The sequence below is a fragment of the Artibeus jamaicensis genome, unplaced genomic scaffold, assembly GCF_021234435.1.
Source record: "Artibeus jamaicensis isolate MK-2021 breed Jamaican fruit bat unplaced genomic scaffold, CSHL_Jam_final contig_466, whole genome shotgun sequence".
Lineage (NCBI taxonomy): Eukaryota > Metazoa > Chordata > Mammalia > Chiroptera > Phyllostomidae > Artibeus > Artibeus jamaicensis.
Genome location: NW_026521844.1, coordinates 9,872,397 through 9,934,129, shown reverse-complemented (window position 1 = coordinate 9,934,129; position 61,733 = coordinate 9,872,397). Strand labels below are relative to the sequence as shown.

Below are 61,733 nucleotides of genomic sequence, written 5' to 3'. Positions count from 1 at the left end.
TCATTGTAAGAGTATGATCTATAGCAAACATTACCCCAAATATAGCTATTTGAAAGCTCATGACTGTTCAAGATCCACAAACATTTCTTGATATAAAATGTTAATTAAATGATGTCATATGTATGATATGTATGTTATTTATGGGTATTTCCTTTTATCCTCACCAAAACCCTCACATGTAATAAATGCATTAACATTCCCGTATTATTGATTGTTCACTCACATTTGGATTAAATTGTTACCCACAGAGAAAGAAATGAGGACACAGAGAGTACAGATATTTCAGTCAACAAATATATTTCTTCATGAGTTTCAATTTCTGAAGATGAAATAAAACATATACTTATGACACTGATTTAGCTTCAACCCAAACAGAAAGTTTGAAAGAAAGCATACTTCTAGGTAATTACCCAACCTCAAAGTCCTGTGAGTTTTCGGTGTTAACCTTTGTGTCATTACTTGGTGAATACCAGCCTTAGAATTCTTGAAAATATAATTCTGCTCTTGATCTCTCCTAGAAGCATATTAACCATAATCTTGACACATGTATTTCTTCAGTTCTATTATATAACAAAAATAATATTTTAGCTAGTCAAGAGGCCCAATGTACTGTAAGACAGCACACGATAGACAGTTCAATATTTTTTACACAAATTAGTGAAATTTGAACACTGGAACTGGGCGTGGGGGGTACTGGGTGATAGAGGCGGTTGATTTGGTATATAGAGAAGCTGCTCTTTGAGAACGTGGCCCCACTGCTCTTCAGCCCAGGGCTTTTAGAAACCAAAATCTAGGTTGATTTCCATAGCAGGCCTGTTTTAATAGAACTGGAGTCTCAGACATTAAAGACCGGTCTCCCTTTTGTGAAACCCTAATTACCAAGAAAGCTTGAACTTCTTGCTTTTAATTCCTGGATATCTTTGTTTCGACATAATAAAAAAGCTAAAACCTTTAGTTTGATGCGGAAAGTCTTTCCAAGCCATGCTAGCTCTATTCCAGACCTATTAAATAGGTACTCTGGATGCTTCATCTGAAGGTACCGTTGATCCACTGGGTCATCCCTGGAGTAGTAATAATCAGGGTATGGTACTGCTGTTTGTGGCAGAAGGACATCCGGTTAATTGAGGGCTATGCTTGATTGATTTCCATGTTAATCAGGACTTTACAACATAGTAATATAAGTAACACTATTTATAACTATTTACTTCTGGAGTCGAATTCTCATTTTATATAAATTTTGTTTATACCCTATTTTTAAAAACATGATACATGCATTAACTAGGACTACTATTTTATTTACTTATTTGTTTGTTTTTAAATGTTTAATTTATTTATTTTTAGAGAGAGAAGAAGGGAAGGAGAAAGAGAGGGAGAGAAACATCAATGTCTGGTTGCTTCTCACATGCCCCCCATTGGGGACCTGGCTAGCAACCCAGGCATGTGCTCTGACTGGGAATTGAACCAGTGACCCTTTGGTTCACAGCCTGTGCTCAATCCATTAAGCTACACCAGCCAAGGCAGCACTACCACTTTATAAAGTCTAGTTTATTTAATCTTCTAACAAAATTTACTTAGAAATGTCAAATTGCCTACTCTGAGTATTCTCTTAATTTTGTTTTAAACTGAAAAGCCCACACCTTAAATTTTATTATTGGTTCAGATGTTTTCCTCCCTCTACCCATAGAAACTGTTATAATTTTTTATTTTTATATAAACTAAAAAATGAATTTTACTTTGGACTACTTATAGTTCTTAGGATAACTGCAGGCATGTCAAAGTGTAAAATTTAGAAATTTACCTCACAGAATATAGAAGAAACCGAACATTAAAGAGTTACCAAAGAATGACTATAAAAAAAGGCAACAACTTTACCCATGTAAATGTGAAGTCATATCCTGACCAAATGAGGAAGTGGCAGGTCCCAGGCCTCAGGCTCACTTACCGAAGACTCACATAGACAGCACACTGCCGACTGCCTTCAGTTGCTTCTGTAAGGACAGAGAGTGCACTCAGAGTCTGAATTCAAAATGCTGAAGAGAAAACCATCCAATGTTTCAGAGAAGGAGAAGCATCAAAAGCCAAAGGTAAGGCAACTTTATACATAGTCAAACAAAACTAAACCATGTAATAGAATACACACATGCACAGTTCTTTTCTGTCAATCATAAATAAATTCAATCACAGGGCTGAATGCCTCATGGCAAATATGGAAAAAAATAATTGCAAAGTTTGACATTAAATATTACCTGACAATTATTGTCTTTGTAATGTTATCTTATAGTTCATATTTGATCATTTACATCTTTAAGTAAACTTGGAGCTCAGATTACCAACTTCATGGAAGTCAACTTGGTGGCTTTTCTGTAAAAGACAGATCATAAAATATTCTTGCACATTTTAATGCCACTAAAGTTGTCAATGTCTACTTAACAATATACTGAATGCATTTCATTGCTTAAGTGCTCAGTTTCTCACAACATGTTTAATTATGAGAAGGTTTTAAAATAGATATTTTGGTTAAATATTTGATTGTTTTTATTTTTAACATTAACATATGAAAGCTTGTTGTAGATATTATTTTTTATATTTTCTTTTCAACTGAAGAGGGAGTTGTGTTGTGTTTTGGGATACATCAAAACCCCATACATTAGTAAATTTGTCAAATCGGTTCTGTTTGGCATGTTGTTTTATTCTTTGTCTTGACCATAATTGACACTTAAAAAAATAAGGCATGAGATACCAAAGTTTAAATTCTATTGTAGATATCTAAATTAGTTATTAATTTATGAAGTACTGGTGGAGAAACTTTTTCTAATACTTGTACATGTTTTGAGTTTCTATGTAATTAACATTTTAAATCTGTTTGTGAATAAATAATAGCTGAGTTAAAATGTCTTTTGAAAGGACTGATATATTACCATAATGGCTTTTATATGCGTGGCACCCATTCTGAGAGAAAGGAGTTGGGAACTGATTGTGAACTTTCCTACTGATGTGGCAGCAAACAATAGTCAGTATTTTAACACTTCTTGCAAGTTACACACAGCATCTCTGAAAGAGACAAAATAAATGATTTCCAATCTTTGGAAACTAAGAATAAATTATTTCTATATTAATTCTTTCTGACACAAAGACCTGATAGAGGACAGACAAGCAAGTACCTTTACTGAAAAATACAGCTGGAAAACACATCATGGCTTCTGTCTTTTCCCCCTAAGTAATAAAAATTCAAGGTAACATTTTTTCAAAGAGTACAAAGCAGTTTCTAAAAGCTTCACTTACTTTTCTATTCAATATTAATTTTATATGAAATTTACTTGATTAAATGCAATAATATTGAGTTTATAATAGTAAATTTAGGAAGATCATAAAGTTAATATGAAGTGGTGGTTTTCCTCCAAGTATTTAAAATCTAAGGTTAGAATATCTCATAAAAACTATATTATGCAGTGAATTACTATGTCATTAAACTGTTTTCAAAAAGATATTTCAGTCTATTATCACCTGCCTTAATTCCAGGAACTATTGTAATACATGTGGAGTATTGTTCATCTTATTGACTTCCTTATTCAGAAAAACAAAAAAAATTGATAAAATACACAACTGAGAACACAATATATCACAGAATATAGTTGCTTTGGAAACATTAACTTTTGTTGTAAATGAACTCCCATTTTCTGGAGAGATGGCTTTATTCTATATACATTTTTTAATTTTATTTATTTTACAATTACAGTTAATGTACAATATTCTATTAGTTGTAGATGTGCAACATTGTTACACATTTATATATCTTATAAAATGATCACCCCAGTAAGCTTGGTACCATCTGACACCACAGAGAGTTATTACAATCTTATTTACCATATTCCCATGCTGTGTTTACATCAGTGCGACCATTTTCATTACTGCAACTTGTACTTTTAGTCCCTTTCACCTTTTTCACGCATATTTCCCTGTCCATTCCTTCTAGTGACTGTCTATTCGTTCTCTGTATCTATGAGTCTATTTCTGTTTTGTTTGTTCATTTATTTTGTTTTTTAGATTTCACATATAAGTGAAATCATATGGTATTTTCTGACTTATTTCATTTAGAAAAATACCCTTTAAGTCTGCTCATGTTGTCAAAAATGATAACATTTCATTCTTTCTATGGTTGAGTAATACTCTATTGTATGTACGTACCACATATTCTTTCTCCATTCTGTGTCAATTTAAAGAGTTTTGTTATTGTATATAAACAAGTACTTTTTTCATATATTCCAGATCAGCTAAATCCTTTCCTTTTAATATGGAGGTAATAAGTTTCACAATTATTATACTGTAATTCTGCCCTAGAAACATTTAGTTTACCAGGTAATTTTCTTAATGCATTTTATGGAAAAAGACGAGAATCCATAAGAGATGTCACAGATGGATGTCATGATAATCCTACAAATACGTGGGTAGTAAAATGAAGAGTGCAAATTCCTTCATCTACCAGAAGGGAGCATAAGGCCTGTGTCTAGAAAGACAAAACAGAACCATCAAGAAAACAGTCTTCAATATAGAGAATCACTGTTACTACACTGATTAACCACACACCAGATCAGTGATCGCACCTTTTAACTCAGACATACACTCCCTGTGCTAAACTAATTCAGAATTTTTGAGAGAGATTTTCTTGTGCTTTATTGAAAATACTAAGGTAGGCAATGAGCAACATTAAAAATGAGGAAACTATTATTTAACCACCTAGTTCATGTTAATTACTGTGGGTTTTATTTCAGGTGACCTAGCATCCAATTCAAATGGTGAAATACATATAATACCTAATGTAATATCCCAAATAAAAATTATGAAAGACTTTGTTATTAGTATTTTAAAATAATTCTTTTAAGATTATTTATTTATTTTTAGAGAGAGGAGAAGGGAGGGAGAAAGAGAAGAAGAGAAACATCAATGTGTGATTGCCTCACACACACCCCCTACAGGAGACCTGGCCTGCACTCCAGGCAGGTGCCCTGACTGGGGATTGAACTCTTTGGTTCATGAGCCAGCACTCAATTCACTGAGCAACACCAGCCAGGGCAGTATTTAAAAATAATTCTTACAGCTGTGAGAAGAATTAAAAACAATTATGAATATAAAATGTAGCAGTAGACTGTACATGTCCTGTATTTCAAACAATTCATTACTTTCTTATGTTCATAAGATTTATTGATAAACATGTCCATGAATCAAAATAAGAATTCAAAATGCATGTTAAAATACAGCTTTATCATGTACAATTTTATCACCAATGTGTTCTCTTTTCTACTCTTTATTCTTGTTTCTCTATTTTTGGTTTGGGCTCTTTCTTCCAAATAGCTCATAAATAAGGCCAACAGTATTCATATTTATTATAAGATATTCACAGTGTAGGTTCTGAAGGAAAGACCAGAAATATTTTGTAAGGGAAACTGGAAAAGCCTTGGGACATTATGACAAGAGAAACCACTAGGAATGCTGGAATGTTAATAAATTCCAACAAGTTCAGTTTGTGTCTCAGAAGTCTCTATAGTGTGTAGATACATTCCAAATTAAGAAAGAAATTTGATAAATAGGTTGTTAACTATTCTATATTTAGTTGATCAAAAATAGCCTTGGTTAATATACAGGCAAGGTACTATACCCTACATTCCTTCTTCAGTTTTGTTTTTACCTTCTTATCATGAGTGCCCACTACTGATTATGACTTTTTAAAAATTTAACCATATCCAGGATCCATATTTGATAAGATATATCACTATGCTTTATAAATGCTTACATTACAGAACATAATTTTCTTAACTGCTTTTCCAACTAAAAGGTTTTATTTTTTGTTTTCCATATTTATTATGTTTATTACATACCAGTACTGTGTTCAGATTTTTTTGTACACTAATCAATTTAATATTTGTAACAACTCTATAAGGGAGTCATTCTTATTTACCCTGAGAGATGAGAAGTCATGGGGGAGGTGAATTAATTTGAACAAAAACACATAGGTAAATGATAAAACTATATGATATAAATACATATGTCAATTTCCAATACTCCTGTCCTTAAATATTACACTACCATTACAAGCATAGGTACTATAGAAATCATTTCTATTTGTCTTAATTACCAGCTAAACTTTAAGGAAACTAGACAGAACATATTTTTAAGAGCCTTTGTATAAGTTGGAGAAGAATTTAGAGATCCTCCACTCTTGTCTCTGATTAAATGCCAGAATTTCACCTGCAAAATCCCTTCAGGTGTTCACACAAGATTCAATACTTATCGTAAAAAAATAATAAGAATTTCCTTAATATTCAAATAGTTAAAGAAAAATTATGACCTAATAGTGAGGTAAGAGTAACCATGTATCTCCTTCCCACACCTGGAGTAATACTTTCAATGTAATAGGTTCTTAATATATATCTGTAAACCGAATCAAACTTCTTGAGTCTACTGTATGTAGCCTAGTTCAAGTACGAATGCTCACTATGTTATGCCCTCTTATTATTCTTGGTAGCAAGTCTATTAGTATGTACCTAAGAAAGTTTGTATGTGTATGTATAAATATAAATTTCATTTTTAAGTTTCATTTTAAAAAGAACACCTATACCTCAAACGTTGTGCAAAATCCCCTGGAGAGGCCTCTTGTTACATAATCGTAGACCTTTGTTGCAGTTCAGGGAGTATGTTAGAAACTTCAAAAATAGAAAAGGAGTAGATCGCACAAATAAAAATTCTGCAGCTGAATCAACTGGCCTTTTTTGGCTGGGTTAATGATATGTATTGATAATTTTAACTGAGGTTTTTCTTTAAGTAAAAGAGATTCAAATACTGCTGTTATTTAAAGGAGAACATGAAGTGATGGCAGTTCTGGAAATAAAAACCTTTTTTTTACCATTTTAAAAAATCTACAGTGCATAGTAAATGAGACACCATTAGTGTCACAGATGCTAATTTTCACGAGCAATGACTGAAGTGGCATTCCTTCCTGCTTGCATTTGATCCTAGCAATGGTAAGAGGTGACGAGTTGATTATGAGCTGTTTTCACTGCACTGCCCGCTGTGCAAATTTATGCTTTAGACAAGGGTGACACATAGTTTTGGCATTAAAGAGTTTTTTTCATTGCTTTTCCTATCAAGACTGTGAAGATATATTTTAACTCTTATCTAACCTAGTATAAGAGAAGAGCATATGCACTGATGCTTACTGTCTGCAAGGCGTTTGCTCAAGGGGGTTACGGCATTATCTTTTTCCTGTAATTTACAGGAAAGAGAACAGTACCCTAGGTGTAAAATATTGGGCAAATATTTTGCCCAAGTTATCATAGCTAGTAAAAAAGAAAATGATTTGGGATCAAATGGGAAAGTTTTTCTTCTTCTAAACCTCTGAAATTCTTCTCTACTATTTCTTTTGGCTTCTTCATCTGGGGTATCATTTTCAGATTTCAATTTATATTAATTAGGTTGAATATTTTGGTTTTCCAAAGTGATCTCAAATATGGCATGTGACATACAATGTAGTCAGTATTTTAAGTTCACTTTTCTCATTTAAAAAATGATGTATGTAAATAAATGTTTATTTTTACTTATATTAATTAACCCCGTCTGTAGCCACAAGATCTCTCCAGAGGTTCTCTTCATTTATGTATTTAGTTAGTATTTATGTCTATTTGTTTTCTGAGAAATATTTAAGATTAATTATAATGCAAACCTAAAACTAAGTAAGACAAGTTAGGAGAAAACCAGTTATAGACCACAGTGAAAGGTGTCACAGGGCCATCGAGGTGGAGTTAAGCATGGGTAAGTGTACTTGCTCCTCCGTGTGGTCCCAAAGAGAGGCAGCATCGCCATCCCGAGACCTTGTTAGAATGCAGATTCTCTGGTCTCTCCCAGGCCTATTAAATCAGAGTATACATTGCAACAAGATGCCCAGGACTTCTGTGAATATTTTAAAGCTTGGGAATGATGTTCACATTGATGGTTCTCAACCTCGGTTACGCGTGTGAATCACCGAAGGGCTGTAAGAATCAATGATGATTGAGTTCCATTTCCAAGTATTCTGATTGACCTCATACAAAATGTGTCTGAGCATCAACAACTTTCAGAGTTTACCAATCCGAAGCCATTTTCTGTCCTACTAATGTGGTCAAAAGACTTGGAAGTTAATTCATTACTGCGTTTATCCACCCGTTCATTCATTCTTCAAAGTAACAAATATCTATTGAGTGCTTAGTATGAATGGTATCCAGGGGTGTCCAACCTTTTGGTGTCTCTGAGCCAAGCTGAAAGAAAAAGAGTTGTCTTGGGCCACACATTAAATACACTGCGACATGTAATCACACTAAAAAAATCTCATAATGTTTTAAGTAAATTTACGATTTTGTGTCGTGCCGCATTCACAGCCATCCTGGGCTGCATGCAACCCATGGGCCGCAGGTTGGACACACCTGGCAGACCATAGGCTGGGAATACAGTGGTGAATAAAAGCGAGATCCCTGTCCCGAAAGGATTTACATTTACTAGGGATCACAGGTAATAAACAAGATAAATAGGTTAAATATATAGCACCCTAGGTAATGATAAATGCTAAGAAAGAAAGGAGGACTATGAAATACAAAGGACTAGGGAAGACTTGCTGAAAATGGGACATTTGAAAAAAGACCTGGAGAAAAACGGAAGAGTTGTTGCTAAGACTGGCTGAGGAAGTATGCAGAGGGACAAGTTTGAGGTTGGAGCCTCCCGGGTGTGTTTGTGTAACAATGAAGCAGATACACACATGGGGAAGAGTAGTCAGTCACAAAGAGCCAGAACACAGAGCGCCATCTAGGTGATTTTTAGATTTTTGGCTAGCATTGAAAGGCTTTGAGAAGAGAAGGATCTGGCTTACATTTTAATGGGTTTGTTGTCTTTTGTGTTTTGAATACGCGGAGGAAGCAGGAAGATGAGACCCATTAGGAGGCAATTCCAGAAACTAAGAGATGATGGTGGCTCAGATTAGGGAAGTGGCAAAGGTGGATGTTAAGAGATGTTGAATTTGGGTGAATTGGTGTGTATTGTACACTTTGCTTGTATACAAGCATTGTACACATATGCTTGAAAGGTGGCAAACAGAAAGGTTACCGCCATGCTGTGCTGTTCTTGCTTCCAGCTCATGCCCACATTCCAAGGAGAAACAACCCCATTCCTCTGCTCACAGCCAGCAGAAATTCAGAATGATGTGCCGCTTCCTAAAGGTTTCTGCTTGTTCCTTCAAAATAGTATTTTATTGGATTTAATTTTTATTTCTAGGGCACCTCGAGGCAGAAGAGATGAACTAATAATTTCCCCATTTCATTGTGTTTAATAATTTGAAAGTTAAATCATTTTAGCCTCAAAAACTTCTCTCCAAAAAAAGGAGAAATTTATTTTAGCCCTCCCATTGTACAGAATATGAATCTATAATCAAGTTTTGTTTTGGTTTTGTTTTTTGCAAGCAAGCAGCAAAAGAAAGGTTTGGAGCCAAATAGATTGGTTAGATTGGTTATACTGGAATTAAAAACAAAACAAAATAAGTAACAACAACAACAAAAGAAAAATAGTGCCCAGACAATATCTAGAAAGTTCAGGAGACAAATGGTGGAGAGAGGCAATGGCACTGTAGACTGTCATTTGGAAATTTGGCTATTATATCCTGTAGAAGAGTATAAAGTCACTACTTTGACTACAAATACACTGGATTTGTTAAAAATTAATGTAATGAGACACTTATCTCTTTGATATTTCTTACCTTGCTTAGGAGATAAATGGCTTCATTATCCCTGCACTTTGTTGTTTTTTTTTTATTTGTCTGGGTTTTTTTTTGTATATATAATGCAGTACATGCTGAACATATTTAAATTTCCAAATTTAGCATTACCAAACTGATCCACTTCTTTTCCTTTCTAGTGTTAAGGATTTAGGTGAACTTCTAGGAACAAGACATTTCATAATTAGCCTCTTAGCAGAGAACCAAAATGTCTTCCATTAAGAATTGATTAATAAGAATAGAAGAGGGTTTTAAGTTGCCACGAGTCAGTGGTAAATGAAGTGATTCTCCCACAGATACAGCCATTTGTCAGCAGAGACAGCTTGGCCCCTTCCTTCCCTCATATGAAGAGCTTCGGAATTTTTCACCTCAGCTGTATTAGTTTTCTAGGGCTTCCATAACAAAACAACAAACTGTGTGGCTTAAACAGCAGAACTTTATTTTCTCTCAGGCCTGGAAGTTCAAAGTCCAGGGTCAAGGGGTTGGCAGAGTGGGCTTCCTCTAAGGGCCATAATGGACAGACCTGTTCCAGGCTTCTCTCGTGGGCTTGCTCACCACTTGCTGCCTTTCCCTTGGTTGGCCCTGTGTGGATGGCCACTCCTGGTGCCCCCTTTGTGTACCCAAACCTCATCTGTGAGCGGCTCTGACCACCCTCATGCTTCCCTCTCTGTTTTCCATAGCCTAGAATGCTTTTTCTTACTTTTTCCAACTCATGAATTCATATGTATCTTTTAATACCTCATGGGATTCTTGCTCCCTCAAGAAAATCTGCACTAGTTAGCCAAGGCAGTGCATTGGAGAGCAAAGCAGTAGGGGACACGAAATAACATCTTCTAGGCATGGACTAAGATTCTACTTTGATATGTTCTAATAAGGGGATGCTAAACATTTTATTAAACTGCCTTTGAGTTTCTTGTGCTTCTCTGAAGACGAGAATGTGTTAGAACATGTCACATAGCATTGCTGTGAGCATTTAGTTAATTACCACATGTAAATTTCCTAGCACATAATACACGTTTGAATAATAATCTCACCCTCCTTTCTATTTTCAATGGCATTTGTCCCGTACCTGTATTGTTTCTCTTACCATAGCTTATTTCTCTATGTCCTTACAACTGGAGTAACCAACAAAAACGAGTCTTTGTATCCTTGCAGTTTTTGTTGGGAAGCAGGGGGAATTGAACTCTATGGGACTTTCACACTCCATGTACCTTCTGTTATGCTATGGTTACCATCAAAAGCATTCATACTGTGGAACATAGTCGTGACTTCTCAATAGAAGTACCGTAATTGTAGAATGACTAATGGATAATATTAGTCATCTAAAGAAGTCGTCTACTTCAAGAAACCGGTTTTAAATGGGTCACTGATAAAAATCTGGGCAACACCTACATAAACTAAAGTAATCATTCTTAGAATCAGAATGAAATTAAGCAAAATAATAAAAAATTGTGATGTAACCTGTCTGAAGAGGAAAAGAAAACATTCGCAAAAGATGTTACTTTTTAGAAAGCCTAGAAATAAGTGGGAATATGTAAATTTCCCACTGTGTCTGAAAAACAACCCAGATCAGCTGAAATAAATATTCTATTTGGTTCAGCAGACTTGTTCACTTAGGTGAGATAGGTTCTTTTGGATTATTGTAACTGTCTCTGTAGTCCTTAATGTCATCTAATTCCCTATACTGTGACTGAAATTCCCTCTACTAAGCACAAAACTCCCAACAATGATTTTGTATCCCATGTAATGTTTCTCCCAGGGGAGACAATTTGTTGATCAGTCAACAAGAGTATGCGTTTTTCTTGGCAGTCAAATTTCTCATAACTAATCAATACGTGATATTGCCATTTTTGGTATCTTATCAGTTTAGTGTATGAGTCAGTCCCCCTCTAAGGATCTTTATTTCTAAAAGCTTGGAGAAGAAGTGTCTACCCTTGTTAAAATGAAAGCCTGATGTTGGGCATGGAGACCTGGCCCAGGAACTGGCTCCCTGGAACGACCGGCCTGAGCTGCCCATTGGCTCTACCTTTCCTCTGTATACATAAAATGAGGACCAAAAATGAACTTTCTTTTCTACATTTTTTCATAATTTTAATAACTTAAATTCCTGGAATAAGTTTCAAAACAGATTTACTTTGTATCAAATTCTATTTTATAATTCATAGTGATAGGACAACCTGGTGTTTGGCTCAATACTTTCTCAACTATTTCACATGATAATAGCTATGCAACTGATTTTTTTAAGTTAAGTAAACAATGAAATATATTAATTTTTTAATTCTTATGAACATATATTCTTTATTTTGTTAGTTCTTATACAACCATCACCATCTTTTTAAAATCAGACCATCTACAAATTTCAAATTACTTTAAGATAATAAATAGCTCATTATAATTATTTATCATTTGTAAAGCAGCCATTATCAATGAAACAAATGTTTGTACTTTTAAAAATAAAATTTCTCAAAGATAAGTGTTCCACAGTTACTGAACATTGTATTGTTGGTTTAGGAATTATCATAAACTCAGTTCATTTCCACCACTACTATTACATTTTGATACCACTATTAACCACTCAATAAATTGAAATATTTATATAGCCAAATCCAAACTTATGGAAAGAAAATTAGATATATTAGACAATGAGGAACTTAGAGAACCCAAAAGTCTCTTCCAAATATCCTGGCATGAAATTCCTAGAATTTTTTTCCACCTATTCTTTCCCTGTTTGGGATTACATATCATATATTTGCTCCACATAAACATGTCTGTTCTCCACTAAGAAAAAAAGTTTAAATTCCTAAGCATAGTAGCAGCGGGTACTGCCTGAGATGGGAATGTTTATAAGCTTTATGATATTAACTGCAGCACTCAACCTCAGGTGGCATAAAGCATGCAAAAAAGAACTTTCTGTCAGTTTTATTATTTCTAAAAAGGTTCCCCTTGAAGCAGAAGAGTGACCTTGCTCTGCCGAGCTGACATATGCCACTGGATTAATGGTCGAGCTCTGCTGGAGGGAGGCTCCTGGAAACATTACAGCTCCAGGCTCTGGGCGGCCGCTGGCCATTAATCAGGGGACCAGAATCATGCATCAAGCGCACTCATTGAAAAGTAGTAAAAATGACTTAAAAAAACCTTTTTGAGAATTAGCTTATTGTTGTCATTACTTGCGTTCAAGGAGATTACTGCATGACTAAAATATCCCTTGGGGGGATATTTAGAAGCCTTATTATATACCCAGAGGCCAAGGGAATGGAGAGGACATTTAAAACTAATGGAAGTAAGTAAGGTAGAGTTCTTGTCCCAGAGAATTTGATGGAAAATTTTGTTTAATGAGTTCGAGTTTTCACACTTAATTTTTACTCCTTTATTTAACCATGATTTCAAAGCAGTGAATACTATGAATGCCGCTTTGTGATATTTTTATTTTTTATTTTAAAACCAGAACAATTGGGTTTAGTGGTATACACATTTGACTGGTAAACTTGTTAGGAAACTTTTCAGGAACATGAGTCTAAGTCAACACATTCACCCGTTAAATATATTTTAAAATATGTTAAGATCTTAAAAGTACTGTATATTCTTCCTCCATGTGTTAGCTAATGAAAAATCTTTTTCCTCTCTGATTACTGAGAAGGAAAGAAGGCCTAAGCCTAATCTTGAAAGAGAATGTTCCATTCAATTTATCTAATAATATGTTCCACCTGCTTTTTAAAAATCCCTTTTGCAATATGGAATAGTGGGAGGGAGTAATGTTGTTTTTTTAATTCCTTTAATAAAATTGAACAGACATAATTTCTTCTTATATTTTTAATAGTTTTTCCTTTAGATTAATGATATTATACTTAGTACATATGACATGTTTTCATTATTAGGTAGAACAAATAGTAGAATAGGTCTTTATTAAGAAAACCATAGTATTTGATGCTTAAGATTATGGTCAGTGTAGTAAGGCCTGTTGTGATTAGTAGTTCAAAATTATTCTTCTAAATAACTATTGCTTTCTTCTAGTATAATATTCCATATGATTTTCTTTTGTTAATTTATGCAGAATTATTTATTGTTTTAAAAGCTTAATTTTAGGAATAAAATAGTTCATAATAATGTGACCATAGTTAAAATTCATAACCAAAGTTAAACCAAATTAATATTTGGTTATAAATGGAAACAATTCAATGTGCATATAATAAAAGTTAATTTCTGAATTTATAGGAAGATCATTAATATTTTTATAACTGAAAATTTCAGTTATTCATCTTTGGTGTTACATTCTTTCTGTCAAGCTGCCTAGAAAACAAATTACTAATGGATATTTGCTCAGGGAAACAACTTAGGGTAGGGGTGGTAAATGCTTGAAATGTATAATTTCTAATTCCTCTCCCCACTACCTTCTCCAAAACACATACTATCTCTTTATGACCTCTTTAGCTCTCAGCCTGAAAGTAGCTTCAGAATGCTTTTTAACACAGTTTTTGGTTAAAGTCTTTTCAAATTATCCACATGATGTAAGAACTGAAAACTTTTTGCCAACTTTGGTTTTGAGAGATAGACCATCCAGACAATGGATAATCTTCATGAGATATTCTCACACCAAGTATACGACATAGAATGATCATGTTCACTATGCTCACTAGAGATAATTTTCCCATCTCTTCTTTTAATAGTTTAGGAGATAATTATATTAGACACATTTCTTGTAACGAAGGACTCCTTTTAATAAATTGTGTGTGCTTCATCGCATGCATTTTTGTTACTTTACCATCATTTTAGCAATCACCATATTTGGATTTGGTGACTTCTAAAGAATTCCTCAGTCAATAACTTTACAACCTCTTAGAATAAATAATTTTTGAAGATGGTTAAGCAAATTCAAATTGTATTGATTTCAACTAATTGTACCCCCATAATCTGTGATCATTTTAACGGACATCTCTTTTAGATGGACTATACATCACGTAGGTATAGCAGGTACATAAACACAAAATGCCTTTCATGTACTAAGTAGTCAGTACAAATTAGTATGTAAATGGGAGAATGTAAATTTCCAAGTTGACATCTATTATACATAACTGACTTTATTTTTTCTGTATAAATATTATCTGCTTTTATCCATTGCTTCTATATTTATTTACCATCCATATGATCGTGGCTCTCTTTAGCTCTTTTTCTTTTTTTGCTGGAAGTTTGTACCTCTGGAACCTCCGTAAGTCTACCCATCTGTAATTACTTTTTTAAAAAAATTATTTTATTGTTGTTTAGCTCTTATCTACTGAAGTAATTTGGTAGATGCCACTGATAAAGTGTAAATTCCTCCAGGATAGATTCTTGCCTGATCATAGTCATATTTTTAAAAAGCTTATCATTTTCTTTAAAATAAATAGAATTTTGTAAGAATCAGTGATATCAAGTGACTAAACTTTTGCCACATTATGCTTTTTACCTGAAAACAAGATATTTAAGACATATCTATATTACTTTAAAAACTCCCTTCAACTAAATAAGAACATCTTAGTTTCTATTCAGTTGCTAAAAGTGCAGCGTGACTTACTGTCTTTGGATGCAAATGTAAGTCTTGAGATACAGTAATAAATCATGGGGCAGTACAATTGAGAGTTTTAAATATGTGAGTCTGTTTTACTCATAAAACTTGTTTTTGTTACATTAATAGGCTGATATAAATAACCATGTTTCATTCTGCATTGATTTTTAGTTCTAGTTTCTCTCCTTTGGGTAATTTTTCTTCAGGCCGTTTGAATTTGCCAAAAACATCTCGTGACACATCAACTTCTGAAAGTAAAGCTTTAGCGTGGAAATTTTGACACAATTTAAAAATGTGATGGTGGAGTCAGAATCTGGACTTCCTTTAGATATTTTGCAGCTGATAGAAAAGATGCTGAACCAGACAGATCAAGGAAACTAACTTGTTCTAAGAGCCCAGAGGTACATTAAGAATATTTAGAGCACTGATATGTATTTGAGCATTGATTACTCAAGTTTAAGTTGAAGGCTATGTTTCACAGCTCTGGTTGTTTTTTGCCCTTAGCTCCCCTGTTGTGCCACACAACCATCTGTAATTGGCACCCCAGGATAGTGTAATTATTTAACACTGAGGCAATCCTAACTGATTATTTTAAGTGAATTAAATTTGTTTCACACTATTGAAAACATTTTAGCAGCTGAGTTTGTTAGAACAATTAAATCCTCAAATATCTTTGAATAAAGGCTGACGAGCTTATGAGAAATAACATACTATTATTATAGAATATTCATATAAGCAGGATTTTCTATCTTGTAGAGCATATACTAACCAATGCTTTAAGTGCAACACTGAGATGATGTGTGAGAATTCACTGACAACGTGTATGTAGTTTTTAATTTGCCAGTATTTTCAAAATACGGGGCATGTTTGACTTACATATGCAAATTTTTTCCTTGAATAGACTCTGAAACTTTTCCATCAGTGCCTTACCCAAACAAATAGTAAGTCATGCTGGAGGTAAGAATTTACTTGAAGACCCCAAAGATGGTAGATGGCTAAGAAATAAAAATAAAGATCAACTTCTTTTTTGTTTTTGTAAAAGGATGATTTACACATCTGAAAAAAGACTTCTTAATTCTCCTTCATGCTGATGAATTTAGGCTGGTCATTGTTTTAAGAAGTCTATGCAGTACCACTATTTCTATCAAGCAATTTTCCATACTTTCCATCCTGCTCAGCTAGCAAGTTTCTTTGAAAATAAAGGATCAAAACCTTGTAATGAATGGCACAGTGAGGGGTGCATCAGGGTGGAGAACTAAAAAAGAAGCATTTACTTTTTTTTTTTGCAAGTTCTGGTTCTTGTAACAGTTTTCTCATGGAGAAGGACTAGATGATTTCCAAGAACACTGCCAGCTTTATATGACCTGTCCTAATTAGAATGGTTGAAACCAGAGAAGAAATGTGACTAACAAAAATTAATCATATGAATTATTTTAATCATATGGTGCATCGTGTAGGGACACACACACACACTTTCAAATACCATAAATGACATTTTCAGCCCTGTTTCTGTGGAAACCAAGAAGACCGTATGGAAGAAGGTCATCTTCACCATGTAGTCTCAGATAGTCTTCAAAAGGCAATCCAATAGCATACATTTATATCAGAAAATTAGTTGTACTAAAACAATTTTAGAAAGCAACACTTCATTTTCTCCTTAAATATGCCTGTACTTCTAAACAACTATGACTGAAGCAATACTAATGATATTTTTACAAATGTATTCTTTTGAAACTTGCTACCATTGACTCTCTCTCTCTCTTTTGTTTTGTTTTTAGCAAGAGACACCTGGATTAACTCTTTTAAGACTATTTTTTTTTAAACAACAGCTTTAGATTCACAGTAAACTTGAGATGAAAGTACAGTTTTCCCACATATTAACACATCCTATAATCACGCATTAACATTTTGTAAACTATTTTCAACTCTCATGTAGGTACATTTCTTTTTTTTCTGATCCATCATTTTATTATGGAGAATTTCAAGCAAATGTAAACGTAGAGAGTGGTACACTTCCCATATATCCATGACCCAGTCAATCGTTAAATAATGGCCAGGCAGGTGTCTTCTTTATGTCCACACACTTCACACACTTGCTGGCCCTCCCTAGATTAGGTTGAATTACAAATAAAAATTTGTAACATCATCAAAGAGCTATTTACTTAAAAATTGTTCTCAGTTGTTTTTTGAATGCTTTAATTATAGGAGTTTATTTGATCTATATTTAAACATAATCCATAGATTGTATTTGGTTGATACCACCCTTAAAGTTTCTTAATCTATACTTTCTTTTTTCTTTTATTTCTTTCTATCGATCAGTTTAAAATCAGTTTATTTGTCCTGTAGATTTTCTCATTGTTTAAATTTTTATGATAGACTGCATTCTCTTGGTATCATTTTACATGCTACTCTGTCTCTGTGTTAAATCTGGAGGTGAAATACAGAGAGCTTGGTGTGATTGATTTTTTTTAAAGAATATTTCATCATTGCTATTAGGTGCTTCTATTATGAAGTAGATATTCTCTCTTTTTGTAATCTGAGTAGCCATTGATAGTCACTTTCTGGATTCATTATGTGGGATTTAGAAAGTAGTAATTTTGTAATTTCATCATTCTTAATTTATTAGAATATGCATATATATTTTTCCTCATTATGTATGTAGTTACTCAGAAATATATTTTATACAAGGAAAACAGATCAAACGCCTTTCCCTTTACATGTCAGTTTTAATAATATAAGTATATATAACATTTCCAAAGGTAATTACTAGATTTTCTCTTTTTAGTACAATTAGGAACTCATGATTTTTGAAATATTAGATATATTTTAATATAGCTCAGGCATATTTATTGATGTTAAAAATTATCCCATCTTTGGATACAGTCTGCTCCAGTGAGAGTATTTTTAATGCGGTCACTGTGTTGTTCTGGCAGCAGTAGTCTTTGGAAGTTTACCTTCTTTATGGTGTGATGAGATGAGAACTGTGAGAGTTCTGACAGAGAATTGCAATGCCAAGTATCATTGACATCTTTACTTGTTTTCATTGTCTCTCAACATTTTAAAATACATAGCAATATGATTACTAAAAACAGGTTAAAATTTAGTTTGTCATTTTTTTTGTCTTTTGGACAGTCAACCTACTTTTTTAAAAATCACTTAAAATAATTCCTCAGTGTAAGCCACCACTTAAATATGGAATTAAGTTCATTTGTTTTATTTTTATCTGAAATTTTTAAGAATGATTTTAATTTTGTTCATAAATATGTAAAATATAATATGTGAAACAGTTACATGGTTTTAAAGTCAAATTTATAAACATGATATATTCAGAAAAGTCTATGTTTTCCTATCTTTTTTATTTCATTTATTATGCCCCATTTCTCTAAGAAACATCTAAGATATTTTCCTATATTAAAATACTTATGTTTTGTTGTTTAGCTCATGAGGTGGGGGGGCTGGGATGGGAGAAATAGACAAAAAACTGTACTTGAAAAATAACTAAATAAAATTTTTAAAAAATGCAAAAAAAACCCACTTATGTATTTCCTCCCCTTAGAACAATTGCAGTCTCCTATGTACGTTTTTCTTCACTGGGCCATTGTTTACTTACGCTGTGTCCTGGAGGTCATTCCACAACAGCATACAAAGATGTATTTCAATTACTTACAGGTGTACACAAGTCCTCTGTTTTACCATATGTCATTCAATCAGTCCCTTTCGATCATGAACATTGAGCTTTACAGCTTTTTGATAACGTAAAAGTTTTACAATGAATGGTGATGTGTAAGTCAACTTATATCCAAGTATATCTCTAGTATAGCTGTCTAGAACTGGAATTGCTGGGTCAAAGGGCAAATACAAAGGTAATTTTGCTAGTTTTGCTCCTCTACAGGAGTTGTGCCATTTTACAAATGCATTTAATTGTACAGCAAGAGACTATAAATTTATATAGAGTCTACTTAAAGACTAAATATGATATGTCAACACAAAAAAATTATCTAAAATCTGAATTGTATTTTATTAAGGTTATTCTTTATATACATACATATATGTACAGAACTAATATATATATATATGTACACAGTATATATATAACTTCTGTCATGATGGAAGCTTCTGGAACAGATAATATATGCTAAATCTAACCCATTATAACTATGCCATACAAAATTGTCAATATTCCCATAATACATTAGCATTTATAAGATACTATTGTCTATGAAACCAATTTGCTACCACATGATTCACCTTTTTGTTAGAAACTTAACTGGAAGAGAAATGATAAATTTGCCCATTGTCTATACCTCAAAGTAGATATTAATAACCCCTTTTCATCATCAGCCATAACCTGTACACTAGAAAGCCATCTCAGAAAGTCACTTACGTTTAGACTTAGAGAATGATGAAAATTTGTAAATGTCATTTTAAGTACATAGATTTGCTTCTTAAGGGTGTCTTGGCATGGGTTGCTATTATGCTCCTCTGGCTTAAAACTGTTGAGTAATGAGATGACTGACAAATCCAAAGTAATAGGCCTGAAGCCTTCTTAAACTACTGCTCCTAAACCTGCTTCTCTTTATTGATATAACGAGAGGGAATTAATTTTAAAAGGTGGTGATTATTGATTACTTAATGGCAGAAGATAGTGCAGAGAAATGCTGAAGCGAGCCCCTTCTGTACCCTCCTGGGCAACATGACCCCATTATCCCATGGTGGAAATCATGCTGTAACCCTCATTAATATTTAATAGGCAGGAGGCAGGCTGGACGTAGGCTACAAATTTGCTCTAAGCATAGGTTCCAATAGCCCATATGACTGTTTCAAATATATAAAAGAATAACACATGTCTCTGTGTTCAGATAGTTCCTAAGCAGTACAACCCTGCATTCAATTCCCTTGTGTGATTGATCTCTGGGCAATGATGACTTGATGGAAATACCTATTGGGCAAGTTGGAGCGATTAATGCTTTGGGAAGTCACTCCAGATTAGTAAACTGTGCATGAAAAGGCTTTGTATTTTCCAGTGTAGTTCTCAGTTTCAGCCGCCTTCTTTTTCTCCTCTTGCCACAAGCTGAAGGGCTTGTTCAGCAGGAGTGGCAAGTCAGCAAAAGGCATTAATTGTGTCTAACATAGCCATCATCCTTAGGGTATATATTCTGTATCACACTGCCTATCAAGCTAACCCATTGTCACATGTCATGACCTTTTTTATTTCAGCTCATTTAAAAGGAAAACAAAGAGTTTTCAAGGTAGCTGTTAGGGAGAGATGAGTATAGGAGTGCTTGAAAGGACTAAGAGTCACTGATGCTAATTTGAACTAAAGTGGGTTGTGACATCTGAAAGGACAATGCAGTTTTATAGATTACCTGCTCTCATCATCAGAGTTTATAATCACCAGGTTGTTTTTCAGTACCACCAGCTTATTTTGAAGATATAAGCTTGAAATGAGAGTAAGTTCTTAAAATAGAACATATTCTTGGATTGTGGTTACCAAAAGAATGTAATATCAAATATCTACCTTTTCTAAACAATAATATAAAATTAAATAGACTGAAGAAATATTAATTTTTGACTCAATGACTAAAGATTTTTGCAAATGTGTTTAGAAGAATCATTTACTTTATAGCATATCAGAAATTGTTTATAATTGCCTGCATAGAATAAATTGCATGAGAATAAATATTTAGCTTTGCAAGACATAAAGTAACCAAGGGAGCAAATCTTCTATTAACATAATTGAGTTTTTTCCTCAAAACCAGTGAATGAAATTGATCTGAGGGTTCACTGTAATTTCATGTTAAATGTGGAAAACTTCATTTTTACTTGAAAACTTAATGGTGTGTGCCTAAATGTTGTCTTTATTTTATTAATAAGTATATGTGCATATCTTCTCTTTCTAACATCAAGTAGAGAATTTCACAAATTAGCAGGAGTTAGCAGCAGAAATGTACTTGTATTCATTTTTTGAGAGATATGATCTTTATGAGGCATAGTGTTCTAGGTACTCAGGTGCTTTTTTGTTTGTTTTCTTGTTTGTTTACTAGTTGGTTGGTGGGTTAGTAACATGTGTCATTCACATGAGCAAAATTAGTACTGTAAAATAAAAAATAGTTTTCCTCCAAAGTTTTTAACACTATAGCATAAAACATATGAAGGCACTTTATCAACTGTAAAATTACAATGTTAATAATAGTTATAACTTCAGTGCCTTTAGTTATTCTATCGAGAACTTTTTTTAATAATGTGTTTGCATAACTAATGCTTATTGAACCATAATCTATTTTGTGCTTTTATCTGTAAAAGGCACAAATCCTAAACTTTATCTTCTTTTCCTTTCATTCCTATTTTATAGCGCAGCAGCAGCTTTGGAAATTTTGACCGTTTTCGGAATAATTCTGTATCAAAACCAGATGATTCAACAGAGGTTAGTGTTTATTATGTTTTTATGAATAATGCAAACATATGAAAAATTATAAAGCCACTATCACTTTTGTAGAGTATAGTAAAAAGCAAATGTTTAAAATCATAGCCTTGCATATATTTTCATGATAATGAACAAACAATTCTTTAGTCCCTAGGAAGTACCATGTGGGAGTAGAGAGCTCTCTAAAAAGCCTAACTGATGTTTGGGAAGGCAGAACATGAACTTAAGAGGAGACTTATACATAATGCAGACAATTCCAAATTTCCTGCGCATTTCTACCATAAAACAATATATATGTTAAATTTCATTTAAGTTGTGCCTTCTTCCATTTAGGAGATGGTTAAATAGCTTAATAGTAAATTTCCTAAGGAAAGAAGACGGCTTCTCAATTGCATTTACACTTCTACCACCTGCATTGAAATGTCTCAGTGGTGCCTGTTCCACACACATTTGCAAACCATCAACGCTTTAAATGCAGCTTAAGGAAACCTTCTGCATTTTGTATGGGTACCACATATGATGTATGTGGTTTAGAGCAATAGGTTTTAGATTTTACTCACTTTTAATTATTCATTCTAATTACTGTATCTTTATTTTTATTTTTCATAAAACTTTTTTCTTTCTTGGATCTAATTTCTCAAAATACTTTTCAGATTTCTACATGCATATATCTATAACTTTTTACTTTTTAAAAAAATTATGTAATTATTGTTCAAATACAGTTTTCTATCTATAATATTTTAAAATATGTTTAAATAATTATTCTAGACAAAAATGTGAAAATAAAATGACATCTATTATTACTTTATAAATATCTTTATTTGTACTACATACGCACGTGTATATAACATACCCCCTTTTATAGACATGTTATATGCACTCCCTTTTATCCATGTATAAGTTTGTGTACACATGCTTATGGAGAAACATATATGTATATATATGTATAAACACCCTGCGTAATTTTATTTTCAGCTAACATATTGTATAAACCTTTAGCTTTCCATGATCCTAGATAGCTATACCCCATTGTTATTAAGTTTATAATTATAGAGTTAACCTAGAAAGTTTCTCAGGCTCATTCGACCTCACCAACTAGTAACAGTGACCTGGTATTTGTGAAAGTTTGGTGAACCTGGTCATGTAGATTGCACATTTTTCAGTAATCTAGCATTCACTCATTTAACAAATATTTATTTATTCACTTAACAAATATTTATTCTATGACAGAATTTCTGTTAGGCACTCAGAAAATACTGTTACAATAACAGACAAAAATCCTTACTTAATGAAGCCCAGAGTCTAAGGAGAGACAATTAAAACAACAGCAAAATAAATAAATAAATTTTTAAATAAAATTGTGATTCAGACTATGAAAGAAAGCAGCATAGATAAATGTTAAAATCAAAAACATGTGCAGGTAGTTTCTTTAAAGCTTCTGAAAAGAATGATAGAAAAATCTTAATCTCCAAAATATACAAAGAACTTACACGACTCCACTCTAGGAAGACATCGAACCCAATTAAAAAATGGGAAAAGGACTTGAACAGACACTTCTCTAAAGAGGACATACAGAATATCCAGAGACACATGAAGAGATGCTCAATATCATTAGCTATCAGAGAGATGCAAATTAAAACCACAATGAGATACCACTTTACACCAGTCAGGATGGCTATAATAGACAAAGCAACAAACAACAAATGTTGGAGAGGGTGTGGGGAAAAGGGGACCTTAGTTCACTGTTGGTGGGATTGTAGACTGGTACAACCATTATGGAAAACAGTATGGAATTTTCTCAGAAAAATAAAAATTGACCTGCCTTTTGACCCAGCAATTCCACTGCTAGGATTATACCCCAAGAATCCTAAAACATCAATTTCAAAGAACCTATGCACCACAATGTTCATAGCAGCACAATTTACAATAGCCAAGAGTTGGAAGCAACCTAGGTGCCCATCAGTAAATGAATGGATCCAAAAATTGTGGTACATATACACCATGGAATTTTATGCAGCAGAGAGAAAGAAGGAGCTACTACCTTTTGCAACAACATGGATGGAACTGGAAAGCATTATGCTGAGTGAAATAGGCCAGGCATTGAAGGACAAATACCATATGATCTCACCTTTGACAGGAAGCTAAAGAATAAAACAAACAAGCAAACAGAATAAAAACAAAGAAGCTGAAATAGAGAACAAGTGGGCAGCGACCAGAGGGGAGAGGGAAGGGAACTTAAGGGGAAAAAGGGGGAGGGATGTTGAGGAACAAGTATGAATGACACAGAGATGAGGACTGGGGGGGGGGGGAATGGGAGGGAGGGGGGAGACCGGGCGGGGGGGGGGGGGGGAAGAGAAAAAAAAATGTACTTGAAAAGTAACCAAATAAAATTAAAAAAATAAATAAGTAAATAAAATAAAAATAAATTAAAAAATCTAAAATAAAAAATATTTGTGGTAATTTTTAAAGTTCAGGCGATGGTAAATAAATATAGGTGGTAATAAAATAATATACTTTCTTCTGTATTTTAATTTGTAATTTTATTTCAATTTTAAAGATTTTATTTATTTATCTTTAGAGGGGAAGGGAAGGAGAGAGGGAGAGAAATATCAATGTATGGTTGCCTCTTGTGAGTCTCCTGATGGGAACTGGCCTGCAACCCAGGCGTGTGCCCTGACTGGGAATCGAACCATGGTTGCTTGGTTCCCAGGCCCACGCTCAATCCACTGAGCTACACCAGCCAGGGCTAATTTATAATTTTAAATGAAGATAAAGTTTAAATAGAGAACAGAGAGAAGAAAAAATCTAACTAAAATTTCAAACCATTTTCAAGTTATATTTCATTGAGGGTTTTTTGAACTAAGCAAAGAATCTTTGTCTTTATAACCTTGAATTGTAGAAATTAATAAAGTGCAATGAGGGCTTAAATTGGCTGTCCATTCATATTTATCACAGGTACTTTGGGGTAAGACATGAAGCAAAATGTAGTATTGATTAATAATGGTGTTAACTATATGGTTAAACCTTCATATTAAAATTTTCAAGTTCACTAAGTAGACGTTTCCATGATATTTATATTCAGGGAATGACTAGCTGCCCACTTATTTGGAATGGTGAGCAACACTAGACTAGATCACCTTCAAGAGTCCTTTATTACAACCCTGAGATATTAAGGCTATGTCACCCAAATCTGTCCTCCAAGGAAAAAAAATCACTCCAAAGTTCTACATGAGAAGTTTTGCTTATTAAAAATATATTGTGTGTTAGTTATACTCTTAGAGGTATTCTAAATACCCAGAATACATAAAACAGGTAAAGTCTCTAGTCTCATAGAACATACAGCATAGTGGGATATTCGGGCAATAATCACATGAACAAATACATTATCGAGTACCATTAAATGTTTAGAAGAATAAATCAGAGTATACATGCAGGGAGTATGGACAAGTGAGAGCTACATTAAATAGTGTTATCAATCAGAAAACTGCTATCTTGCTACTTGGCATTTGATTATAAACCTGGATGAAAGAAGGAATACGTTTGTGGACTCCAGGGAGGTCAACAGCAAAGGCAAGTGCAAACATTGATGGGAACATGAAGAGAGGCAGCAACAGGACGAACATGGCAATGCTGGATTACACTCGTTTCTAAGCTTTAGCATGTTTCAAATCACTTGAAGCATTCGTTAAAACATAGGTCACTCCAAGTGATGCTGATGTTGCTGGTCTTGGGGCCACATTTTGAAAAACACTGCTATAGTGAACAAGGGAAATATGAGAAGTAGTTAAAGGTGATGTGATGAATATATTCTATTTCACGTATTCTTTGTATACTGTAATATTTATTACATTATAAAATATGTTAATTATATTGTTACATTATTTTATCTTATAGAGAAATATTAGGATTAATGCTTCTTAATGTTCTATTATCCTGTCTTTTATAAACAATTCTAACTAGGTGAATGAGGAAGAACTCATGAATGAAAGTGGAGAACAAAATAAAAATTCAAATAATGGAAAAGGTTTAGGTAAAAAGATGAGAGCCATTTCTTGGACAATGAAGAGAAAAGCAGCTAAAAAGTACGTCAAAGCCCTTTCTGAAGAAAAGGTAAGTGTACTCTGTTAATCACTTCTATATTTCATTAAATTTTTCTTAAAATGTTTAACATGTTCTTCTAGATGGAGAAATGCTTATTCTTTATGGAGGAGTTCAACATCTATTTTTCCCTCAATAATTGTGCCCAGAAGTTGGGTGGAAGAAAGTGCTGTTACTCATGTTCAATAGAAGAAACTGAAGTTCAAAAATATCACACACATGTAGTACCTGAAGAATATATATCATTTATGTTGTAGAAAATATCAGTATTCATTTCTTTTTATTGCCAAATAATATTTCATTTTATAGATTAGCTACATTTTATTTATCTTTTCATCAGTTGATGGACATTTGTATTACTTCTACTTTTTTGGCTGTTATAAACAGTGGTGATATAAACATTTGTGTGCAAAGTTTTGCATGGAAATTTTTTTTAACTTTTTTTATTGATTATGCCATTACATTTGCTCTATTCCCCCCCTCCATTCCCCTCCACCCTGCATACCCCTCCCCCACCATTTCCCCCTTTAGTTCATGAACACGTGTCTCAAATTCTTTAGATTCTGTATTTCCCCTGCTATTCTTACCCTCCCCCTATCTATTTTCTATCTACTGTCTATGCTACTTATTTTCTGTACCTTCTCCCCCCTTCCCCTCCTCCCACTCCCCTGTTGCTAACCCTCCATGAGATCTTCATTTCTATGGTTCTGCTCCTGATCTAGCTGTCCTCTTAGTTTGCTTTTGTTTTAGGTGTGGTTCTTTTTTTTTTTTTTTTTTTTTTTAAATTTTATTTAGTTATTTTTCAAGTACAGTTTTTTGTCTATTTTTCCCATCCCAGCCTCCCCTGCCCCTTGCTCCCCACCCCCCTCCCATTTCCTCCCCCCCCCTTAGTTCTCGCCCCTGTGTCCTTCCTATTTGTTCCTCCAAATCCCTCCCCCTTTTTCCCCTTAACTTCCCTTCCTTGTCCCCTCTGGTCACTATCCCCTTGTTCTCTATTTCAGTGTCTTTGTTTTTTTTGGGGTTTTTTTTTTCTGCTTACTTGTTTGTTTTGTTGTTTAGCTTCCTGTTAAAGGTGAGATCATATGGTATTTGTCTTAATAACTGTGAGTTTGCTGTCCTTTCACTGTTCATCTTTTTTATCTTCTTTTTCTTAGGTAAGTCCCTTTAACATTTCATATAATAAGGGCTTGGTGATGATGAACTCCTTGAATTTGGTCTTATCTGAGAAGCACTTTATCTGTCCTTCCATTCTAAATGAAAACTTTGCTGGGTAGAGCAATCTTGGTTGTAGATCTTTGGTTTTCATGACTTGGAATACCTCTTTCCTGCCCCTTCTTGCCTGTAAGGTCTCTTTTGAGAAATCAGCTGACAGTCTGATGGGAACTCCTTTGTAGGTGACTGTCCCCTTATCTCTTGCTGCTTCTAGGATTCTCTCCTTCATTTTAATCTTGGCTAATATAATTATGATGTGCCTTGGTGTGTCCCTTCTTGGGTCCAACTTTTTTGGGACTCTCTGAGCTTCCTGGATTTCCTGGAAGTCTATTTCCTTTGCCAGATTGGGGAAATTCTCCTTTATTATTTGTTCAAATAAGTTTTCCACTGGTGGTTGTGCCTTTCCCCCTTCTGGTACCCCTATAATTAGGATGTTGGAACGTTTAAAGATGTCCTGGAGGTTCCTAAGCTTCTCTTCATTTTTCTGAATTCTTATTTCTTCATTCTTTTCTGTTTGATCATTTTTTTCTTCCTTCTGGTCCACTCCCTTGGTTTGAGTCCCAATTTTCTTTCCATTACTATTGGTTTCCTGTGTATTTCCCTTCATTTCAATTAGTTTAGCTTCCATATGTTTCTCTAATTTGTGACTAAAATCAACCAGTTCTGTAAGGATCCTGATAACCAGTGTTTTGAACTGTGCATCTGAGAGACTGGCTATTTCTTCATCACTTAGGTCTATCGGTTCTGGGGCTCTGAGTTGTCCTAGAGCCATTTTTGGTCTATTCGTGCTGTTAAGTAAGCGGAGCGAAGTCTTAGTTGTTTACCAGGACGGGGAGACCCAGGTCGCTGGTTTGTGACGCTGTGTGTGGGGGCGGGGTCAGAGAGGGAGCAATGGCAGTCCTCTCCGCTAGCCCAGCCCGCCTCAGTCACACCACACGCCTCAGGCTTGTTTATCCGATTGGAATTGTGCAAGGCTGCTGCCCCGCGCAGGCTTCCCTCCTCACTGGTTTCTCCGCATGCAGGTGCGTGACCGACCTGCAGGTGCGCGACCTACCGCAGACAGCCCGCCGCGCCTCTTCCCTGTGCGCTCCCGTAGCTAGCTCGCTCACGATCAGCGCTTTTGGCTGCTCGCTCGCTCACTGTGCACCGCCCGGGAATTTTTTCTTGCTAACCTGCTCCGCTGCTGGCTTCGCTCCTCATACCGGTCCAGCTGAGTATCTAGTTGTCCTTTGGACTCCGTATTGTCGATTTTCCGTGTGGCTTGGTTGTGACTGCTGTTAAAAATAGTTGTTCTTAGATTTGGTTGTGCACAGAGGCAAGGTGGTTCCTCCACCTACGTCTCCATCTTGGCGGCGGAAATTTTTTTTATTCTCTTAGGTATATGGTGACTCTAGTATTTTGAGAAACTAAAAAACTGTTTCCTAAAGCACTTGCATCATTTTACATTCATGCTAGCAATGTATAAGGTTTCCAATTACTTCACATGCTTGTCAGCACTTGATATTGTCTATCTTTTTGATGCTAGCCATCCTACTGGGTGTAAAGTGGAATCACAACGAGGTTTTGATTTGCACTTCTCAGAAGACTAATGTTAAGATTCTTTTTATGTGTTTACTAGCCACTTGTATATCTTCTTTGAAAAAAGGTTTATTGAAATCTTTTGCCCGTTTTTTAATAGGCTCATATTTTTATTATTTATCTTTAAGTATTTTAAAAATATGTTCTGGATACAGGTCCTTTATCAGATGTATGATTTGCAATACATTAAATTTTTTCCCATTCTGTGGATTTTATTTTCACTTTCTTGATGGTGTCATTTACAGCACAAATATATTTATAATTTTGATGTGGTGCATATTTTATCTCAGAAATCATTTGTTTAAGTTTTAAAAGATTTACTCCTATCTTTTCTTTTAGAGGTTTTATAGTTGTAATTCTAAAATTTTAGTGTAAAATTCATTAATTTTTCTACATGGTATGTTGTGGGAATCCAACATCATTCTTTTTTTCCATTCTTTTTTATTTTTTTATTTAATTATTTTCAAGTACAGTTTCTGTCTTTTACTCCCATCCCGGCCTACCCCTGCATGCTCCCCACCTCCCTCCCATTTCCACCCCCCTTAGCTGTTGTCCATGTGTCCTTTATACTAGTTCCTCTAAATCCCTCCCCTTTTTCCCCTGAAATTTCCTCTCCTCTCCCCTCTGGAGACCAACTTCATTCTTTTGAATGTGGATATCCAGTTGCCTTAACACTTTGTGAAAAAGAAGTCTTTCCCCATCGTATTTATTGTCTTGGCACTCTTTTTTTATAATGGTTTTCTTTTTTAAATTTTATTTATTTATTTTTCAAGTATAATTTTCTGTCTATTTCTCCCATCCCAGCCCACCCCTCCCAGTGCCCCCCACCTCCCTCCCATTTCCACCCCCCTTATCATCCCTGTGTCCTTCATACTTATTCCTCTAAATCCCTCCCCTTTTTTCCCCTTAAATTCCCTCCCCTCTCCCCTCTGGTGACTGTCCCCTTGTTTTCTATTTCAGTGTCTTTATTTTTATTTTGCTTGCTTGTTTGTTTTGTTTTTTAGCTTCCTATTAAAGGTGAGATTATATGGTATTTGTCTTTCAACACCTGGCTTATTTCACTTGGCATAATGCTTTCCAGTTCCATCCATGCTGTTGCAAAGGGTGGTAGCTCCTTCTTTCTCTCTGCTGCATAGAATTCCACTGTGTATATGTACCACAATTTTTGATCCATTCATTTACTGACAGGCACCTAGGTTGCTTCCAACTCTTGGCTATTGTAAATTGTGCTGCTATGAACATTGTGGTGCATAGGTTCTTTTTTTTTAACTTTTTAAAAATATACACTCTCCTTGTTGTTTTTCTCCGTGCATAGCCCATATTAATTCTTTTTAAATATATTTTATTGATTATGCCATTACAGTTGTCCCATTCCCCCCATTCATTCCCCTCCACCCTGCACACTCCCTCCTCCAGCATTCCCCCCCTTTCCTTTATGTCCATGTGTCACAAGTTCTTTAGATTCTATATTCCCCTACTATTCTTGCCCTCCCCCTATCTATTTTCTGCCTACCATCTATACTACTTATTTTCTGTACCTTCTCCCCCCTTCTCCTCCTCCCACTCCCCTGTTACTAACCCTCCATGTGATCTCCATTTCTATGGTTCCACTCCTGATCTAGCTGTCCTCTTAGTTTGCTTTTGTTTTAGGTGTGATTGTTAGAGTTTGCTGTCCTTTCACTGTTCATATTTTTCATCTCCTTTTTTCTTAGGTAAGTCCCTTTAACATTTCATATAATAAGGGCTTGGTGATGATGAACTCCTTGAATTCTTAGTTTAGTTGTTTTGATCTTACTGTTCCTTTTGCTTGGAAAACTATCTCTAAATATTCATATAGGTTATATCTTCTCATCATTCAGGTCAAAAATTTAGAGCATATATTAAATTATGGAGGAGGTCTCTTCAGCCTACTCCATCTAAATTTAGCCAAATTTCGCCCAATCCTAATCCTAGTAGCTAATTCCCTCTCATCACCCAATTTTATTTTCTTCATAGCACTTTTTATTCTCTAATATTGTCTTGTTCATTTTGTTTACATACACCTACTCAAATGCTATACATGTGCACATACAGGTACAGCCTAACACACTAAAATGTACCTCATTGGAGCAAGGGCCCTGTTATCTTGTTCCCATGGTATCCTTGATTCCCAAAACAGTGTCAGGTACTTAGAAAATATTATTCTATAAACTTATGGTGAACGATTGAGGAATGGGTAAATATAGAGAATCAAAAAATAAACAAAGGAATGGGTAAACACAGAGAATCAAATTGAGTATAAATCAAATGTATATTCTGAAGTTTTATTAATGTTTAGAAATGCTCAAAAAATGAGAATATTAAATTACATTTTGATGAATATTAAGAAATTCATAGATATTTGTTCAAACTACCTAAATATGGAAAACATTTAAGATGTTTTCTAGCAGATGTAATTTGTTTTGAAATTGTCTGTCTTTCTAATTTTATGCAAGATTTGCTTTTCACTTGACTAGGTAGAAAGCATGGTATGAGATTTGTGAAGCTTCTTAGATAAGCTTTGCTTTAGAATTGCAAAGTGTGCATGTTTTATTCATATCTACTGATCTGGTGGGGTGCAAATAACTGACATGAAACAACTGTGCAGAGTTTAAACTTCTAATATCGGCTCTCAAAAGGTTAGGAATGGTGGTAAATAGATGATAAAGAGAATGTGAAGAAATAAAAGTTCTTTAACAGAAAGAGCATATATGTCAATAAATCTAACTTTTTTGGTTAAATAGTCTTGATATAATATTCACCCTAATTTAAAAAATGAACCATTATAATTTTGGTTGAATTACATAATGTGGAATGTTCTTTCTAAATAATTTTTCCAAATATACTATAAAATGTTTTGCTAGAAATTGAACTTAACATTAATGATTCCTAAGTATTTTATTGCTAAATTATAACTTGTTTGTTAAATCAATGCACACAGTGAACTACTCCGTGGAAATCAGTCATCCGATTGTTTGGATTGACACTTAACCTCTGATATGTTTTTCTGAAGGACGTCGAAGATGGAGAGGATGACCTCCCATGTCGGAACAGCGACCCCATAATTGGGGCACACACAGAAAAGCTCTCCCTCAAAGCCAGTGATTCCATGGATAGTCTCTACAGCAGGCGGAGCTCGTCAAGTAAGGTTATAAAATAAGAAAAAAGATCCTGGGCAGGGGATCTAAGTTAACTAGAAACAACAGCTTTGCTTTTTGGGGACTGGTTTGTCAAATTAGCAACAAGTTTCCACCTACCTGGTAAAACAAATAGTGAAAATGTATGATGTGTTGAATATAAAGAGTTGCTATTGTTTAAACTGGACTAAATATATTAGGTAGAATTATAAATTATTTTGAAATTTTTAACACTGTGATCAGCAGGGCTCTTGGGGATTTGCCTCAAAAGGTCATGTTAGATGATTAAAAATGTATCCCTAAAATAAAAATGTATGCTGGGTTGAACTAGCATTATCTTGGATCAAAATTTTTAAAATGGCTTCCAGCATTTAGAATAACAATATTCTGTTCTTTCTTCCCTTCCTCACTTCTTTCCTTTTCCTTTTCCCTTCCTTTCACTTCCCTTCCCTTCCTTCTTTTCTTCCCTCTCCTTTCCTTTCCTTCTTTCTTTCTTTCTTTCTTTCTTTCTTTCTTTCTTTCTTTCTTTCTTTCTTTCTTTCTTTCTTTCTTTCTTTCTTTCTTTCTTTCTTTCTTTCCTTCTCTCTCTCTCCCTTCCTTCCTTCCTTCCTTCCTTCCTTCCTTGTCCCTCTTCCCTTCCCCTTCTTCTTTTCTCCTGCCCTCTCTCACATTTTCCTTCTTTTCTTTTCCTCAAAAAATAAATCTAAAAAACATTTGTCATTTACATAAATTCTGACATTCACTTTTTAGGTTTCCACCCAGCATTAGTGAGAGTAAAAAATATGTAAATATTTTATTTATTTTTAAATATATTTTATTGATTATGTCATTACAGTTGTTTGATCTCCCTCAGTAGGAATATCACCAACTAGGTTACAAAAAGGAATCAACACATATTCAATAAGAATTTTCTTAAAACATTGACATTTTTTAAGAAGAATATCACTCAGGATTCAGTCACATATTCAGCTACAATATTTGGTTGAAACTACTGCTATTGTAGGGTGCTTATCACTTTTTATATGCATACTGTTACACATCCTTCTAATCTTTTAAAGGCTTTAAAATTTTTTTGCAAAGGTGATTTTTCATTTTCTTTTAAATCAACTGCTTCTGTTATTTGAAGTTGTATAGCAAAGACCAGATGTTTGAAATATCTTGAATTTTATTTCTATTTTTGATTGGCTGTAGAACAGTTACTTTGTAAAAATAAAAAGCTACTGCAAAACATTTGAAGGAGAAGATTTTGCATGTGTGAAATTCAGATATCATTAGTATTCATTTCCACTAGAAGTTTTAAAATTCTAAATTGTGATGCTGAATGTGGGAAGAATTGTTTTAATAAAAAAATGTGCCATAAAAAGCCAGGGCCTGGCATGGTCATGAAAGAGAAGGTATAAGTACATGGTGCCCCACTTAGCTGTTACATACAACTTACTTTCTGTAATTGGAACTCACCTTTCATTTACACCAATTCACATACAATCTGGAGCATCCCTAAGGATCTTTACCTAATTTCTACAGTTACTGTAATATGTGGTAGAGAAACCGAGGTTATTCCATCATCAAACTGAGCACCAAAAGGCCACACTGAAGGGGAAATGAGAAGACAATTGAGTGTGATGAGGAAACTGAGAGTTTCTCTCACTGAGAACCATTCTTGTTCCCAGACAAGTAGCAAAATGGAATGACTTTTCTTTTTTTCCTCTGTGGTTCAAAACCAAAAATGAAGGGGACCAAATAACAAGAATTGGAAGAAGCTTAAAAAGTCCAGTTTAGAACAGTTTTGAAAACCACCTGTACAAAATTATCTGGCTTGTATAGGGAATTAATCTAACCTGTCTGCTCCTTTAACAAGTATCCAATGCCCAGAACAGTCTTCTACTGGATGAGATCACGAATCACAGAGACCAAAGTCAGAAGGTACTTGGGTTCCTTGAGGAAAGAAGGTTGAGGAAAGGGTGGTCAAGCTGGATGAATAAAGGTTAAAAGTGGCTTAGAGGACAGAAGTTGCTGATGGAGAGTGACTGGGAGGAAGAAACAAGGTGGAGACTTACAGCCTCCACAGGAGGATGGGTTCCAATGCTTGAGCATTGTCCCTGCTTAGTTGTTTCCAGATGATGGTTCAGAATGTATAAACCTTCAGTGAAAGCTGTTAACCTCTGCTTTGCCTTCTTCAGGTGGCATAACAAGCTGTTCAGATGGTACGAGTAATCGGGACAGCTTTCGACTCGATGATGATTGCCCCTACTCTGGACCATTCTGTGGCCGTGCCAGAGTGCATACTGATTTCACACCAAGCCCTTATGACATTGACTCCCTCAAAATCAAGGTTCGTGTCTATCATATCTACATTCTATGTGGTCTATCTAATGCCGGTTGTGTGATCCATTTCAGAAGCATAAGCACTGAGAACTAGGGGGAGTAGATGTGAGTGTGTTCTTCCCATCAGTAGAACTGGGGACTGGTTTATTGTGGCAGAATTTAAACAAAACATTTTAGGTAGGGTAGGGGGATCATCCTGTGAGGTTATTAGCATGAGTTACTGTTACACAGATAATGCAAAATTATAGTTTATTCAGGAAGATGGAATTATGTATGTTTTTCTAAAAAGCAGATGCCCAGCTCTGCCTAATTCCTGAAGTGAAAATAATAAAGCCAAGGAGAAGAAGAAAAGGTGGAGATACCAGGCAAGAGTGCAGCAGAGCAAAGGCCTTGGGAACCAGACTTGGTCCAGGCAACTTCAGTATTTAAATTGGTTACCTTGAATACCAAACCTCCTTCTACCAATGATATTTCCCCCTGAATTCCCTCTTCTTACTCTTATGCTCTGTATTTATTGTCTATTACTGTATAACAAACTGTACACACTGTGGGGCTTCAAACAACACAACTATCTTATTAGTTAGCTCACAGTTCTGTAGATCATAATTTGGGCATGGCGCATCTGCTTAAAGTCTCACTGGGCTGAAATCAAGGTGTCATCTCACCTAAGGCTCTAGTCATCATCCAAGCTCACTGGGAGCTATAGGAGTAAATCTCAGGCTTTCTTGCTGGGTTTCAGTTGGAGGTCATTCTCAGCCCCTGAAGGCTGCCAGCCATGGCCCTCTCTCTGTAACGGGGCTGTTTGCTTCTTTAAGGCCTGCAGGAGAAGAACTCATTCACACTTCAAATCCCTTTATTTTTAACTGCTTCTATCTGATTACATCAGAAAACACAAAGATAATTACAAAATTAACTAATCTGGGCCATTACTTACATGTGCATAGTCCATTCTGTCATATAACACAATATAATCATGGGTGGGAAATCCTTCATTTTCATTGTCCTACTTACACTCAAGTGGGGGAGCTGGTTACACAGCACAAACAGAAGAAGATTTAGAGTTAAAATACTTTATAGAAGTTAAATTATTCCTTTTAGTAACACAAAGTGCTCTATAACTAAAAGACAGGATTTATGAATTTTTTATACCATCAACACCAAGCCAATGTTAAGCAATAATTTAATAAGTTATGAAGTATTGATATTATTATTTAACATTCAGGGCACTCAGCTCTTCTCTTCATCCATTCTGTGGTATCAGTCAAACTAAGCTTAGCTAGAGATTGAAGAGAACATCATTCTTCAGTATTAGCCCCTTAGTCATTTCCTAGTCCTGTCTTGGGGGAAGGATGCTGGCAGTCGAGTAAAGGACGTGGCAGGAGGGCAGTAGAAGGGAATAAACTGAACGTGTTTTGATTCAGGGCACCTTTCTACCTTCCCTACATATCAGGCCAGTTCACTAACTCTGATGCTGCCTTAAATAATGTTTGTGGAGCTCTTGTAAGACACAATAAGAATCCCCCAGTCACCACTAAAATTTGATTTCTAATGTTTCTATAAATGGCCTTATCCAAAATGAAATTGAGTCTTTGCTCAGTGACCTTTCCTGGAAAATACATTTTTATGAGTGTTAAAGATAATAGGAAGAATGTAGCAGAAGGCTGCCGTGCTTAGAAACTTCCTTTTGAGCTTCTCAGGATTTTCTCGGTCGGCTTGGCTGATCCCATTGAACCTAGGATTTGATACCCTGTAGTTAAAGGAAGTACTAGATGAACAGCTCATATGGTCTGAAAGGCAGGCTATTACAAATAGGAAAGACCAGAATAGCAGGAAAAAATACTTTTAGTAGGCCAACTTAATGCTTTGTTTGTTTGAGAGTAGATTCTTAATATGGCAAAACTATCAGGACGCATAATGTCTTCTCTGGGGTAGAAAGTTATAAGTCTCAATAGAATAACTATGTCTCTAAAATGTAGGTACTATATTTGCATAGATATCAATTTTCTTTACAAATAATTACCACTATTGGGTTTTCTACTTTTGCCTATAATTGGCAGCCTGTAGCCAAGTAGAGTCTCAAATGTGAATAAAGAAAAAGACCAACTAGTGCTTTATTCATACTTCAAACTTTGTGGTGGAGCTCAATCTAAGAATTGTCTTCTCTAGAATAATTAAGAAAATAATTTATTCTTAGTACACACACATATTTTTATTACATATTTGATTTGTACAAAGTTCTGCACAGTCTCATTATATAAGATGAATGCAATGATTCAGATATGTTTATTTTTGTACTGTAAGTGAATTTTTCAGATGAACTAGAAATACAGAGTCACAGACTTCTTTTTCTCCTTTTTCTCCTGTATGAGAGCCACTTTAGGAAGGATGGCTTGTGTTTTGCTACATATATGTTGCTTTGTCAGGAGGAATCATTTTTTAGTTCCAACCACTTAGGCTTGGATTTTGGTTCTGCCATTAATTTCCAATAAACTTGTGGGAAGCTATTTAATGTTTTTAGGGAGGTTCTGTATTAATCAGAGTAATAATGACACCTCATATAGGTAACTACAAATTGTGTTGTGGGCATAAAATGAATTTATGTAAAATTACACTGTGGTCTACAAATAAAGTTGATAAATTAATATGATACCAAAACCAAAAATATGTCATTAAATGTAGGAGTTTTTCTTCAAGCATGTTGTTTTCTTCATTATCATTAGTAAATAATTTCCTCAAACTTTTAAAAGAAACATCCCCTTAGATTTATCTCTGTTGTCTTGGAATCCCTTAACACAATGCATTCATTATTCTACTTTCTACGATTACATTCTTCCTGACAATTGTCATAGCACCAGAGTTCTCTGAAATCTGATTTGCATATTTCTTTGTCCTTAGAAAGGAGACATCATAGACATTATTTGCAAAACGCCAATGGGGATGTGGACTGGAATGTTAAACAATAAGGTGGGAAACTTCAAATTTATTTATGTGGATGTCATCTCAGAAGAGGAAGCAGCCCCCAAGAAAATAAAGGCCCACCGAAGAAGTGGAACAGAAAAATATAAGACTCTACAGGAATTCTTAGAGAGGATTCACCTTCAGGTTAGCAAACCTGCGGCTTATTTGATTTTCCTGGCATGTAGACAGAATAATTGGAGAGTAGGTCAGTCTTTGTACAGAATTGTTTAAAAAAATACATGACTTACATATAACAAAGGAAAATCTGTTTTCCAAGAACAGTTTTGTTTCTTCTTTATTACTTTTATTAAGTCAAGAATGAGTCTTGATATACCATCCTCTGGACTAAACTCTAATGGTACTAAACAATGACAGTAGAGATTAATGTTGAGAAAATGCAGCAAAAAATAAAAAAATACCTAGGAAAATAAGAGGCCCAGAGAAAACTTGTAAATGAGAATGATAAAGAGAGTGTGAAGACTGAAGATAAAAATCTTAAGAAGTAAAAGAAAAATAATGAAAAGAAAATTGTATTTTCTATAGTGCAGAGATCAAAAGCAAGTGAAAATAACTAAATAATATTGTTTTAAATATAATTTGTTAGGAAACAGAAACCATTAAGCTTGTGTAATAATTGTGTTGAGAAAACTGTGTTGTCTACATTTGTAGTCCAATTATTTTCTCATTATGTTAGTAAAATATCTACCTTGTTAAATGGTGTGTACATCCAATATACCAAAGCTCACTCAACTTACATTTTTGCAACCCATTTTAAAAATTAACACAGTAATGCTTTGATAGTTTTTGAAATTTATTAGGCAATATCCAATTAAACTTTCCTTAACTGTTTGCCCTGAATTATCTATACATAGTATTGTTTATAGACACAGTATCTAGGTCTTTGTATATTACTACTGGTACCTTCAGATTGAGTGGTCCCTGGAAGAAGAAGTACAAGTTTGAATCTTGCCTCCCTTACTTGCTTGTTCCATGATCTATGAGAAAACCAAGGTCTAAAGAAGTGAAATAACTTAGTCAAGAACCTACAGTTAGATGGTTATGTCAGAATGGGAATTTTGGTTTTCTCTGGTCTAATTCGGTGTTCCTTCTTGGATACTTTTTAAAGAATTGCCACCTTTTATTGTACATAAAGAACTAGTAATAGGTTCTTCCTGATTATTAAAACTTTAATATTTTTCTTACTCAATTTTAATAACTAAAATAAGGATATTGAAGTAATGATCAAGTAAAATGGGAGAAATTTTTGAGAAAGTTGAAAAGTATTCCACCTCACTTTGAGTTTTTTTGCTGTTAGAGGGAATAAGGGATACATAAATAATGTGCAGACTTTGAAATCAGAAGTCTCTGAATTTTTTTAGATTTTATTTATTTATTTTTAAAGCGAAGGGGAGAAAGGGAGAAAGAGGGAGAGAAACATGGATCAGTTGTCTTTCATACATGCCCCAACTGGAGACTGAATCTGAAACCCAGGCATGTGCCCTGACTGGAAACTGAACTGGCAACCTTTCTCTTTGTAGGGAAACAGTAAGCCAACTGAGCCACACTGGTCAGGGCAGAAGCTTATGAATTTTGAATTAATATGTCTTGATGCCAATGGTGAACAAGATACACGTGCTGAAAGAAGGAAACCATTCTTTTCCCAAACACAGCCCTTTTGTAAAGTTTAATAAAAAAAAAAATTTAATTAAATAGGAAGTCTTGGATTTCTTTGGTTTATAACCAAAATCCCAAGTTCACTTGTTATATAAATTCTATCTGTTTCAAATTCACTTCTAACCTACCCCAATAAATTAATGAGAATAGCTTTGTTTTGCCATCAAGAAAACAAGACATGTAGATTCAAAAACCTTACAGTAAAATACTCTACTAGAGACATTTTGTTGATAGACTTAAGGAAATGCCAGGTTTGTCAATTTAGCAATTTGAGAATGAAAAAGTGCCAAATAGAGTGAATGGTCTAGCTATTTAATTGATCCATTACTTAGCATTGTAGAGCTTAAGATATTCTTCTTTATATATGTCTTTCCAGAAGGTTAGAATTATACAGTACACACTTTTTAAAGGCCCTAGAGTTCATATGTGGGAAATTAGTACTAGTAAAATAAAGTTAAGCAAAAGTTTTATTGGCATCTTTGGTTTCTATATTTATTTCTACATTTTGTTTAAATATACAGAGAACTATGAATAAGGTATTTGAGTCTGACTAGCTCATATTATAGATATTTTTTCTCCCACACAGGAATACACATCAACACTTTTGCTCAATGGTTATGAGACCCTAGAAGATTTAAAGGATATAAAAGAGAGTCATCTCATTGAATTAAACATTAAAAACCCAGAAGACAGGATGAGGTTACTATCAGCTGCTGAAAATCTCCTTGATGAAGAAAGTAAGTTTGTGCACCTACTCTTCTCTCTAGTGATAATCACATTTTAATATAAAAAGTAAAATCATTAAAAACAAAGTCCCAATTTAATTTACTGAGAATGATATAATGCATTATTTTTCCTAAAATAAGTATTTTATTCTTATATTTAGGAAAATAACTCTGGTCAAATATAAAATCAGGAAGAGGACCCTTTTCTTATTGGACTCAGAAAATGAAAGGACTTTTCTGGGTCTCTTGTTGAGCTTCTGCAGAGCTATTAATTCACACACAAGTGCATGCCTGCATTTCCAAAGGCTGAGGGAGAGAGAGACAGAGAGACAGGGATGGCAAGAGCCATTAGTGAGAAATGTCACATGCAACTTCTGTGGAACAGCGCAGAACCTGGCTTTAAGCTAATGAGTTTTTGTGCCACACCAGAAAATTCATTTCATTACCATATAGTCACATCTCGTATGTGTTTATAATATTCTTTCAGATGTTATAATAATAGCTTGCAAATATATTCAGCATTCAATTTCATTATCTGAGTTGGTTCTGTGATTTGTAAGTATAAACTGAAGATGGAGAAATACATGCGGAATTACTTGTGGCAGAATACTGGCTACACCAACTGGGTTTGTAAAGATAGGATGACTTTTGCTTTTACAATTGCCCAGTCTGAATACTCTTCTTACTAAATCTGGTCAGGCTCCCAGAATCCTAAATTCAGAGCGTGCCAAGCTTTGCAAGGAGTATTTTGCTGGAAAAACAAAGGATGAGTGTCAAATTTTGAAGATGAAAACAAAAAAAACAAAAAACCTTAGATCATCTAATTCAAACTTCTCTTTCAAAATTAATAATGAAAATAGCCCTGACCATTGTGGCTCAGTTGACTGGGCATCATTCCACAAAGCAAGATGTCACTGGTTTGATTTCCAGTCAGGGCAGGTGCCTGAGTTATGAGTTCGATCTCTAGTCAGGGCACATAGGAGGGGCAACTGATGGATGTCTCTCTCTCACGTTGATGTTTCTCTCCCTCTCCATCCCTCTCCCTTCCCCTCTCCCTAAAAATAAATAAGTAAAATCTTTTTTAAAAAATTAAAAATAATCATTACTCTTTTGGAACATGTTCTCTGAGTAAAATTTCATGTGGGATTCTTCACATTCATTACCTTCTTTAACGATCTCTCTAAGTCCTTGAGTTAGGTAGTATTATCCCCATTTTTATAATCAGAAATTGAGAAGCTAAGTAACTTGTCCAAGCTCAGGTACCTAGTAATTGGAGAACTAGGACCAGTGTTTGTGATGCTATGCTATACTTTCTAACACTACACATAACAGCTCAGAGGAAGAGTAAAGAGGAAAGTTGTATTTAGGACACAGGCCTCCTGACTGTCCCTTCGTGGCCTTCCCTAAACCTTCCTGCTTATGTCCCACAAAATGGGCACAGTTGTACAGCATGTGTTTATATACACTCACTTTTTGTCTAGTAGGAATTGTTGTTTCTTTAGAAACTGTACCTAATTTTTTTACTGTACCTTGAAGTTTTGAATTTGCATAGATCTTAATCCTTTTCAAAAAGCTTTCATATGTATGATCAATTTGATATCTGCAGAATTGATTTCATCCTTCGGCCAAGGTGTTTATGTGCATTCTTTGGAGTTGTGGAGACTAGAAGATGCAAAAGAGAAGGGACAGGGTCACAGGCAGACAAAGGTCAAACTTAAGTAGCCAGTGTGCGCAACAGTAAAAACCCAAACAAAACTGATCAGCTTACACTGATGTAGCAATGCCTTTTAAGCAAATGAGGCAGTTTTCTTTTTTCACATCTTGTTATTTCAAAATATGTGTCCTCACTTTAAAGCAAGATTTTTTGTAGTTGATAAGGTTCAGCATTATTGTCAATACTTTCTAAAATAATTTGACATTGAAGTAGAGGGAGGGAGAAGACTGAGCACGTTTTGAGCACTTGTACATAATTGCTTTTATTCTACAATACCACCCATGTAGGTATTTTGCCCGTTTTGAAGATAAGAAAATGTTTCAGAGATGAATTTCAAAGAGGCCAAAGAGCTAGACAAGTAGCAGAGATGGAGTTTTAATCAAAGGCAGTTTGCTATAAAAATGCGACTTCTTTCTTCCACACATGCAAACTAGTACATATGAAAAGAATAATAAATATTTGAACATTTAAAAATTTGACTTTTCCAATCTTCTCAGCAGCTTCAGTTTAGCTTTCCATCACAAAAAGTGGAAGTTAGTATTTCAGTGAGAAGATAAGCCTCAGAGCAGCCTGACTCCCTGCATTAGTGACTGGGAGGGGCCGCGGGGTGGGGCAGGGCTTTCCAGCAGAGGCCCACAGAGGGAAGACCAGCACAGGGCCTTGTGCCCTCTTCATTTTTTCATTCCAACTCCCTCTATACCCATCTACTTTCTAGATTAACAAAAAGAATTATGATTTATACATGATATCATATTAGACATAGGTGTGATTTTTAAAAACCATCTGACCCAATTTTTTCCTTTGCAAGATAGAGAAACTGAAACTTGAGTAGGTGTCTTTCTCAAGGTCACACATTTAGAACCTGGTCTCCTAAATGTAGACAATGGAAGCACGTACTATTATATTTTGCTTTCTGGAAACAAAACAAGATCTTCAAAGCATAATGTGAAATTCAGTGTTTTCTATAAAACATACAAACTTCCCAAATTATTTCCCTTATAAAACTTTAGAGAACAGTGCTTGAAGGTCCCTAAAAGTTGATCATTTAGTAATAGCCAGTCAAGTACAAACATACATTCACTGAGCCAAGTTCTGGGAGATGAAAAATGAAAAAAATGCAGATTCAACTAGTGTTTGTTGTCCACACACAACACAGGGATTTTTCTTATTTTAATCTTAGGGCCTAAAGTACTATTAGAATATACATGTCAAAAAGATGTATATTGCATGTTCGGCTATTCTGACTGAAAGCTATTTATCTTATATGAAACTGCTTTGCTTGAGAAATAAAGAAGAATGACTTCTATTTGTAGATAAGATGTTGTGTTCTGATGATTCGGCACCATGCTGCCATGTGCTTATTTTTATCTATTCTTTACTCCGTGAATCATATCTCCTACAACCATGTTAAAGATTAAATGCGCAACCTTCATGTACCTTGAATGATAAAGACCTTGAATATATGGATGTAAAAAAGGAAGACAAATACATGCCACAGTCATAGCTTAAAAATAGTTAGTGTGTGTAGAAGAATGAGGTATGCAAATTGGCCATAATTTTACATATGCATTTTATTCTGATCATTGAATAGTATCAGCTTGGGAACATCAACAAATTCCTAGTTTAGAGCTTCATTGCTTCTCACGTTGGGAACTGGGATGTTTTGCTTTGCTAATCATTCAGTGTAAAGACTGAGTGACTGTTCTGAGAACAAGGACTAAAATTTTGAGATAATGTAAAAAGACCACAGCCCCACATGAGCTTTTTATACGTCTAGAGGAACGAAGAGGATGGGGGATGGGGCAGGGACAGAAACAGACACCTAAGACCTAGAGCAAGCCATTTTCTTTTTTCTCTTAGGCCAAAGTGGGTAACATAGCACTCACTTGGACATTGAAAAGGTAGACTGAATTAAACTTTTTATAGGTTACTGCTTGACAGGAGGTAAAGATGCTCCTCCCCCAAGCTGACAGAAGGGTTGGCAAGTAGTCCTGAGCTGATCACAGGATTATCTCTAAAGGTGAACACTTTGGGGTTCCACACTCCTGGCGAGACCAATACAGGGATATTCTGAACTTGCTCCCAAGCTGCCCTAGACTGAGCAGAACTAGGTCACTGGTTTTCAGTGGGCGATCCAGATGAAGTTAGAAGAAGAAAAAACATTGGGTGACACTCAGTTCTTGAAGAGGCAAAAGAGCAGAATTTGTTTATCTTGTGCTCTTTAAGGTTTCTCTATCATCTGAATTTTAAAATGGTCTGTTTATTTAAAATAAATATTCCCAGCAAGCAAGAAAAAGAGTAGAGCTTATATGTGTGTGTGTGTGTGTGTGTGTGTGTGTGCATTGCTACATAAACACAGCCTTCAAGACCCCTTTGCCTTGCTGAGAAATGTCTCTTTAGAATAAGTTAACTGCTATTAATAGCAAATATTTTCTCTTTATTCTGAACTTGTCCTTCTTTTCCCACATTTAGAAACACTTTGATGTGTGTTAAGTGTCTATGAGAAAGTGTAATGTTGTCTTTGGGGAAAATGGGTGGTGGAAATATCTTGTTTTCCCTTTAACACAGCAATAGTTAAATTTTAAATTGAAAGGAAAAAAACTTAGTAACTAAGTAAGTAAACTGTACAAGATTCTGTATATATTTAAGGCACCTGCAACCTTTGCTTGCAGTGCTCGATGAGGAGGAAGGGGGGAGGGAGGGCTGTGTGCCAGGCCGTGGGCACCAGCTGTGGTCGCAGCAGCCCCTCATTGCTCAACTATCCCCAGTGGTGCCTTCCTGCCTGCCTCCCTGCCCAAAACGATGCAGGGCAAATGGCAGGGCCCAGCCAGGAACCTGGAACATGAGCCACCAGCAGGGGAGACTTGTAGTTATGCCAAACAACAGTCCAGCAGTTGGCCTGACAGTGTGCCAGGGAGTCTGGTGCCCTAGCCCCTGACATGTGTACCTGGTGTTTCCAACTTGCTTGCCATATGATTTGAATCTAGATTCAAGAAACATTCATACAGCTTTTAAGAAAAAGATAAGCTAACCATCCACATACAAAGAATAGAGAAGGCACATAGGCATTTTACTATTCTGTATTTACAAACATGCATTTAATATTCGTGTCTAGTCATAGCTGTTTGGCCTTATGCAATTTAATTTCTTCAAATTTCTTTTTGGTTTTACTCCTAAGATATAATTTGTGATAGATGTCATATTTTGTGTGATACAAAACCAAGTAAAATAAGATATAAACATTTATACTCTTCTACCAGAGAACGATTCCCAGAGTAAGTTCATAGAATTTTTACCTCAGTCACCCAGGAAACTTGTACTGCCTGTTCGAGCAGGGTGTTCCTGCACTTGTTGTTGTATTGCCCTGTGATTTTGTACTAGGTCTGGCTTTGTGATGATTACCCTGGAAAACAAGACTGAGTCCTCTATTACAATGAGCTTTCCCACAGCCCCTAGTTCTGTGCTTTGCATTAAAAAGATCCTTAACAAGTGTTTGTAGGATTAATAAGTGTCAAGTGAGGGAGCGAAGGGGTTGTCAAACAGTAAGCAAGACTTTTTTGTTGTTATAATACTTAAAGTCCCCTGCAACCCACCTCATGCGTGTGTTTTTTTAGCAAGCAGGTAGGTGTTGGTGCACGTGGTCAAGAGTTGTTTTATGCGTGTGTTCACCCTGTGTGCATGTGTCTGGACTAGCATCTAAATGAGTAATTTCTAGGGGGCAATAGTGTAAAAACAATCAGAGTTTAAAATGTGCAGACAATTTTAAAAGATTTTATTTATTTTTAGAGAGCAGGGCAGGGAGGGAGACAGAGAGGGAGAGAAACTGTGATGTGAGAGAGAAACGTCGATCTGCCAGCTCCTGTAAACACCCTGGTCAGGAAGCAACACACAACCCAGGCATGTGCCCCAACTGAGAATCAAACCTTTTGCTTTGCAGGACAACAGCCAACCTACTGAGCCACACTGGTCAAGGTGAATGTGCATAAAATTTCAGTTTTAAGAATTTGTTTGATTAATCTAACTTCAACATACAAATGTCTAAAAATATTAGCTAAACTACTAGTAGTTGTAGTTAAAAACTAAAACCAGTATGAACTTCCATTATTAATCCATGTAAATAAATATATGTATAAATAATGAAGCTGTATGATGACCTTGGGAGAATAAAATACCTACCTATGTGACATGATGTTCAAAGCATAATTAATGGTAAAAGCAAACTGCAGATCAGTAACATGCAGAATAATTGTGTCTTTGTCAAATAATAATTTATAAAACAACAGGTTAATTTTTACCATATCGAGTAAATAGGATCAATTTAACCTATAAGAATTATGAACTTATTTTCCCAAGGTCTCTAATTAAGTAATATAAAATGATAATTTTTAAATTATTTGGACATTTTCAAAGTAGGCAGTCCAAGAAGGCAACTCAGCTGAAGGTCCATATTTCCTGGGACTGAAGCCTTCCACTGAGGTGCATGGTGGGGCTGAGTGGTAGCCGAATGGTGCCGTCTGTCTGGGTGCTGAGCGCTTGTGCTCTTGAGCGAGTGTGCCTCTGGGTCCTTACTGAAGCAGGAAGCACAGAGGAGTGGAGGTTGCTGTGGGTGTGAGCAAAACAATTTACTCCCCTGCACACATCGCATTAGAGGGTAGGCTATGATTCTGATAAAAAGAGATACATGCAAAGAAAGGCACACAACAGCGACTGGTTTTCCATATTTCCAAAAAGAGATTCCTATTTTTTATTTTTTTGTTGTTTTTTCAAAGGGTGTGTCAGTATTCAAATGAACTTAATACCAACTATTCATTATAATTAGAAAATTACAGTGTTCACATGACTTAAGGATGCACTTAAGATAAGATGGAAATAACTAAGTGTTGGCCCGTATTGTCTACTGAATGCTCCTCCACTGACAGCACTGCCTCTGGGAAAATGAGGTACAGCCGGGGTTAGCAGAGGAATGACAGAGTTTTGGTCTGAGTAACTCAAATGTGGCTGCAACATGAGGCCGAGGTTCTAAACCATCTTAAGATGCTTATGCCTGGTTTTTCCTCTACGGAGGTGGGACCAGGTTAGAGAAAAAGAGAATTCAGAGCTGAGAGGCATCTTCATTCGAGTTCTAACAAAATTCTCTATTTGATTTTCTTTGGTTCCTATTCCTTTTACTTAATCTAAATATTACATTCTTTTAATTAAAAATTGCTTATTGAGCACTTTTGTTGATCAGGCATTTTCTTATGCCTTCTGAATTATATTATTTTATGGTACTGGCCCCAAAGAAATAGAGGCTTCACATCTAAGGCAAACATTAAAGTCAATATTTAGAATATTTGGGTAAGAAACCTGGGGAAGTCAAGCAAAAACTAGTAGTTTACATTTTTAATGGACCCTTAACTTCCTCATATGTGAATATAGGACAGATTTATCTCCTTAAGTTGTGAGGACTTTTTACCAGAATAAGGATCTAGTTAGATTCCCTTTAAGCTTTCTTCACATTTAGTGCAATTGAGATTGCCTATACTTAATTAAGTGTAACAACTCCAATATAATTATTTTATGAATAATTATATCAGCTGTCTTTTATGTTAATCACCATGCTACATTTTATCTCCATTGATGACTCTTGTTGTTCAAGTACAGTCGTTTTCATTTCCTCCCATCTCGCCTGACTTGGCTTTGTCCATGTGTCCCTTATATATGTTCCTCGACGGCCCTTCCCCTGTTTTCCCCCATTATCCCCCTTCCCCTCCCTCTGGTTGCTGTCAGTTTGTTCTTTATTTTCATGTCTCTGGTTATATTTTACTTGTGTTTGTTTTGTTGATTAGGTTCCACTTATAGGTGAGATCATATAGAATACATAAATTAGATACACTAATGTTTAAACTTAACACATCACAAACATTTTGGTATAAAAAAGGTGGCAAGTGTGCAATTTTGGAAGCAGACTGTTTCTTATCCCAAAGTTGCTTGCCTGGCTAGCTCAGATGATTGGACCACGGGACAAAGCTGATAAAGGTTTTCGTTTCCATTTCTAGGTAGGTCGGTTAGCATTACTCTATTTCATGCTCACATGGAATGGATAAATGACTTAGAAAGAAAATGTGGATTCATTACTGTGAATTCACCCCCTTTGCTGGAAAATCCACCCATAACACAAGTTCTAGGTTTATGCCAATCTCTGTCATTGGTGTCAGGATGAAAAAAAGAAAAAAAGAAAGAAAAATCCTGACCCTCAAAATACAAAAATTTAATGCTCTGTAGCTTCTATTTCCATGATGTAACATAAGGACCTGCCTTTTCTTTTGAGAGTTACGTTTGAGAGTCTCCAGCTGATCGCCTGCCTGCAGTCATTGCAAGCCTGGTGGGAGTGTGTGGGGAGGTGTAGTCGTGTTCTCACTTCGCTGGGAAATCATTGAGCAAATTGCTGCTCTTCTGTAAATCACGGTGCTGCATAATGCTCATAGTGAGAAACTATTTCCTTTTTCCATAAAAACTGCAGATAAAGGGTTTCGACAATAAATAACCTGTATTTAAAATAAACCAATTCCTAGAATTTAGAGAACACGACATACTGTTTCTCAGATGGGAATAAAAACAAATGCATTTTTATTACTAATATTAAAAAATGATATGTTCTCTGCTAAAGTCAGGTTTTCACTTATTTTATTTACTTTGTCGTTTTTTGAGATAAATGCATAAAGACTTCTGAGGGTAAAATAACAAGCTAAGTACTTATTTTTAGAAAGGAAAACAGCTAATTTTGGAAATCAGAGCACTTTAAGCCTAAGTTTTGTATCGTGAAGAGAACCCCACAATCAGTAATCAACCTAATTGAACATGGTATTGGGAGCAGTTTTTATTGTGCCAAGTCTCATTTACATGTCAGTCTGAAGGGAAGTACCTCGGCAATGTTAATTTTGTGTTAAAGTGATAGGCTCCAATTATAATCTATGGCCTTATCCCCACAACCTTTCTAAGAGGATCACACTCCAAATATGGTGAGCAATGCTGATGCAGCAGAAAGCATATAAAAGGACAAACGCCTCTGGTCTTTTCCAGGAAAACTTGGATAGTAGAACACAGACCTGGCTCATTTCACTTCAGTGGCAATTAAGATAGACAGGCCGAAGTGGGGAGTCAGCTTTCCCTCAGACAGTGAGGTCCCATTTCAGAGCTGCTTTTCACACACACACACACACACACACACACACACACACACACACACACACACACAAAGGGGGCTTGGAAACAAAAGTAAAACAGGTACTCCTAAATACTAATGAATATTAAGCAGACTTTCCCAAACCTAAAAGTTGTTATGACTAATAAAGAGAAAATGCTTCATGTTAGCTAAAATTTTAAAATAACAAATACAACAGATTCATATTAAAATTAAATTTCCTTATACATAGAACTAGCTATAACTAGATTTAAATACCTGATAACTGAATCCATAGTTAAATAAGATTGTGTCAAATCTGCTGAAGATTCAGAAAATAGCGTAAATGTGGTTTCATTGTTGCAAATGAACACTTTAAGGAAAAGGTTAAAAGAACTGTTATGATTCATTTTGAAGATGAGTAGAGTTAAGAAATGATTTTCGTCATTTTTTTCCAGCCTTTCTCAACTTTTGTTGCTCATCCAAACCACAGAATACAGAACATAATTTCAGTCACTATTTTTCCAGTTCTTCCGTGTGTGGGACGTAACTAGTACCGCTCTAGATACATGGAAGACAAGTCGGTGTAGTACATATAAGAATGCTTTTGGGCAACAGGGCTCCATTCTCTCTTGTAACAAAGGCTGATAACAAGTACATATACCGCAGACCATGAACTAATGTTGGCAAGTTAGCTGGAGTCTAGAAGATGTTTTTAAAAAGCAGATGTGTGGACAAGATAAAGGGTGGATTTCCTAAATACAAGTTATTTCGCATTATAAGAGTCTATTGAGGAAAATTACACAATTTCCTTCTCCCAAAGGTTTTGAAGGCAGGGCCGAGGCTCTTCTGACTAGAACAGGACGAAGGACATAACATCTGGAGCAGAGGTCCTGCTCCACTTGCGAAGAATGTGTTTGGTTCTTCTGGTCTTAGCTATGCAAATGTCCGAGTGGAGGAAGCCCTGGCATTTGAACAAAAACATGCTGATGCACCTAAGTGGTGGGCCAAGATCCACCTCTTCTCCAAGGAACTCATCTAACAACACAGAGAAATACCCATTTACTGGTGTCAGGGAAGGGAAAGAAAGAAACTTCACAGTAACAGACAGAGTGCTGATGCTAAAGAATTTTTGAGAAAAGTGAAACTGTATAGGGTTACTTTAGAAATATCTTTTGTCGTGACTTTAATATTAATATTTTCTTAAAAAATATTCCAGTTGAATCTAGAATACTACTTTGATGGCACAATTACCAATATGAACGTAAATGATTGTTATTCAGAACTACGAAAAGATATAGAAGACAAACTAAATAAGGCAGACTCAGTGGAAATGGTAGTAGTTTACTACCTAAAACTAACCTGATTTCCATGTCTATTTTTTCTGGTGAATGCAAACAGAAAAATTCTGAATATTCCAAGTCCTTTTTTTTACTACTATATTCTTTTAAAAAATTACAATTTACTTTCATTATTATTTTGTACTAGCTTCAGATGCACTGCGTGGTAGTTAGACAAATGTGTATACTTCATAAAGTGTTCTCTAATAGTTCCAGCACCCAAGTGGCACCATACATAGTTATTACAATATTATTGACTATATTTCCTGTGCTGCACTTTACATCCCAATGACTGCTTTTTATGAGTTAAATTCCAACTAATTGAAGTCCCACTATACATTGTTGCCCACAGTTATCTTTTATTCAATAATCCACATAATTATGATTCTATTGTAGAACTATTCATAAAGATCACTATTCATTGATGTGGAATATACATTTTAGGAGGGGGAGAGTTGCTCCCCCCTGGCCCGGGGGATGAGCCGTGTTTTTTTGTGTTTATAAACTACAAATGACTTCTTCTAATGTTACTTTTTATTATTGTTTATTTTTATTTTTTATTGTTTTCTCATTACCATCTGTCCCCCATACTCTCTCTCCTGCAATCACCACGCTGTTGTCCATGTACATGAGTTCTTTTGCATTTTTGTTTAATCCCTCCTCCTCCATATCTGCCGTCCTGCTCTCTATCTATGAATCTGTCTTTACTTTGCTTGTTAGTTGTGTTTGTTCATTAGATTCCACATTTAAGTGAAATCATATGGTGTTTGTCTTTCTCTGACTGGCGTATTTCATTTAGTTTAATGTTTTCTAAGTCCATCCACACTGTAGCACATGGCAAAATTTTCTTCTTTTTCATGGCCAAGTAGAATTCCATTGTGTAAATGTTTCATTGTTGTTTTATCCACTCATCTACTGATGGACACTTGTGCTGCTTCCATATCTTGGTGATTGTAAAAACTGCTTCAATGAACATGGGGTGCTTATGTTATTTCAAATTAGTGTTTTGGATTCCTTCACATATATTTCCAGATGTAGGATCACTGTGTCAAAAAGCAGATCCATTTTTCATTTTTTGAGGAATCTCCATGCTTTCCAGTGGCTGCACCAGTCTGCACTCCCATCAACACTGTGTGAGGGCTCCTTTTTCTCTGCGTCCTCTCTAGCACTTGTTAATTTATTGATGAAGGCCATTCTGACAGGTGTGAGATGATATCTCATTGTGGTCTTAATTTGCATTTCTCTGATGATTAGTGATGTTGAACATCTTTTCATATGTCTATTGGCCATCTGTATGTCCTCTTTGGAGAAGTGTCTCTTCAGGTCCTTCACCCAGTTTTTTTTAGAGAGGCCAGAAATAAACCCACACCTTTATAGTCAATTAATATTCAACAAAAAAGGAAGTACATGCAATGGGCTAAAGGTAGTTTATTCAGTAAGTTGTGCTGGGAGACATGCAGAAAAATGAAACTAGACTACTTTGTTGTGCCACACACAAGAATAAACTCAAAGGAGATTAAAAACTTAAATATTAGACCCCCAAACCATAAAAATCCTAGAAAAAAACCTAGGCGGTAAAATGTCAGACATTGCTTATAGCAATATTTTATCTGATGTATCTCCCCAGGCAAGGGAAACAAAATAAAGAAAATAAGCAAATCGGACTACATCAAACTAAAAATGTTTTGCATAGCCAAGGAGAACATCAACAAATTCAAAAGCCCACAGAATGGGAGAACATATTCACCAATATATCTGATAAGGGGTTAATATCCAAAAATTTATCAAAAAACTAACAAAACTCAACATCTAATGTTTCTTTAAGGAGTATTTGGACAAGGCATCCATCACACTGTGGGTACAATCTGCTTTCTTTGGCAACTTATCATCGATGTAAAATGAGAGTCCATATTGATCTTTGCTTATGCAAGCAGCTCATATGAATTCCATGAAACTGCAAGTGAGCAACAAAGGTCAAACTTTGTCTTCCAATAAAATAGTGGTTTGAATATTTGTAAATACTTCTTTTATAATGAACAAATATGCAAATATATCACTTACTTACATAAGTTTCTATTATAATGAAGTCAAGCTTGAAACCCTTAAAATAGCCCAAAGATGAATGAGTACATGAATAAAACTTTGCTTTGCCTAACTGCTGCCCTCTTTTCCATTTTCAGCTATTCAAGAGCAAGAAAATGAATCTGTGTCCCCGTCCTTAAGCCCAGACATCTCCTTAAATAAGTCACAGCTACATGACTGCCCAAGGGACTCTGGTTGCTATATCTCATCAGAAAATTCAGATAATGGCAAGGAGGATCCAGAGTCTGGAAATCTGACTGCCATGGTGCAGAAGATTGCTATCACAGAAGCCGGTGACTGAGCACACATTCTAAACTCTGCACCTGCAGCTGCCTTCCATGTTAACTCTTCTTGAGCTAAAAGATCAAATAAGAAAGAAAAGTGTTTGAAAATACAACCTAAAGTTAACATGTTTTAACATGAATGATTGTATATAAAAGTTTATATCTCTAAAATTCCCAATTATTGTAAATAATATATATATATTTATTATTTTATATGCTATATGTTAATGGGTTACATACATGTACTAGAAAGGTCTATTATAAATCTTTGGTGTCATGTAAGCTCATTTAGCTTTATTTTTTAAGTGCAGAATGATAAATTCTGCAACAATCCCCTCTTGTCTTCATACATGCAATTTTTGAATTTGTATCTATTATTGCATGAATAGCAGTAGAGTCTGTGTCTGTTTAATCAATTTTCCAAGCAGCATTTACATTTATTTTTATACTTACTGGAAAAGTATGAATTAATACTGGAGACATTTTTATCCTAATCACAGTGGAATTTTAGTAATTTTTTCTTGATTTCTTCACTGTTATCTGTTATACAAATATAGACAATATATTGTCAATTCTGTTTTAGTAAAACTAATTGTAATAATTATTTTAGTAAAACTAATTGTAACAATTGTACAGTTGTTTCACCTTTAAGTGTAAATAATTTTAATTTTAAAATGTCCTGATTTTAAAAATAAAATGAACTATGCTCATTTGGTATTTTCCAGGCCAGTGTCACTATTTTCATATTAGATATGTACACAAAATATCTCCGACCAGACAAGGTTTTATAATCAGTTCTCTCTCCCATATATATATAGAAAATTTCCAGATCAGTTTGTTTCCTGAGCCCCCAGATCTGTGTTATCAAAACTTCCTGAACACTTCTGTGTGTCAGTCAACCTAAGTTGCCATAACAAAATACCATAAACTGGGTGGCTTAAACAACAGAAATTTATTTTCTCACTGTTCAAGAGTCTAGAAGTCCAATATGAGGTTGCCAGCATGGCTGCGTTCTGGTGAGAGCTCTTTTCCTGGCTTTCAGATAGCACCTTTTTACTGTGTCCTCACGTGGCAGAGAGAGCTAGCTTCAGTGGGTCCACAAGTTAGGTGGGGTGAGGTCTCAAGGAATCACCAGGCAAATAGTGATAACCAGGGTTATGGAGACTCAGATATGGTACCTACCTGCTGGCTCTGTTGGAAGAGGATTCATCGAAGGAACATAGGCCTCTGTCCATTCTATTCTCTGGGAGAAAGCTGCCTCCCCAGACCCTGCCCTGTTTCCAGACACTTCAGTTCCTGTCCCTGCTGCCTTTCAAGCTGCTGTCCCAGTGCTGGAGTTTGGTGTGAGTCAGAGTAAGTTCATGTGTGGTTCCTTTCAAGGGACCACCTGGGACTCCAGAATCCCTCCATCTCACTCAGCCTGAATCGCTACTGGTTTTTACAGCCAGAAGTTTGGGGGACTTCTTTTCTCAGTACTGGAACTCTGGGCTGGGGAGCCTGCTATGTGGCTGGGACCCCTAGCTCCTCAGAGGCGACCTCCATAGCCCAGACATCCCTCCTGATATTTATCTGCCACACGTGGGTATGGGACTAGTTTGTTCTGCATCTCCACCCTTCCTACCAGTCTCAATGTGGCTTCTCCTTTAAATCCCTAGTTGTAGGACTTTGATTTAGGTAGATTTTAGGTATTTCTGAATGATGGTTGTTCCATAGTTTAGTTGTAATTTTAATGTGGTTGTGAGAGGAGGCAAGTACTGCGTTTACATACCCTACCATCTTGACCAGCATTCCTCTACCTCTCTTTAATAGTACCTATACCCAGCCAGTTACTGAAAGGAGAAAATCATTTCTCACTTTGTTTCACATATATCTTCTTCACACAGATTCAATGAGTAATCAAGCCCTATGCATCTCACCTTTAGAAATCCTCTCATATTTATGGCTTTCTATCCATTCTTATGACTGCTGTCTTGCTTTGTAACCTCACGATTACATGTGTGAAATGGTGTAATAGCTTTCCAACTGACCCCTGTTCTACAAGTGCCCTTCTTCTTAATCCATCATCCCCAGATCCTACAGAAAGACCTGTCCAGCATGCCAATCAAATCATGTATTACTCAGCTTGAAATCTATTGATGGCTTCTCATTGTCTTTAGTATAATATTTAAACTTTCTTCCAGGATACATAAGGTCCTTCTCAATCATTTTTACCTACATCTATAAGTCATACATTTTTTCTCATGCTTCTCACTTTACACTCTCCAGCCCTAACAATCTACTTGCAATTCCCTGAAAATTCACTATTTCTTTTGTGAATTTTCTTACATTATCTATTTTTTTCCTAGAATGGTTCCTGCTATTTTCTACATCCAGAAGCCGCCCTCTGTTTTTCTTCTTAAAGTTCACAAAAGTCACTTATTCTGTGAAGCCCTTTCAGGATTTCCTTTGGCGTTCTCCTTTTTGCATTTCCAGAGCAACCTGTATCTCTACTGACTATAGCACTTATACATTATATTTTATCTATTTGTATGACATTTGTCCTCCATGAGATGGTGACTTTCACCGTGGCAGACATTATTTTGTTTAGCCTCCTTAATCCCTGTGTCTGGTACACTGGGTACAGAGTGGGAGCATTTAGTAAATGTCTACTGGAGTGCCTAGAATATAATAATGATTCTCATATAACACATTCCATATTTATATTTTAATCAACCTACTCAACTTATAGGTGAATACTTTCCATTACATGAAAGGTTATTTTTTAATAAATAAGACATAAGATCTTAGGACAAATCAGGAAACACAAAGTATTATTCAAATGCTGGGGAACAACATTATACTGTAAATCTCTAATGTATTTTTCTACATCTATGAGCTTCAATCCCATAGGCAGAGCCCAGGTCAGGAGTAAAGCGCCTGCCTACTTCCCTCTCCACGGCAGGAAAGAGTGTTTCAATTTCAAACTTCCAACATGCTGTCTTCATCATCACCCCACTTCTGCTATGGTACCACTTCAAACTGAATATTCTAGGGATGTGTTGGACACAACAGGGCCACTGACCATAATTTTAAAATTTTACTCAACCTGCTTCCCCAGGGAGGTCAAGAGAGTACAATTAGTTTATGAAGATGCCAGAAAATTTTAGGTTCTAAAGAATTACTTGAATATAAAGTGGTGGAAATCTCCTGTGATGACACTCAGCCACAATTTCAATCCCTTCAAAATGATGTGATATGCAGTCAAAGATCCAGGGAAAAGCTTTTGAGCAGAAGTGCTGCAGAGGCCTTGAGGAGAGGGAAGCAGAACAAGAGAGACTGGACTCCTGAGAAGAGGAGTGGAGGGAGGAGAGTGGAGACATCATGAGGTTCAAGTTGGTGGAGAGATGCCGCCTCAGAGCTCAGCACTGAAGAGGACGCAGGTGAAGCAGAGGTACACCACAGTCAGGGAGCGCTGCTGCCTTCACAGTACCAACTGGCCCCCTGCAGCTCCAGCCTCAACCTATTTTTCAGATTTTTCTCCTGACCACGGAAAGCTGGATAAAAAGGAGTAGGAAGGTAGAGACTGGTGTAGCAAAAGCTGTAAAGCAGTTGAGGAACTTAGACCTTCTATGGCATGAGTCTGAGCCGTTTAAGAGTGAATGTGAAAGTAGCCCAAGAGTTGATTTTTTAATGTTTAAAGATGCTAACAATGGCTTTGTGTGTCTAGTTGAAACTTGGTGAGTCTTATTCTCATTTGTTTATTATTCACTCAATAACATTTAGATATGGAACACATATGCTGCCCAATATTATGCTAATAAAGTCCTTTTGGATCAGATCATCTGCATTAGAATTTCCCTGCAGCCTTTCCATTGAAATCACCTGACATTTTCAGTATAGAAAGTTATAAAATCATGCTGGGATGCAATGATTATTCTGATTCCAGGAATATTCAAATTCAGGCATGCTATGATGGTATGCATGATTATAGAAATTGTATTTCAGGTAAATAGATAAAATCCTCTTAGTCCTTTTTTTAGAGATTTTGTTTTTATTCATTTTAGAGAGGGGAAGGGATGGAAAAAGAGAGGAAGAGAAATATTAGTGTGTGCTTGCCTCTTGTGTGCCCCCTACTGGGAACCTGGCCTGTAATCCATGTGCCCTGACTGGGAATTGAACTGGCAACCCTTTGATTCACATGCCTACACTCAATCCACTGAACCAGACCAGCTGGGGCCTCATAGTACATTTTTAATAAAAGTAAAAAATCATATCATTTAAATTCTGGTTCCTCTCCCCCCATTCTATTGCTAATATAAACACAAATATATCTTCACCCTGAAGTATTTTTCAGAAGTTGTTTTAATCAATTAATTGCCAAGGGAATTAGTTAAATAAAACAGCTTTTAGAACTTCAAAAATGATAGGCAGCTAAAGATGATCAGGTTTTAGAGAACATCCAATTCACTGAGGTTACAGTCAAGTGCCTTGCAACTTCCTGAGTGAGACCAAATTGATGACATTTCATGTTGAGAAACTTCCGTTACAAGCATAAGTTCTGAGAAAAATAATATGAAGAAATTTTAGATAGTCCATCGTCCCACACATGCACGCACTTCCATCCCCCACCACAGGCAAAGAAACTGTATAACTAATCAGCATGCAGACTTTAAGTACTCCTTCATAGAGTGGGAAGTCATGCTAAAATTATGTAAAAGTTGAGAGCAAAAAAGAATAAGTACTAAATATAGGCAAAAGAACAGCTTGTAAATTTGTCCAGTTGTTTGGGGCGATGGAAATAAGATTCAAGTAACTCCCACTTTATGCTACCTCCCATCTTATGAATGAATTCATCTGATCACACCCAATTTTGACATGTATACACTGATTAGATATCCTGGTTTGAGGACTGTGTGATTTTGGACAGGTCATTATGTTCTGAGTTTATTTTTCCCCTCTACAAACTATAAATACTTGTAGTAATAATATTTCATATGACTACATTGCTTAAATTAAATAATGTGTGCAAAGCACTCAGCACAATGCATGCAGATTGTGCATAAAAACTGACATCTGCCTGGCTGGTGTAGCTCAGTGGATTGAGCGCGGGCCTGCAAACCAGACAATCACGGTTCAATTCCCAGTCAGGGCACATGCCTGGGTTGCAGACCAGTTCCTTGCAGGCCAGTTCCCAGCAGGGGACAGACGAAAGGCAACCATACATTGATGTTTCTCTCCCTCTCTCCTTCCCTTCCCCTCTAAAGATAAATAAATAAAATATTTTTTTTTAAAAACTGACATCTGAATGTGAAGTGGAAGCACCGGCATGGATGTGTAGTAGTCTCAAATTTTTCAGACACAAATTGTCGGAGGGCTTGGATGACTACTGTCCAGCAGCAACGAGAGAGAACTAGCAGATTTAACAGAACTTTGCAGATAAATGACCATGTTGTCATAATAGGATATTTCTTTGTCTACTCTTGACAGTGTAGGAAGAGGCTATGTTTTATTTAGCTTTAATTCCTCACCCTTGACATGGGATAGAAATAATCATTTTGAACACTGAATGACTGACTAAATAAATAAATGCCTATACTAATGAGTGAATAAATAAATAAAAAACTTGGGATCATTACTGCTACTGTTATATGTTGGGCTCTGGTTTTACAATATAGAGTCAGAGCTGATAGTGTTATTGCCAGCAGAGAAACCATTAGAAAACACCCTAAATGTAGAGATTTACAAGTTTATGAAACTTATGGGCATTTAGGCAAATGATCTGTCATGGGAAATTGAAGTTCAGAGAGAGGCCATGGAGAAAATGTGAGCTTTTCCTTACTTTCCCTTTTCTACTTCGTCACCCAAACTCCCACATTTGGATTACCAACAGTTAAGTATCAGATGTAGATTATAAATTAAGAATCCATGGATGAAGAATCTAAAAATTGACACTAGTAAATTCATAGACCTCTTTGACCTCCTGGGTCCCTGGTAGGCCTGAGTTCACAGCCCTGTGTCTTCATAGGGAAGGAGTGGGATCCCGATGCATAATGTCTAATGGGATGGTTTTCTTCCCTGAGTTCTTGGGCATGGGGCCAAGTGAATGGGCAGGAATCATTCCATTTGCAGATAAAATGGGGTGAAAAGCACTTCTGGCACACTTTGTCCATATAAATTATACTTGTTTGCAATTCATCAACTCCCTCTCTCCTTTATATCCATATGTAATGTAAATGATCATCTTCCTCTGAAGCGCCATAATGAAGCACAGCTCAAAAATGTGATGGAATCAGCTAAAAGGGAGCAGATGGAAGTTTTTCCCCCAATATGCATATTCATAAAAAATAGAGAACTCAACAAAAGGAGATACATAAGTACTTGTACCCGGGGGCTGCATGAACTTATGTACAACAGTAAGTTGGTTTTCTGCAGCTATTAATTCTTTGAAACTCTACTCATTCGCTCCTGCAGAAATCATTTAAAAACTGCTCTGGAAATAATGTCTCTCTGTATAATAACAAATAAATTTTCCACTGGATTGTTATTGCATTATAGAATCCATAATTCAGGAAGTAATAGTTAAACAGTTTACTATACAATTATAATTAGAAGGCAAACCATGTGAAAAAAACCTAAGATTTCAGTGTTCCTTTAGCAATACAGACTGCAAACATTTAAAAGCACACCATTATACTGGAAAACCTATATAAGGAGAATAATGAACTGCTTGGATGGCATTTAGCTATGTATTTTTTTTTAATATCTGATCACTCAGAGGCTAAGGTGGTTCATGCAAATATACTGGGGAAAAAAACACAGCTACTAAAAATTTTATTAAGATAATGAATACAGCATTGGGAGACATTGTGGGAAAAACTAACCATAAAAGAAAACATAAGACACTGTTAAAAAGAAAAGAAAGGGAAAGAAAGGAAAAGAAAAGGAACAATTCAAAGGGTGGCTATGAATTTTGGTTTCTGACCCCTTTTCTCCCTACAATTCACTCTCTACTTGTGAAGCCCTGGTATTCCCTCGGAGAGGCTGACCTTAATGGACTACATCCTTGATTAGAGTCCTGAGGTTCCTCTTGGACTCTATGAATGTGGAGCCCCATCGAGAAACTAGAGGGAAAGAGGTGGGTAAGGTCAGGGGATTTGTTCATCCCATGGGTTCACCTTGTGCAGGCTGTCTACCAAAATCAAAGGTCACTTGTTATCTAAAGGTGACTTTTTGTACACAATTCTCTTTCCTACAGATTCTCGTAATTGTTTCCTTCTCTCATCTCTTCTGGCTAAGATTTAATAACATCTCTGCGGTTGTTAGCTCTCACTACCTGTGCAACCCTTAACCAGTCCCCTATCCTCCATCCTGCCCACACCTTTGTAATTAGTCCTTTTATGAATAAGCCTTCCTTGGATTATCTTAATTTGACTGGGAACTGGACCAGTGCGCTGATCCACCATCACTCATGACTTCTAGTGACTTGGGTCATGTCCTTGAGCCCAGCAAACACTGTTCTGTAACTCCAATATAACTACATTTACATGGTCTCTAGTCACTGCTATATGTCTCACTGCCAGCCTTCATCCCTACTGATAATCAAATAGCTTCAAGGTGAAGCATTGCCATTAAAACTACCAAAACTCACATCCTTTACCCCTTTCAATTCCTTCTCCATTTCATGAGGCTCACTCACATAGTTCTTGTTTCCAAGCAGTTAAGATTTCCTGAAACTGGGGTAAAATGGTAGTTTTCACGAGGCAGTTCAAGCCAACCTAACTGCAAGAAACACACATTCTATTCTTTATTTACAACCAAGCCCATGGTTTGCTTTGCTATAAAACATAGCGCCATTCCAATTGAGACAATATAATATCTTCTAACATCAGTAGGCATTCACCAACTATGTAATGAAATAGAATGAAGTAGGTACATAGCTTAGCTGCTTTCCACTTAATTAGAAGTATCTGACATTAATACCATTCTGGTATTTTAATAAATATGATAGAACATAGATACTGCAAGGTTACTAGTAACTTTTTTGTTTTTAAAATTCTTTAATTCTAAGTCATATTTCATCTACAATATCAATTATAACATGGGTTTCTCAAACACGAAGCCTTAGCTTAGGCCTTTCATCTTAAAAAGGGTTATTGTAAAATGTGAATGCCCAGATAATTTGCATGATTAGTGAAAATATGTTTTAGAATATTAAACATTTAAGATGTTAGCATTTAGTAGGCCTTCTGACAGAAGTTAAAAGACTATTAGAATGACTGATGAATTGCTACAGTACATTAGCCCTCAGAACAGGGAATATGCTAGAGAACATTTATGTAACTTCTTAGTGTTCTTATTTCTTTCTTTTCTTTTTCCTTCCAAGTAAGCTGTCCTTTTGTGACCCTTGGTTCAATTGTAAATGACCAAGAATAGCACTTTGCAAAGTTTTGAGGAACTTGGAAATTACATACAAAGCCATTGACAGGGAGGAAGAAAGCAATTGTATTAGCCAGGGCTTTGCACACAGTAACTGGCACATGGTAGGAGACAAATAAAAATGCACTGAAAGAGTAAAACCTTGGTTCAGAGGGTCTTACCTCAACACAGTGGAAAAAATAAAATAGGAAATCTCCTCCTAGTCAGTTACAAGGTCACTGACAGTTTACCTGTTCATAACTAGGAAATATAGACACTTATTCTTTCCAGTTTTAGGAAATGTGTTTTTAAATGAAGCTCCACCTACTGAGTTCTCTCTAAAGCTTTTTATATTTGATTGCTGCAGAGCTTATCAGGTCCTATTTGCTCATTTATTTTCTTTTGTTTTTATACTTATAGAAGAAATATACCAGAAAGGACTGTCAGGGAGGTGTTTATATCCCCACTGGGTAAAAAGTAAAATACCATTGAAAAGGTAGACCCACAAGAAATGCCGAAATAAATTAAGGTAGGAGCAATAAGCTGCTTAATGGCCATGCTTTGGGGGAGACAATTAACATTACTTTAATTTATGTCAGGTATTATCATGAAGCTCTGAGCTCACTCTCTGAGCCCTACTTGCCAAGTCTGCTTCTTTAGGCAGGATTGCCTTTAGAGTGTTATTTAGTTTATAGTTCTCCAAACACACTTATTATACAGCACCCTTATTCCTGTGTTGTAAGCATCAAGGAAAGTGTGCTATTATTATACATCATCTAATCCCACTGCTTAAGTCATTGGTGCAAAAGAGGGTGAGGCAAAGGTAGTAGGCTGAATAATTGCCCCCGGAGACAGAAGATCCTAATCTGTCAAACCTCACAAATGTTACCTATCTGGGAAAAGGGCCTTTTCCAATGTGATAAAATTAAGAACTTTGTGGTAGGTAGATTATCCTGGATTATTTTGGTGGGGCCCTAAATGCAATCATGTGTCCTTGCAAGAGAGAATAGAGATCCAATTCAGAAAAGAGAAGGACTGAGAAGACAGAGCGGAGAGAAAGATTTGTTTGGGGTGATATGTGAGTAAACCAAAGAATGCTGGCAGCTGCCAGAAGCTGGAGGAGGGAAGGAATGGATTCTCTAGAGACTCTACAGAGAAATTGTGGCACTGCAGACATGCTTTGGATTTTGGTTTGGTAATATGGGTTCTGGACTTCTGACCTCCAAGACTAGGAGAGAATAATTCTCTGTGGTTTCAAGACGCCACGTTCATGATGGCATGT

At 35.6% G+C, this 61,733-nt stretch overlaps 1 protein-coding gene across 1 annotated transcript; it reads left to right on the top strand.

Moving 5' to 3' along the window:
- Positions 1–1,924: 1,924 nt before the first annotated feature.
- LOC119042647 (SAM domain-containing protein SAMSN-1) lies at positions 1,925–52,604 on the top strand. Its single transcript, XM_037136406.2, has 8 exons — positions 1,925–2,084; positions 21,679–21,750; positions 25,711–25,860; positions 31,670–31,799; positions 33,974–34,125; positions 37,014–37,220; positions 39,337–39,487; positions 51,872–52,604. The coding sequence occupies exons 1-8, from the start codon at positions 2,028–2,030 to the stop codon at positions 52,072–52,074; spliced, it is 1,122 nt and encodes a 373-aa protein (XP_036992301.2). The 5' UTR covers positions 1,925–2,027; the 3' UTR covers positions 52,075–52,604.
- Positions 52,605–61,733: the final 9,129 nt, after the last annotated feature.

Coding starts and splice junctions, on each gene's coding strand:
- LOC119042647 (XM_037136406.2), top strand. CDS start 2,028: ATGCTGAAGAGAAAACCATCCAATGTTTCAGAGAAGGAGAAGCATCAA. Junction 21,751..25,710: donor AACCAGATGATTCAACAGAG/GTTAGTGTTTAT, acceptor AATTCTAACTAG/GTGAATGAGGAAGAACTCAT. Junction 34,126..37,013: donor TTGACTCCCTCAAAATCAAG/GTTCGTGTCTAT, acceptor CTTTGTCCTTAG/AAAGGAGACATCATAGACAT.